At 42.2% G+C, this 72,089-nt stretch overlaps 1 protein-coding gene across 1 annotated transcript; it reads right to left on the bottom strand.

Moving 5' to 3' along the window:
- Positions 1 to 30,046: 30,046 nt before the first annotated feature.
- Positions 30,047 to 43,867, bottom strand: LOC121542883 (carcinoembryonic antigen-related cell adhesion molecule 5-like). The gene is made up of 11 exons (XM_045208335.1): positions 43,826 to 43,867; positions 43,425 to 43,556; positions 42,511 to 42,828; positions 41,502 to 41,786; positions 40,726 to 40,992; positions 39,814 to 40,030; positions 32,478 to 32,695; positions 32,203 to 32,320; positions 31,898 to 31,926; positions 30,449 to 31,276; positions 30,047 to 30,293 (listed from the first exon to the last, which is right to left on the bottom strand). Exons 2-10 carry the CDS (start codon positions 43,468 to 43,470, stop codon positions 31,086 to 31,088), a joined length of 1,689 nt encoding a protein of 562 aa, XP_045064270.1. The 5' UTR covers positions 43,471 to 43,556; positions 43,826 to 43,867; the 3' UTR covers positions 30,047 to 30,293; positions 30,449 to 31,085.
- Between the last annotated feature and the right edge of the window lie 28,222 nt (positions 43,868 to 72,089).

The following is a 72,089-nucleotide window of genomic DNA, read 5'->3' as shown; positions in this document are numbered from 1 at the left end:
AATACAGGTAACGATTGGAGGACAGAGGAGCCTCTTAAAAAAGAAGTTACAGGTCTGTGAGAGCCAGAAATCTTGCTTGTTAGTAGGTGACCAAATACTTATTTTCCACCATCATTTGCAAATAAATTCATTAAAAATCCTACAATGTGATTTTCTGGAAAAAATATCTCAATTTGTCTGTCATAGTTGACATGTACCTATGATGAAAATTACAGGCCTCTCTCATCTTTTTAAGTGGGAGAACTTGCACAATTGGTGGCTGACTAAATACTTTTTTTCCCCACTGTATGTATACAAGTTAGGACATTGCAGGATTTGATAAGCCCTCAACGAGGCGACCCCTATGGTGGGCCATAAAATCCTGGTAACGCGCTATGTTTTGTCAGGTCAGTCTTGGACTGGAGTTTGGTTGTAGATTTAGTGGGGGTTGCTTGCCCATCTTCTGTCCGACGGGATATCTGCTTGGGGGGGACCGCTCATAAAATATCCAGAACTCACGGCAGCCTAAAGTTAGGACAAAGGAAAAAGTAATTAAAGACGCGATGTCGGGTACATTGTTTTTATGCTACATGGTGCATACAGGCTAAGGCTAAATGCTAATGCTAAATGCTAATATGCTGCATGTTAACATGTGACCGTAGAGGTCCACTGCGATGGGATAAAGCCTCTTAAATTATGTTTGTCTGTGTAATTCAGGTTCTATGTTTTGTGAGCGCTGTTAAATGTTGTTTGACTATGAGGGGGAAACGGAGGTACAGCAGGACTGTTAACCGTCTATTTGGGGTTGGGGAGAGATCTAAGAATCTCCCTTCCACGGTGAAAAAGTATTTTTGAATGTATCGCGCATGCGTGGGATTTTACTAGACTGGGCTGCAGGGGGAGACAGGGAGACACAGACGTGGGAACAAAGAGGAGATATTTTAACACGAATCTTATAGTTTTAAAGCGGCTGCTGTTTGAACATGAAACTATTTGTTGAGATGTAGTGAATTTATACATTAAATATATGTTGACGGAGTATAATGAATTAAATTAAATGACGGATTAAAATAAAATAAAAATGTTTTTGAGCAATTTATTTAGTTCTGAGTTTAGTCTTAGAGTGAATAATGGGTGGACGAAGGAATGTTGAATATGGTTGAGATAACTCAGTGATTGCAGTAACTACTAAAATCTTTTTCTGTGTCTCTGTTTTTGTCATATGAGAGGAACAAAGGAGAGAGAGAGGAGGGGCCAACGTGTGACTGACGTACACGTCACGTGACGCGACAGAGGATCAAGTCAAAAAGGGTTTGAGACTGGTCTGGTTACAAAATCTTCTTTGATGTTATGACAATTTCACATAGGCTTGGCAAACTGATTCATTAAAAATTGCATTTTGGAGGCTATGTGCATCACTGGGGTTGATTGGAGTTGTGTTGGGAATCAAGGACTGACATTATTCTGTAAATTTAAGATAATTAGGTGCTTATAGAGCAATGGGTTATGGGAATTGTAGTCTGAAGTTGACTACTTGCATTTGATGGGTTGTGGTAAGATAGCCACTAATTGATAAATGGGTAAGAGAGGATATATAAATAAGAATTGGTTTTAATTATTCATAATTTTTAATTGATTTTTTAATTGATTTTTTATTTTAATTAGAAATGGTTTTTGATAAAAAATTTAATGGAATTTTTTCATATTCATATTTTGGTTGATTTTATTATTATTATTATTTTTTTTTTTGGGGTTGTTTGGTTTATATTAATAATTAAAGGGGGGAAGCCATAGGCTATATAGTCTAAAATAAAATCATTCACGATAAAGGAATATAAAAGGGTTGTTACAATGGGGAGAAAGGACAGCAAGGCTATAAAAGTCAGTACACCGATTGATATAGTACAAAATAGTAACCCTTTAACTAAAGTATTGCTAGGTTATCCGGCAAATGAAACAAAAGTTGCCCTTCATTCTCAAACAAAAACTGATAAAAGATTCCAGCAATAAGATAAACAACGGTATAGAGAAGGCGACAGGAAAACTAATGGCAGAAGTCAGTATACCTTTCTCACATACGGATTCAGCAAAAAGACACCCACCTTACGAGAAGGAAGTAGAGTTTAGGGATGTTTATCCTCAGCTTCCAGGGATCATCCAGGAGGGTGATTGTTGCATCAGAGATGAAGATGAATAATAGATAGAGGACAAGCAGAAACAACAATGAAGATGAATCCAGAACTCCAGAAGGAAGAAAATGAGATGTCTGAAAGAGAAGAGTGAGGTTAGGAAGATGGAACTTGAAGAAGATGATGAAGATGAAGATCAGAGTGATTGAGAAGAGATCATGGGTGATATGACTCTGTGATCAGAAGGAAGTTGGCAAGAGAGGAAAGAAGGATACTAGAGATTTGATCTCTGATGGAAGTTGAAGGAAGAAGGATACACGAGATTCGAGTTCAGATGAAGACAGCGATAAAGAGGAGACTAAAGGTGCTGTGTATTCAAAAGGAGTTTGTCCTACAAGGACTGGCACAGAAGAAGTAGAAGGAGATATAGACCGATGCTTATCAGGCCTGGAGGAAGCGAGGACTTTGGGAGAGGTAAGAGAGCTAGAGGAACAGCTCGAGACGCTGAAGAGACAAGGAGAAAACCTGCTGAGAAAATAATCCCAAGAATTGGAGGAGAAGAATAATACATTGAGGTCAAGGAAAGGCCAATAGTAAGAAGATGATGGAAGATGATATTTTGAGGAGAGAACTTAGAATATAAGCTTTTGAAGAATCCTGATATGTCAACAGCAAGAAAGAACAGGATCAAGAAACTCTCAGAAAACTCAATCATACAACTGGTGGAGAAGCTACGCTTTGGTTATGAAGAATCAGAGTGAACCAAATCAACAATCACTGTTACAGCTTCAACTGAACAATATCAAATGCAATTGTACCAGCAGCCAAGGGGGGTACCAGGTGTTTCATATCCACAGCCAGTTTCTGGACAGACAGAATTGGAGAGGAAGAGGACGAGAAGGCTTAGAAGGAGGAGGAAGATTTCAGCTACACTTCCAGCAATCTCCAGAGGACTGTTATAATTATGGACAGGTTGGTCACTTTACCTGTTAATGCAACAAGTCAGGAGGAAACAACAGAGAACATTTTTAAGGAAGAAACAGGGGCCAGTCAAGATCACCTGTTAGTGCCTAGAAGATACGAAGGGGGGGGTGTCAGCTGATAGCACCGATTAGAGAAGAAGAGAAAATATCCAACAATTGAAGTAAAACCAGAGGACTATGAGAAGTGATAGTGAATAGTGTAAAAGCTTTTATCTGTGTTGAGCCTAAAAGAGGTTAAACATCTCACTATGTAAAATTAACTAATTAGGATAGGGATTTGAGGTAGTAAAACAGTTAATTACTCTTAGGGAACCAATTGAGCTATGCTATAAAAAATCATGGAGAAATTAAAATAGACATACTAATATTAGAAGATACTGTTATTGCAGTGTTGGGAAGAGATGCATGGTGTAAATTGAACTGTACAATAGGATGTACACTAAACGGATGTCTGGTAGAGGATTTTAAAAAGTAGGGTTTTTGGGAATCATATTTGCTTAAAAAGATCATATCATAGGAAGGATGATAATCTATTAGACTGCCTATTAGACAATCTGTCTGGAAAATAAAGTTAAAAGGGGTGACTGTTATTCTGGGTTACATTCTTACACCAAGGGATTTCAGGCTAGGCTAAAAGGTGTTTAGTCGTTTGCCAAGTCTGTGTGTAAAGAAGTCAGAAGCATGTGGGGACTTTCCCAATCACATATTCAAAAAATTGGTGGTAAAGGGATTTTGTGAATAAATCAGTGGAAAAGGTTTTTAAAGGTTAGGAGAAAAGATTAGATTAAAATAAGTTAGGAGAATTAGGTTGAAGGAACTCTAAGACAGTAAGCTAAGTTTCAAAGTTAGTAGTAAAAGAGAGAGAACAGTGGTGAAGGACATTTTAGAGTTTAGTGGGAAGATATGGTAGGAGTTTAGATCTGTTAGGAGCAGATGCATTGAGAAAGTATGTGTTGCTGAATAATAAGAGAAGATTGAGGGTGATTGAGTATCTATATTTACAATCCCCAGCAGGAAGATCAAGGTAATTGTTGGTGTATTTTTTATAATCAAAAGTTTGAAAGTCAGGGATTAGAGATAGGACTGAGAGTTGGGAAAAAGTGACACTAGTGGTGATAGAAGGAAGTACAAGCAAAGAGTTCAAAGCTTTGGGGAAAATGGATGAAGTAACAACAAGGACATTAACACTTCAGTCCAGTAAAACAACAGTGAGAAGCAATTTAACTCTTTCAACATTGATAGTTATTAAAGCCATAAATATATCGCATTTGATTATAAGGGAACCAATAGCTCCAGCACCAATTTTAGAGGAAAAATACTTATTAGGGTTAGGATGGGGACGTTCCTCCCACATGGAGAGATAATTATGGAGAAGAAGTATTGTTATAATAATAATATGCCACTTAGCAGACGCTTTTATCCAAAGCGACTTACAGTCATGCGTGCATACATTTTTGTGTATGGGTGGTCCCGGGGATCGAACCCACTACCCTGGCGTTACAAGCGCCGTGCTCTACCAGCTGAGCTACAGAGGACCACAGTCAAACAAGTGTATTTTCTATCACTTCAGTTAATAGCAAATGTAGGCTCTGTTTTCACATAGATTAAAACTGGTCACAAAGAGGGCCTGGTTGTATTTCAAAAGCACTGTAAACTGTCAAAAGCATGTAATATTCTGTTCTTATAATTGTCTAAATAGCAACCTTTCAATGTTTATTTCTTGTTTTATGTAGAACCAATGCTGAGCCAATGCATCAAGGAGGTAAGCATACTGTATCTCCAATCTTACAGGTTGCAATGGTATATCTAATCAATAATGGTTTTAAAATCATTGTTTACTCTACATGTATGTTTAGTGAATTAGCAGACACTATTATCAAGAGCGACTTACAGTTTCCACAAATAAATTAAATGGATTCAGACAAATGACATGATATAGTACCACTATGACTTAATAATGTAACCACTAATGCTCAGAGGTGTGGACTCGAGTCATGTGACTTGGACTCGAGTCAGACTCGAGTCATGAATTTGATGACTTCAGACTCGACTCGACAAAATGTACAAAGACTTGCAACTCGACTTGGACTTTAACATCAATGACTCGTGACTTGACTTGGACTTGCGCCTTATGACTCGAGAAGACTTGCTACGAGGACTTGTAATGACTTGCAAAGGCTTGCTAAGAGGACTTGAAATGACTCGAAACTAAAATGTAGGACTTTGGACTCGACTTGAGACTTGATGGCTTTGACTTTTGACTCGACTTGGGACTTGCCTCATCTTTGACTCGACTTGACTCGGGACTCGAGGGCAAAGACTTGAGACTTACTTGTGACTTGCATAACAATGACTTTGTCCCACCTCTGCTAATGCTTAATAATGTAATAATGCTTATGCAAACAAATGCAGACAAGATAGCATCCTCTATACAACCCTTTACTATTTGTCTATCTCTTATAGGCTCTCAACAACCAGTATATGAGGACCCATCACCTGTATATGAGAACACAAGACAAAATCAATCTCCACCTCTACCCCAGACAGTAAGTAAGCCCTGGTCACCTGGGATGTCTCTGCATGTCTGTATTCTACTACAGTCGTACTGTAATAAACCAGATGAATTTGCTTAACAAAAAGTTATGTTTGCCTATGAAAGTGTTATCCATGAAGTTTTAGTTTTGACTTAATGACAGCTACACAGTCTCTGGCCTATTTAGGTTATTAATTAACATATGATCGCTGTAAAAGTTTTTTTAGGACTTTGAGGTTTCTTATTTTGTCATGGCAACTCAGTGGACGGCTCATAATAATGACTGGAATGGCATCAATGGAATGGTATCAAACACATCAAAGATGTGGTTTCCATGTGTTTGATATCATTCCATTGACTCCATTCAAGCCATTAACATGAGCCGTCCTCCCCTCAGCAGCCTCAACTGTGGCAACTGTTGGTGTGGCTGTTGACTTCTATGGACTGCCTTTTTAAATTTAAGCTTTATCCCAAATAATGAAATGCAGGACTTCAAGAGTACATATGATACTAGGATAATGGTAAGTTTGTGCTAGACTACACGGTGACTGTAATACTGTAAAAACAATTGATTTACACTACCTGTCAAAAGCTTTAGAATATCTACTCATTCCAGGGTTTTTCTTTATTTTTCATATTTTCTACATTGTAGAATAATAGTGAAGATATCAAAACGATGAAATAACACATATGGAATCATGTAGTAACCAAAAAAGTGTTAAACAAATCCAAATATATTTATATTTGAGTTTCTTCAAATAGCCACCCCTTGCCTTGATGACAGCTTTGCACACCCTTGGCATTCTCCCAACCAGGACCAGAAGTAGAAGCAAGCTGTTGCACCTAGTCAAAGGAGGTATAGTTTGTACAACGATATGACGTGGAAGAGGGTTATGAGTGACTGTTCATTCATTTTGCGTAATGTTACAGAGAAAGATCAGGGAGAATATATGTGTACTTATCTAGTGCAAGCATTAACATTTGTTCCGGATAAGAATTATTGGTTAAAGGGCTATGTAATTCGTAAAGTGACGCTTATAATGGAAGATTTGAAGTCTGTTGAAGTTTCCACAGTCACCAAAGGAGGTCAGGAAGAATATGTTACAGTAGTCACTCCAACAGTAAATAATGCACATAGGATATCGGTAGCTTTCCTACTAGAAATAATTAAGGTTGATACATCAACTAGATCAACTACTTTAATGGTAACTTTGGAAGGGATTAATGATACGATGGCAATAGCAAATGTAGGAAGTATGACACCGACAACAACTTTTCTGAAATTAAAGGGGGTAGCAAGAAGGACTCAGGGGTTTATGTTACGAATTGGAGAGTGCTGTCAATGATAGTACGAATAGGGTTAAAATAGGAGAGCAGATAGTAATAGAGATAATATAGATTCATCTGAAATAGTGAAGGAGACTATCATGGAAGTACAGGATGAGGTCTTTGATTTTAATGACAGACAAGGAGAGGTATCTGATCAGTACCGCTCGTTAGGGAAGAGAGAAACTAAATGCATGTAGTTTGATTCTTCTGTTGTGAAAATTAGAGATGGGAAGGTAGGAATATTTGGTTCCAGCGGTTAATTCATTCTGTAATATCAGTGAGGAATTTTGAGGGTCCATGTCTGTTGAGAATTCCAGCCAAACATGTTAGAGACGGTCGCTCGACCTCTATCAAGTGTGTGTCAGTATTATGCCTTGTCATGACTGTTGTATCAGCAACAACAGTCAGTAACAGATAAAATAATGTCGTTGTCAAAACATTTGTTTAAGCCTAGGGTTAGGTGGTATTGGGTTAAGTGAATTAACTTGTGTGCATTTGTTGGATGGTAAAGAAAAATCAGGTAACAGCGAACCCTGGAGCATTGGAGATGAAACCATTTGAGGGTTAAAAGTTGTTTTTGTTCTAATAAAACATATGATATAAGGGGTATGTTTATGGGAATATCAGATTGTGATGATTATATGATGACTTTGGATAAGCACGAACATAAGGTTAGAGATGACAAATGTAATGTAACTTTTTATGTTCCAGTTAGTAAGAAGAGCAGGACTTTGATGGTGAAAGATTAGCTTTTGCCTGACAATGTGACTATGGGGAATTTTAGAGATATTTAGAGGGTTTGTGGTGATAAAGCGTATATATTCTTACCCTATTGATGGACAGGATGTTGTTACATGTCAACGTTGAAGCTTCCATATGAGGTTTTACCATTAAAAGAGGGGTACCACCGGACACAGATAAATCTAGGGTTGGAAATAGGATGAAAAAGACATGGCTACATGTCATAGTCTTCAAGCCTATCATTGAAGGATAAAGCTAAGGGAGAAGGGGGGACTTTTTCCATGGTATGGTGTAACATTTGGGAAGATCATATTGATAATATTAGGTATACTTTGAGTCCAGATAGTTCAGATATTATCACTAGGGTTATATATGCATTGAAGAATATAAGGGATGCATTTGGGAGATCTGAGGGAGCTGGATGGTCAGCGAAGACTTGGTTGCAAGATCAGGTAGGCCAGTAGGGGCAGTGATGGTTCAGATTTTAGTTGCAGCTTTGATAGCACTGTGTGTGATGTTTGTAATTTGTTACTGACCTTTGAGAAAGCTATGATATTGAGATAGGTTGGAGAGTGATGCCTGGAGACAACACTCAGATGTCGTTGTTGACTGTTCCTGATCTGGATGAAGATGGACAAGAGGGACTGGATGATAAATATCCTTTTTGATTATTTGATCATTTAAAAAAAAAATGCAACATTAGGGTGATTTTGGTATGATTTTATGAATCAAAGGGGGGAAGTGTATGAATGAATAATTATCCTAGTTCATTATTCTATCATTAATGTGATTCATGCATCATTTATATATCATTTTTATATTCTTAGTTGATATTGATGTTTAATTTGAAAGTGTTGTTTTGCAAAAGATACTGTTTGGTCTTTCCTTTTCTTCCAGAAGCATTTGGGGGACATGTGGAGATTGAAATACTCAAACAAGGACAATGTGAAAGGACAATATGACTGGAGGAGATGAAACAAGGAGGGTGTGGAAAGATTCCCATTCCATCATCAACAATTTTATTTATTTATTTCACCTTTATTTAACCAGGTAAGCCAGTTGAGAACAGGTTCTCATTTACAACTGCGACCTGGCCAAGATAAAGCAAAGTAGTGCAATAAAAAAACAACACAGAGTTACATATGGGGTAAAAAACATAAAGTCAGAAATACAACAGAAAATATATATACAGTGTGTGCAAATGAAGCAAGTTATGGAGGTAAGGCAATAAATAGGCTATAGTGCAGAATAATTACAATAGTATTAACACTGGAATGATAGATGTGCAAGAGATTATGTGCAAATAGAGATACTGGGGTGCAAAAGAGCAAAATAAATAACAATATAGGGATGAGGTAGTTGGGTGGGCTAATTTCAGATGGGCTGTGTACAGGTGCAGTGATCGGTAAGCTGCTCTGACAACTGATGCTTAAAGTTATTGAGGGAGATAAGAGTCTCCAGCTTCAGAGATTTTTGCAATTCGTTCCAGTCATTGGCAGCAGAGAACTGGAAGGAATGGCGGCCAAAGGAGGTGTTGGCTTTGGGAATGACCAGTGAGATATACCTGCTGGAGCGCAGACTACGGGTGGGTGCTGCTATGGTGACCAATGAGCTAAGATAAGGCGGGGATTTGCCTAGCAGTGATTTATAGATGGCCTGGAGCCAGTGGGTTTGACGATGAACATGTAGTGAGGACCAGCCAACAAGAGCGTACAGGTCACAGTGGTGGGTAGTGTATGGGGCTTTGGAGACAAAACGGATGGCACTGTGATAGACTACATCCAATTTGCTGAGTAGAGTGTTGGAGGCTATTTTGTAAATGACATCGCCGAAGTCAAGGATCGGTAGGATAGTCAGTTTTACGAGGGCATGTTTGGCAGCATGAGTGAAGGAGGCTTTGTTGCGAAATAGGAAGCCGATTCTAGATTTAACTTTGGATTGGAGATTCTTTATGTGAGTCTGGAAGTTGAGTTTACAGTCTAACCAGACACCTAGGTATTTGTAGTTGTCCACATACTCTAGGTCAGACCCGTCGAGAGTGGTGATTCTAGTCGGGTGGGCGGGTGCCAGCAGCGTTCGATTGAAAAGCATGCATTTAGTTTTACTAGTGTTTAAGAGCAGTTGGAGGCTACTGAAGGATTGTTGTATGGCATTGAAGCTCGTTTGGAGGTTTGTTAACACAGTGTCCAATGAAGGGCCAGATGTATACAAAATGGTGTCGTCTGCGTAGAGGTGGATCTGAGAGTCACCAGCAGCAAGAGCGACATCATTGATATACACGGAGAAAAGTGTCGGCCCAAGAATTGAACCCTGTGGCACCCCCATAGAGACTGCCATAGGTCCAGACAACAGGCCCTCCGATTTGACACACTGAACTCTATCTGAGAAGTAGTTGGTGAACCAGGCGAGGCAGTCATTTGAGAAACCAAGGCTATTTAGTCTGCCAATAAGAATGCGGTGGTTGACAGAGTCGAAAGCCTTGGCCAGGTCGATGAAGACGGCTGCACAGTACTGTCTATTATCAATCGCGGTTATAATATCGTTTAGGACCTTGAGCGTGGCTGAAGTGCACCCGTGACCAGCTCGGAAACCGGATTGCATAGCGGAGAAGGTACGGTGGTATTCGAAATGGTCGATGATCTGTTTGTTAACTTGGCTTTCGAATATTTTCGAAAGGCAGGGCAGGATGGATATAGGTCTGTAGCAATTTGGATCTAGAGTGTCACCCCCTTTGAAGAGGGGGGATGACCGCGGCAGCTTTCCAATCTCTGGGGATCTCAGACGTTATGAAAGAGAGGTTGAACAGACTAGTAATAGGGGTAGCGACAATTTCGGCGGCTAGTTTTAGAAAGAAAGGGTCCAGATTGTCTAGCCCAGCTGATTTGTAGGGGTCCAGATTTTGCAGCGCTTTCAAAACATCAGCTGTCTGAATTTGTGTGAAGGAGAAGCGGGGGGCATGGGCAAGTTGCAGCAGAGGGTGCAGAGTTGGTGGCCGGGTTAGTGGTAGCCAGATGGAAAGCATGGCCAGCTGTAGCAAAATGCTTGTTGAAATTCTCGATTATTGTAGATTTATCGGTGGTGATAGTGTTTCCTAGCCTCAGTGCAGTGGGCAGCTGGGAGGAAGTGCTCTTATTCTCCATGGACTTTACAGTGTCCCAAAACTTTTTGGAGTTAGTGCTACAGGATGCAAATTTCTGTTTGAAAAAAGTTAGCCTTTGCTTTCCTGACTGCTTGTGTATATTGGTTCCTAACTTCCCTGAAAAGTTGCATATCTGGGGGCTATTTGATGCTAATGCTGTACGCCACAGGATGTTTTTGTGCTGGTCAAGGGCAGTCAAGTCTGAGGAGAACCAGGGGCTATATCGGTTCTTAGTTCTGTATTTTTTGAATGGGGTATGTTTATTTAAGATTGAGAGGAAATTACTTTTAAGGAACAACCAGGCATCCTCTACTGACGGAATGAGATCTATATCCATCCAGGATACCTGGGCCAGGTCAATTAGGAAGGCCTCCTCGCTAAAGTGTTTTAGGGAGCGTTTGACAGTGATGAGGGGTGGTCGTTTGACCGCGGACCCGTTATGGACGCAGGCAATAAGGCAGTGATCGCTGAGATCCTGGTTGAAGACAGCTGAGGTGTATTTAGAGGGTATGTTAGTCAGGATGATATCTATGAGGGTACCCATGTTTACGGATTTAGGGTTGTACCTGGTAGGTTCGTTGATAATTTGCGTGAGGTTGAGGGCATCTAGCTTGGATTGTAGGATGGCTGGGGTATTAAGCATATCCCAATTTAGGTCACCAAGCAGTACAAACTCTGAGGATAAATGGGGGCAATCAATTCACATATGGTGTCCAGGGCACAGCTGGGGGCTGAGGGGGGTCTGTAGCAAGCGGCAACAGTGAGAGACTTATTTCTGGAAAGGTGGATTTTTAGAAGTAGAAGCTCAAACTGTTTGGGCACAGACCTGGATAGTATGATAGAGCTCTGCAGGCTGTCTCTACAGTAGATTGCAACTCCACCCCCTTTGGCAGTTCTATCTAGACGGAAAATGTTATAGTTGGGGATGGAAATTTCAGAATTTTGGTGGCCTTCCTGAGCCAGGATTCAGACACTGCTAGAACATCAGGGTTGGCAGAGTGTGCTAACGCAGTGAATAACTCAAACTTAGGAAGTAGACTTCTGATATTTATGTGCAAGAAACCAAGACTTTTGCGATTACAGAAGTCATCAAATGATAGCGCCTGGGGAGTAGGAGTGATACTGAGGGCTGCAGGGCCTGGGTTAGCCTCTACATCACCAGAGGAACAGAGGAGGACTAGAATAAGGATACGGCTAAAGGCTTTAAGAACTGGTCTTCTAGTGCGTTGGGTACATAGAATAAAGGGGGCAGATTTCCGGGTGTTATAGAAAAGATTCAGGGCATTATGTACAGACAAGGATATGGAAGGATATGAGTAAAGTGGAGGTAAACCTAAGCGCTGGGTAACAATGAAAGAGATAGCATCGCTGGAGGCATCAATTGAGTCGGTCTCCGCGTGTATGGGGGAGGGGCAAAGGAGCTATCTAAGGCAGGTTTAGCTAGGCTGGGGGTCTACAGTGATATAGTACAATTAGAAATAACCGAAACAACAATAAACTAACCATGTTTGGGCTGAGGCTAAACATAAACAGGATGTAGTACCGTAAAAAGGAACAGTCCAGCAGATATCAGCTGTATAGCTGAGTTATCATAAGGTCCGGTGGTGAAGCACTAGTAAGAGGCCACGGCTAGCGTGTGCTAGCGGGCCAGGGCTAGCAGATGGATGGAATCTTCGTGGTTAACGTCGTAACCACATCAGACGATTTCGGCGGCAGACCAGTCGTGTAGGATCGGCGGGGCTCCGTGTCAACACTAGGTGGTCCCGTCCGGTTGACAGAGAGGTAGATAGCCGGGAGATGGGCGATGGGCCTCGCTCAGGATGATTAGCCAGACCACAGCGTCCATTTTGTTGTAGCTGGCTGGTGGTAGCTAGCTGGTAGCGATGAATCCGGAGTTAAAGGTCCAGTGATTCAGTGATTCCGGCGGAAAAACTGATATGTTCTGGGTCGATAACGCGCTGTGCAGACTGGCCGAATATCCGGTGATCAATGTCCAGTGATTAAAATTAATCCCGCAGAAAAAAATCCAATGTTCTGGGTGAAACACCGCTAGCTGCGGCTAATAGCAGTGGATAACAATACATTGGAAGTCGAGACTACGGGGAGATGAAGTGTAGTGGACTACATTCCAGTGTCTGCAATGAAATATAGACATATTTGCATGTGTAATACATAATTGTGTCATACTCTTACGTATTAATTTTTGTAGAAGGATATTTGATGTTATTGAATACATGTGAGGATCTTAGATGTTTTTGTTTATTTCGGTGATGCTTAGGGACAGGGAGTCTAGGCAGGGAGAGGTCCACTGTAGGGTCCAATGGGTTGACCAGCCTTAGAGTGGATATTTTTTGGATAGGATTTTGTTTGCAGGGGCTTACATGTGTATTTAATTGCATCATAGTTTCAAATGCATTTACATTGTTTATGAGTTTATCTGGAGTACCGAGGTGGTTGCCTGGGGCAGAGGGACCGTGAGAGAATTTTACTGTCTTGATTGATGGATGGATTTGGAACGAAGGTTGCCGGACAGTTTTTCGCTCTTACACTCCATAAAGATTTGTTCATATTTCATAGTAATGTATTCACACTTCATAAACAGTTATTCATATTTCATAGAAAGGTATTTACACTCTAGAGAAGAATGTTTTTGGTTTAATGTTAAAGATACTCAATAAGATAAATTGTCACTTGTCATAATCCTATTCTGTTTGTTTTCGAGACTTTTAGTTCGTCTCGAAGGGGGGAAATGTTGTGTATTGGGATTATGCCTTTGTTAAATGTTTTTCTTGACGAAATGGAATGTTGTTTATGTTAGGACAAATGTGGCGTTTGTGGGGTGACGCCCCAGGGGAGACTGGTGATTGGCCAGAAGAGGGAGCCACCCATCTTTTTGCATTGTTTATAAGTAGGGGTTAGACCAAGAGAGGGCAGAACGGCCATTCCAATCTGAGGCGCCGTTCTCCGGATGTCATGACATCTGTCACTTATGCTGAAGCTTGTGATATGAATAAACCTTATGATCCAAGTTCAGTATGAGCGGACTCCTTTGTTCATCAGCAATAATTGCCACCATTCACCCGATACGACAGAACCTCCCTGCCGGCCAAACCCTAACCTACCCTGGACGGGACGCCGCTGGGCAAATTGTGCGTCGCCCCATGGGTCTCCCGGTCGCAGCCGGCTGCGACAGAGCCTGGACTCGAACCAGGCTCGCTTGTCCGCTTAACCCGGAAGCCAGCTACACCAATGTGTCGCACTTGGCGACCGAGTCAGCATGCACTGCGCCCAGCCTGCCACAGGAGTCACTAGTGCGCAACGGGACAAGAACATCCCTGCCGGTCAAACCCTCCGCTACCCTGGACGGGACGACGCTGGGCCAATTGTGCGTCGCCCCATGGGTCTCCCGGTCGCATCCGGCTGCAACAGAGCCTGGACTCTAACCAGGATCTCTAGTGTCACAGCTAGCACTGCAATGCAGTGCCTTAGACCACTGCGCCACTGGGAGGCCCCAATTTGATTGGACAAAAAATTGCTCAAGGACATTTCTAAGTGACCCCAAACTTTTGAACATTACATTTTAGTCATTTAGCAGACGCTCTTAACCAGAGCAACTTACAGGAGCAATTAGGGTTAAGTGCCTTGCTCAAGGGCACATCGACAGATTTTTCACCTAGTCAGCTCGGGGATTAGAACCAGCAACCTTTCGGTTACTGGCACAACGCTCTTACCCACTAAGCTGAACGGTAGTGTATACTGATTGAAGTGGATTTAACAAGTGACATCAATAAGGGATCATAGCTTTCAGTTAGATTCACCTGGGGCCTCATGTATCAATCTTGCGTACGCACGAAAACACGGCGTACGCCAGCTTTCACGTTCACGGTCAGATGTACTAACAGTGAAATTAACGTAAGAATGTGCGTTCTTCCACGTAAACTTCAGGCCTGGCGTACGTACATTTTTGTGATGTTTGTCCGTTGGCGACTCATAGAGGCAATAAAGTGAAGTGGCAAACATTACACTACGAACTGTTCTATCGCACCTGCCAGATATTGCTTATAATTTGTAATTGATAAATGATTTGCCATATTATTGTCACACGAGTCTTATTAGAATATTCTATTAATTATGCAATTAAGTAAGAACATATATAAAGGATGTGAAAATTGATACAACCTCGTCTAGCAATGGCAGCTTTTGCTTTATTAGAAGACATTTTCAATGGACAAATCCGGAGAGAACGAGTTTTAGGTACCACGGTGATTTTCTGGCCCACGACGATGACTGGCTCATCAGCCGTTTCAGATTTCCAAGGGCTATACTCTTGGAGCTCTGCGCTGAGTTGGGTCCGAATTTGGAAAGAGAGACAGTGAGGAGCCACGCATTACCCGTTCCTTTACAGGTGCTTACTACACTTGGTTTCCTAGCAACCGGTTCTTTCCAAAGAGAACTGGCAGACCGCTCAGGAATAAGCCAGTCGTGTTTGAGCCGTGCAATGCCACCTGTATGGGACGGCATCATCCGCTTGTCTACCAGGTATATAACGTTCCCATACGATGCAGGTGACCAGCCAAACATCAAAGCGCAATTTGCAGCGATAGCCGGTTTTCCTAATGTAATCGGAGCGATCGACTGCACACATATTGCTATAAAGGCACCATCTGAAGACGAATTTGCATATGTGAATCGGAAACATTTCCATTCAATAAATGTGCAGATTATATGTGATGCACAAATGCGCCTAACAAATATTGTGGCAAGGTGGCCTGAGTCAACCCATGATTCATATATCCTTACAAACAGCATGGTTGGGATGAGACTCCAAGCTGGCAGGGTGCGCGATGGGTGGCTACTTGGTAAGTTATGCATTTAAATGTATGGTTCTATCTAAAAGTAAAATGTTTGTGTCTGTAATTATTATTACTGCCCATCAGGAGACAGTGGTTATCCACTAAAGACGTGGCTGTTAACCCCCTCACCAACCCACAAACTGACCGAGAGCGCAGATACAATGATGCCCATTCCCGCACTCGGTTAGTTGTGGAGCGGGCGATTGGGCAGCTGAAATGTCGGTGGCGCTGCCTTGACAGGACCGGGGGGATGCTGTTATACCGCCCTGACAAGGTTTGCCGCATCATACTGGCCTGTGGAGTGCTGCACAATGTCGCGCACAGGCATGGCATACCCCTTGGTGAGGTGGGGGCACCGCCAGATGACCCTGACCCAGGACCAGTATATGTGCAGCACAATCAACAAGCCATTCAGGCCCGTCAACGTGTAATTGCGACAATATAAATGGTACTCAGACACAAAGTTCATTTTTTGACCAATTCTTTTAATGAATGGCTTATTTCTGTGAGTGCGTCAGTGACATTTTTAAGGTGACTGTTCATTTCTTCAATGGCCCTAACAATTTGTTGTTGTGACTCCAGAACAGCATGCGTCAAGACACGGCCAGATGGACGGGCTTCAGCACTGGGGGAACATTAGAGACACGGGAGACGCTGGACTGAATGGGCTCTGGCTGCTCAGGTGGTGCGGACTCTGAGTGCGTGCCAGTGGACGTTCCTGCGGTTCCTAAGTCCAATTAAACACAGGCACATCTTAACAGTAATTTGAGTCTGTTCCTTATTAATGGGTACACGCATTTGCAATAAAAGCAGTGGATACGTGAAATCTCTGGTGTACCTTTTGCTATATTGCATGCATTTTAAAATTAAACGGTGGCTGGCTATGTATATCAAAGTTAAGGAAATAAATCTGAGTCACCTTGCTGGCAGTCCTGTAGTATATCCGAGTCTCCTACATCAGCGGATACGATTCCAGAGATTAACGTGTCTCCTACAATAGAGGCAACTCTCTGATCAAAGGGTGCAAGTTCATCGGTCCCTGTACCACCGCCTGTTCTGCCCACACTTTGTCGGTGCGCAGCAGTTCTCCGCTTAACTTCCACCTTTATGTCTGACCATTTCTTCTTCAGTTCATTTACGGTGCGACTCTCAGATCCCACCGCGTTGACGGCATCAGACAAACTCGCCCACTCTTTTTTCTTTCTTTTGTTATTAATTCCAGAGGACAGATTTCCAAATAAAATATTTTTTTCTTGTTTCTACCTCTGATAGTAGCACCTCTAATTCGTTTTCAGTGAAATTTCGTTTCTTGCTTGCTTTAGCCATGTTCTTGCAGGTTTCTTTTGCCAAATTGGACTAATTACCATATTTAAATTGATTTAATTGAGGGAGGAGACAGGGTGTGGTGTGGTGCTCGTGCATGTGCGCTCAATTTCGCGTTGATTGGGATGTACAAAGAAAATGTATGTGGAATGCTGCGTACGCAGAGATTCATACATCAGATTTTTTTGGTGCGTACGCACATTTATGGCTTTGTCCGTACGCAATGTTTTAGTATGAATTCAACGCAAGTCTTTGTACATGAGGCCCCTGGTCTGTTAGTCATGGAAAAAGCAGGTGTTCATAATGTTTTGTGCACTCAGTGTATATGTGACTCACCGCCTCAATTCGGTCTTATGTAGCAAAATTTGAAATTGTGTTTTTTACGATGGATAAAAGTAGCGACTCAGAGCTAGAAAATTGTATATCATAAACTGCAGTTGAGGAACAATGGGAAAGTAATTCTGCTTTTAAAGTTGATAAACTTGTAAACACTTTTGAGAAAATGTCCCTTGAATGTTTTGGTACACTGGAGCGCTCTTCTTTGTCTACACCCATTCAGCATAGTCCACACCCTCTTAAGCCTGCCCCACCCATCTCTTTAAGGATTCACATGTGAGGCCATGTGCTAAACAGAGTGAGTAGTGTAGTAAACAACCAAAGATTTCAAGACTAAAAGTGGTAGAAGTAGTAGCCTACAATAAGGAAAACCTCCAGGTAAAAATACACTTTATCTAGTCCTTGCCCTATATCCTAATCTGACTTCAGTGCAGGTCATGTTGTTCTTCACATTACCGTTACTGGTAAACACATACTATATCAAATAAATCTATGTTTATTTGTCACATGCACAGAATACAGAAGGTGTAAACGGTACAGTGAAATGGTTACTTGCATATTTGCATAGTAGCAATATCAAAAACAGAAAGTGTCCAGAAAAAAATATTTTATAAATATTAGATGACGCTTACCCAGACACACTTGTCTAAATTGATGGGTTATGTGCAAGAAATGCTATAACACCCAGCAACATCTTGTTAAGTGGATCAACAACACTGTTGATCGCCGTTTCTTCCCTGTCACTGTCATCAGACAACTCTACAATGTCTGATGCAATAAACATGTTTTTACCTAAATCAGGGATTTCCTCATAGTTCTGATTCATCCTCCAGAAAGTAGTACATCACAACTTTTCCCACTGACCTTTGTCGATAGCGCCTGAAAAGTTTAGGGTAGCAATGTTATTGAGAGCAGTAGCAATACCTTTGCAGTTCTCCATGATACTGTATCTTTCAAAAAAGCTGCAGTAGAAAGGATTACAGTATCTTGATAAAAAATGTTTGATGCAGTTTTGGTTGGGTGACCAGGTCTTACTCACTGTCAGTGGTAGAGGAGGAGATTGATTGTGTTGATGACATCCGCTCCTCTTTCACTCAGCCTACTGAGTCCACTGGTCCCAATCACACAGATCTACCATACGCCTTGACTTCTTTCTCCCCTCCCTCTCCAGAAGAAATCCTGTGATTGCTCGAGCAACCTGCCCACTTGACCCCATCCCCACCTCAATTTACATTCATTTGAGATTATACACTGAGTATACAAAACATTAAGAACACCAGCTCTTTCCATGACATAGACTGACCAGGTATATCCAGGTAAAAGCTATGATCCCTTATTCATGTCACTTGTTAAATCCACTTCAAATCAGTTTAGAAGAAGGGCAGGAGACACGTTAAAGAATGATTTTTAAGCCTTGAGACAATAGAGACATGGATTGTGTATGTGTGCCATTCAGAGGGTAAATGGGCAAGACAAAATATGTAAGTGTCTTTGAACGGGGTATTGTGGTAGGTGCCAGGCGCATACGTTTGTGTCAAGAACTGCAATGGTGCTGGGTTTTTCACGCTCTTCAGTTTCCTGTGTGTATCAAGAATGGTCCACCACCCAAAGGACAGCCAGCCAATTTGTCACAACTGTGGGAAGCATTTGAGGCAACATGGGGCAGCATCCCTGTGGAACGCTTTTGACACCTTGTAGAGTCCATGCCCGGATTGAGGCTGTTCTGTGTGTTGATGGTGAAACTCACAGGAGAATGGTGGTTGAATGAAGGTATTTTCCATTGACTTCTTTTACTGTTGGATTGAAGGTGAGGGAGAAAAGAAAGGAACATTAACTTCCATTTATCAGCGGTGACACAGCATGAAGACCACTTTACAAATATCACGAATCAATTTTTTTGACAGTATTACAATCAAATGGTGACATAGGGTTACCATTATCGTCATATCATAGGTACTCTTGATGTCCTGCATTTCCTAATTTGGGATAAAAGCAGAAATTAAAAACAGCCACACCAACAGTTGCCATGACAAAATATAAAACCTCAGTGTCCTAAACAAACTTTGATAGCTATCATATGTTAATGATTAACGTAATAGGCCAGAGACTGAATGGCTGCCATTGTGTCAAAACTGGAACATCCTGGTTAAGACTTACATAACCAAATAGTTTTGCATACAGTAGATTCATATTTTTCACACTTTATGACTTGATAAAACAAAGTCATTCTTGCAGTTTTGGTTGGGTGACCAGGTCTTACTGTAGCGGGTGATTTGGACGGAGTCAGGCGCAGGAGGGTAAATCACAGAATAAATGGTTTATTCGGCAAATACAGCGGTACGCAGCAATGCGTAAAACACTACAGTGCGGTATAACGGTGCACTGGAGAAAACAAAACACACGGGTGAATATCCCGGCGATACAATACATAAAGCTCCACCGAGCTATCTTCACCTCCACAATAAACAATCACACACAAAGACATGGGGGGCAGAGGGAATACAGTGGGGGAAAAAAGTATTTAGTCAGCCACCAATTGTGCAAGTTCTCCCACTTAAAAAGATGAGAGAGGCCTGTAATTTTCATCATAGGTATAGGTACACGTCAACTATGACAGACAAAATGAGAGAAAGAAATCCAGAAAATCACATTGTAGGATTTTTAATGAATTTATTTGCAAATTATGGTGGAAAATAAGTATTTGGTCACCTACAAACAAGCAAGATTTCTGGCTCTCACAGACCTGTAACTTCTTCTTTAAGAGGCTCCTCTGTCCTCCACTCGTTACCTGTATTAATGGCACCTGTTTGAACTTGTTATCAGTATAAAAGACACCTGTCCACAACCTCAAACAGTCACACTCCAAACTCCACTATGGCCAAGACCAAAGAGCTGTCAAAGGACACCAGAAACAAAATTGTAGACCTGCACCAGGCTGTGAAGACTGAATCTGCAATAGGTAAGCAGCTTGGTTTGAAGAAATCAACTGTGGGAGCAATTATTAGGAAATGGAAGACATACAAGACCACTGATAATCTCCCTCGATCTGGGGCTCCACGCAAGATCTCACCCCGTGGGGTCAAAATGATCACAAGAACGGTGAGCAAAAATCCCAGAACCACACGGGGGGACCTAGTGAATGACCTGCAGAGAGCTGGGACCAAAGTAACAAAGCCTACCATCAGTAACACACTACGCTGCCAGGGACTCAAATCCTGCAGTACCAGACGTGTCCCCCTGCTTAAGCCAGTACATGTCCAGGCCCGTCTGAAGTTTGCTAGAGTGCATTTGGATGATCCAGAAGAGGATTGGGAGAATGTCAGATGAAACCAAAATATAATTTTTTGGTAAAAACTCAACTCGTCGTGTTTGGAGGACAAAGAATGCTGAGTTGCATCCAAAGAACACCATACCTACTGTGAAGCATGGGGGTGGAAACATCATGCTTTGGGGCTGTTTTTCTGCAAAGGGACCAGGACGACTGATCCGTGTAAAGGAAAGAATGAATGGGGCCATGTATCATGAGATTTTGAGTGAAAACCTCCTTCCATCAGCAAGGGCATTGAAGATGAAACATGGCTGGGTCTTTCAGCATGACAATGATCCCAAACACACCGCCCGGGCAACGAAGGAGTGGCTTCGTAAGAAGCATTTCAAGGTCCTGGAGTGGCCTAGCCAGTCTCCAGATCTCAACTCCATAGAAAATCTTTGGCGGGAGTTGAAAGTCCGTATTGCCCAGCGACAGCCCCAAAACATCACTGCTCTAGAGGAGATCTGCATGGAGGAATGGGCCAAAATACCAGCAACAGTGTGTGAAAACCTTGTGAAGACTTACAGAAAACGTTTGACCTGTGTCATTGCCAACAAAGGGTACATAACAAAGTATTGAGAAACTTTTGTTATTGACCAAATACTTATTTTCCACCATAATTTGCAAATAAATTCATAAAAAATCCTACAATGTGATTTTCTGGATTTTTTTTCCTCATTTTCTCTGTCATAGTTGACGTGTACCTATGATGAAAATTACAGGCCTCTCTCATCTTTTTAAGTGGGAGAACTTGCACAATTGGTGGCTGACTAAATACTTTTTTTCCCCACTGTACTTATATGGGTACTGATGAGGGGACATGAACCAGGTGTGTGTAAAAACAAGACAAAACAAATGGAATGATGAGATGAGGAGCGGCAGTGGCTAAAAGGCCAGTGATGAAGAACACCGAAGCCTGCCTGAACAAGGAGAGGAGGCAGCTTCGGAGGAAGTCATAACACTTACTCACTCTCAGTGGTAGAGTAGGAGATATATTTTGTTGTGTGTTTTCATACGCAGGTAACGGGTTCTTGTACACAGGTGATGAGCCCTCATATACATTTTTACATTTACATTTTAGACATTTAGCAGACGCTCTTATCCAGAGCGACTTACAGTTAGTGAGTGAATACATTATTTTTCATACTGGCCCCACATGGGAATCGAACCCACAACCCTGGCGTTGCAAACGCCATGCTCTACCAACTGAGCTACATCCCTGCCGACCATTCCCTCCCCTACCCTGAACGACGCTGGGCCAATTGTGCGCCGCCCCATGGGTCTCCCGGTCGCAGCCGGCTACGACAGAGCCTGGATTCGAACCAGAATCTCTAGTGGCACCTTAGACCACTGCGCCACTCGGGAGGCAAATATACAGGTTGTTGAGAGCCTGGAAGAGATCTACAAGTAGAAACGGTTGTATAGAGCTGCTGTTTTGTCTTCTATATGAGCAGCAACATTATTTAGAATTACCTTAAACCTTCTTACAATCAATTATCATATTATGAATAAAGCTGTAACTAATGCCTGTTATTTGTCTGCAGTTTGACTGTCTTTGCATTTCTCACAGGATGGAAGAAAAACTTACAATATATTCTTATATACAATGCCTTCAGAAAGACACCTTGACTTTTTCCACATTTTGTTACGTTACAGCCTTATTCTAAAATTGTTTAAATTGTTTTCCCCCCCTCATTAATCTACACACAATACCCCATAATGTCAAAGCCAAAAACAGGTTTTTAGACATTTTTGCTAATTAATTAAAAAACGGAAATATAACATTTACATAAGTATTCAGACCCTTTACTCAGTACTTTGTTGAAGCACCTTTGGCAGCGATTACATCCTCGAGTCTTCTTGGGTATGACGCTACAAGCTTGTCACACCTGTATTTGGGGAGTTTCTCCCATTCTTCCCTGCAGATCCTCTTAAGCTCTGTCAGGTTGGATGGGGAGCGTTGTTGCACAGCTATTTTCAGGTCTCTCCAGAGATGTTTGATCGGGTTCAAGGACATTCAGAGACTTGTCCCAAAGCTACTCCTGTATTGTCTTGGCTTTGTGTTTAGGGTCGTTGACCTGTTGGAAGGTGAACCTTCGCCCCAGTCTGAGGTCCTGAGCACTCCGGAGCAGGTTTTCATCAAGGATCCCTCTGTACCTTGCTCTGTTCATCTTTGCCTCCATCCTGACTAGTATCCCAGTCCCTGCCGCTGAAAAACACCCCACAGCATGATGCTGCCACCACTGTGTTTCACCGTAAGGATGGTGCCAGGTTTCCTCCAGAGATGATGCTTGGATGCCAGTTCTAGGAAGAGTCTTAGTGGTTCCAAACCTCTTCCATTTAAGAATGATGGAGACCACTGTGTTCTTAGGGACCTTCAATGCTGCAGACATTTTTTGGTACCCTTCCCCAGATCTGTGCCTCGACACAATCCTGTCTCTGAGCTCTACGGACAATTCCTTTGACATCATGGCTTGGTTTTTACTCTGACGTACTGTCAACTGTGGGACCTTATATAGATAGGTGTGTGCTTTTCCAAATCATGTCCAATCAATTGAATGTACCACAGGTGGACTCCAATCAAGTTGTAGAAACATTTCAAGGATGATCAATGGAAACAGGATGCACCTGAGCTCAATTTCGAGTCTCACATCAAAGGGTCTGAATACTTATGTAAATAAGTTATTTCTGTTTTAATTTTTAATACATTTGCAAAAAATTCTAAAAACCTGTTTTCACTTTGTCATTATAGGGTATTGTGTGTAGATTGATGAGGAAATGTGTTTATTTAATACGTTTTAGAATAAGGCTGTAAGGTAACAAAATGTGGAGGAAGGGAAGGGGTCTAAATACTTTACGAATACATAGATTGTTGATGATACATTCTTTCTATCGATTTATGACATTATTCTGGTTAGCAAGGCTTTATTATTTAGTGGTTCCTCAATTAAAAGTTTCGAGTTTATGCCACGACCATTTGTGGTAGATTGTGTCAAATTGTGTCAATTTGTGTTATTCTGTCATTGCACCACACCATCACAAGGGGGAGTTAGAACGCTGATCTATCGGTAGTCTGAACTGTGGCACAAATTGACTATCTTTTCGTAAATTAATGGAGGTGTGAATGTTTCAGTCCTGCATCAGGCAACAACAAAAAATTAGCTGCCGGGTGGTCCCGGAGTTGAGAGAGAACTTGGGTAAATACAATGGCGCAATTACACTGACACTGACGATTTTCGAAAAATAGGCATGGAGGGCTTTTGGTTTCTCTCCCTCTAAAAACAGACAGAAATAATTATAAATAACAAACTGGCTTTATTTACCGCAGTGTGAAATAGCCCCTCTATATCCTTCTTTGCTGATGTTAAGAAGAAACGGAATGAAAGAGAGTCCAGCGAGGATAGGGAAGAGAAAAAGGTTGCCCATATTTTCAAGACCTAAGCTACTTCAATTATTTATGAAATGTACTAGTTTATTTATTAATGTATTTGTTTAGGCTTGGCCTATTTAGTCGGCTATTTCGCAGCATAAAGCTATATTTGTCAGCATAAAGCTGTGACTCACTCATTCGTGGCTTTGGATGAAAATAAATAAGTACCAACATTCTTTCTGATAGTCTTTAATAAAGACATGTTTGACTAAGTTAATCTGCTCATGTTGTGTGTGTTAAAGTATTTGTGACATTGTGTTTGTAATGAAGAACGTAAATTAAATTAATCAAATAAATGAATAATCAGATGCATGTTGCAAGCTTGTCATTTTTCCTTATTTCATTTTTTTGTAAGATTTTATTTTATATTTTTTAGACAATACAAAACATACTCATACAAACGACAACTACATCACACCTGCCCAGACCCACCTGCTCACACCCCTAACTCCACCCATTACTTTAGGACTTTATAACATTCCCAGAAGGTTTGGATTATTATAACCTAATGGAAAATGAACCTGGTAATCTAATTAAATTCACTGCAGGCCAAAGACCTATTGGTTTATCCTTCTGAATGAATGATTATATTGAGGATAGAAGCCGCCTCTTAATGTTTTCCGAGAGCCAATCCGTTACCCAACAAAATAATATCAATTCATTTAGCCTAATTGTTTTTATGACTACAGACAATAGGCTATTATTCAGATTTTCTGTATTCATTAATTTGGCTGCATATCTATTCAACATTTGGCTAAAAAGAAACCATGCCATGAATATTATTATTTCACAATGCAATGTGGCACATTGACAACTCAAATCGCTTTAAAGAGCCTTCTAATATTAAACAACAAATAAATGTACTAAAACTATAACTTCAAAAACAGTCCATTCATCACTGGATTTCTTCAAATTGCTGTGCAGGAAAAGGATGTCATCCACCGTGTCTGGTTGCAGGCTCACAGCTGGCTTCTCTCTGAAACCAGACATCCATCTGAAGGTGATGCTTTATCCTTTGTAACCACACAACTATCAGGTGGACAGTAGACCTCTTGAAGCGATAGAGGAAATCAACAAGATCCACAAGTATTCTTTCAGAATAGCTGGCCTTATGTTATTTGCAGTTTGAGATGCACTGTCCCACTCTGTGGTAGATAACATCCACTCTTCGTTTATGTAATGGGCTGTAAGGCACAAGTATCCTATTTTTCTAAAATCGTCAGTCCACATGTCATGTGTAATTGCGCCATTGTATTTACCCAAGTTCTCTCTCAACTCTCGGACCACCCGCCAGCTGATTTGTTTTGTCTGATGCAGGATTCTAGTGTGATAGGAGAGAGACTGACTGAAACATTCACGCCTCCATTAATTTACAAAAGGATAGTCTAATAGCTGGGCTAGGCGTGAACCCCCCCCAATTTGTGCCACAGTTTAGACTACCGATAGATGCTGCGGTCAGTCAGAATTGAGTCCTATTGTAAAGTGTAGCCTAATGGCCAAAAAAGGGCAAACTTGCAATGTATTCGATGCTTAAATACTCTAAAGTTTAACATTTCTAAGTCAATATCACAGACCAGATTTACCCTAACGAAAAATGCATCAACCCCTACAAATATATTAATTTATTATAATCCACATAATAATTCAAACGAAATTAGCTGTATTGAGAGGAGAGACTGCATGCTAAAGACAATCAGAAATAATGTGTCTTTAACCCTGCATTATAATATAACCTATTTTGAACGAAAGCCAGGAATGAGTGTCACTCAGCCTTATGCTGTTCCTGCTTCTGTTGCTTATTTGAGTGTTTGTTTAATATCCTTCTGATTCTGTGATCACCAAGCCTCAAGCAACAGCAAAATGTCGGATAAAGCAATTTCACAAATCCGTCTGTTTTTAAACTTTGCTATGCTGTATTAAAGGCATTAAACATTTTTTCATTAGAACAGACTCTCTGGTATTACTTATACTTTATTTAGTATTGTTTACACTGTTCCAAACTGGCAGATCAATTATATTGTAATCTAACAACACCTGTTTGTCATGCAACAGTATCTCTTGCAAAAACAGACACTTTTTTCCTACTTTGTCAGAAGAAGCTGTAACTGGACCGTATTACTTACTAAAACTGTTGTTACACTTTAAGGTTTTTATTCTAAGAGAAACGAAAATGGTCTGTTATATTCCATTATATTCTTAAAATATATGTGTTGACTGAATATACACAAGTGATGTCTGCTAAATTAACAAGTTGATGGCGAAGCCATAAGGCCTCCGCTACTAAGCACAGATTAAAAAAAAAAGTTTATTTGTTTAAACATATTTTCAAGTCCTGAGCTATTTTTAATGTAGGTGTTTTATTTATTACATTTACTTGTGGAATGTTACCGAATAGATAGCAACAAGAGAGTCAGGCGGAGAATGGAGTGAAAGTGCACTGTACTGTAAGTATGCAACAACGCAGTGGGCCAGGTGCAAATGGTTTAGCAGCCTTTCCAATAAATTGGAATACAAAAGAAGCCACCCACCCTTGATGGGCTATCAGCAGGACAATAGTCTCTTGCCGAGTTTAGGGACTTTAATTGTATTTCCCATGCCAATAAAGCCCCTTAAATTGAAATTGAAATTGTTTTAATGGATGTTTGCGAGGCAGAGCCATATTTTACAGAGCCATATTTTCCTAACGGAAACCCTGAGGCCTATATAGGCTACTGTAAAATGCTTTTTCATTTTTCTTGGAATAGAAACACCATAATATTAATCAATTTAATTAAGCTACATTTCTAACAGTATAAACAGCACAACAAATACAATATAATAATGTACAAACAAATTATAATCAATCCTATATAGTATTTTCTAACAGAAAAGGTTTTAAAGTCTCTAGTACAGCAATATTAAAAACAGTCAAATGCATTCGTGATTTCAATCGATTTAGCCGACGTTGTGGTTTATTCATTGAATAATTATTCAAGGCTCCCTTTGTTATTTTGTTTTATAACTAAAATGCTTGACTGTATTTAAAGACATGGATGACTTGTATGCTGTGTGATGACATGCACAAATGAATGAATGATTGATTGATATACTGTATATTGAGGCCTTTATGCCAATAAGTACGTTTTGCTAAAACAGCTACAGTAAACAGGACTCTTAGGCCTACAGCTCCATGACATTTCAATAACTTAGCTTCTCAAAGATGCCCTCTGGTGGTCAAACTAGCATTAATAGCAACAATGGCTGACAGTAAAATACTATGATGTCATGCACTCCAACGTCCCATACCATTCTGCAGCACACTGCAAGCTGTGCTGCAGTATGAAGCAACTTTTAAAGGAAGAACCATTGTACCAAACATTAGGAACCCCCCCACCCCCCCACCCCCCACAGCTGTGTCATGTTTGCTGGATGTCCTTTGGGTGGTGGACCATTATTAATACACACAGGAAACTGTTGAGCGTGAAAAACTGCGTTGCAGTTCTTGGCACAATCCGGTGCACCTGGAACCTACTACCATACCCTGTTCAAAGGCACTTAAATCGTCCCCTACATCTACACTGGCTGCCTGTGAGTTTTAGAATTAATTGTAAGATTATTCTATTGGTTTTTAAATTAATCCACGATTGTGCACCCCAATACATATCAGACATGCTTTTAAGTTATGTACCCAGTAGGTCCCTCAGGTCCTCTGGCACTGGCCTTTTAACTATCCCAAAGCCTAGGACCAAGATGCATGGAGAGGCAGCATATAGTTATTATGCCCCCGGCCTCTGGAATAGCCTGCCAGAGAACCTAAGGGGGGCTGAAACTGTGGACATACTGTATTTAAAAGAGATCTTAAAACACATATTTTTAGCGTTGCTTTTCCTTAGGGTGTTCAGTTTGTCATTCTTTTGTTTTTGATATTATGTTTGTTGTGTAGTAAATATTTAAGCTTTTATTTTCATAGTTTTTTTGTATTTTTTTTCTGTAAAGCACATTGTGTTGCATTCCATGTCTGAAATGTGCTGTATAAATAAAGCTTGATTTGATTTGATTTACACTGATTGAAGTGGATATAACAAGTGGCATCAATAAGGGATCATAGCTTTCACCTGGATTCACCTGGTCAGTCTATGTCATGGAAAGAGCAGGTGTTCTTAATGTTTTGTATACTCAGTGTAGATCTAGTTGAGTTACCCCCTCACCAGCATCTGCCATCAAAAGTAGGCAGGCTTGATTCATTAGAAATGTAATCCACATGAAGAGAACAACTATTCCATAGCAAATGAATGACATAACCATATCCAATACCAGAGTATAATTAAGCAATAAGGCACCTCGGGGGTTTGTGATATATGGCAAATATACCACGGCTAAGGGCTATTCTTAGGGACAATGCAACATGGAGTGCCTGGATACAGCCCTTAGCCGTGGTATATTGCCCGTATACCACAAACCCCCGAGGTGCCTTATTGCTATTATAAACGGGTTACCAACGTAATTAGAACAGTAAAAATAAATGTTTCATCATACCCATGGTATTGGGGCGGCAGGTAGCTTAGTGGGTAAGAGCGTTGTGCCAGTAACCGAAAGGTCACTGGTTCTAATCCCTGAGCCGACTAGGTGAAAAATCTGTCGATGTGCCCTTAAGCAGGGCACTGAACCCTAATTGCTCCTGTAAGTCGCTCTGGATAAGAGCGACTGCTAAATGACTAAAATGTAAAATGTAAATACGGTCTGATATACCATGGGTGACAGCCAATCAGCATTCAGGGCATGAACCACCCAGTTTATGATGGGTTATATGGTATTGCGTCTTGTTATTTCTAAGCAGATGAAGCTTCCAGTAGCAGGCAGGCACTACAGGAAGCACTATCAAGATGACTACAGGAACTACATGGTGAAAGGTCAACAACCAGACTGGGCTCACTGGACAGATGTTGGCGATTTTACATACATTTGTGCACCTTCATCTACAGCTAGAATCCTTAGTTGCTACATCAATTTTTGGACTTATAAATTAATGATATGTACCTATTGATTGTTTGTAAACAAAGTAAATGTAAACTGAATAGCCTCAAAACATGGTTAAAATTATACTTTTGATATCATGGATGGTCAGTCTTTGCATCCATAGCTCTGTTTATGAATTTCAGTGGTTGCATTTCTCTAGCGCTATCCCTAAGCTTTTCCTCAAAATAGGGGCACACTGTTGTTGTTTCAACTGCTGACTGTCCCTTTAAATCTCTCTTGAGAGTATTGCAATGGTGAGCGAAATTACTGCAGCATCTTCCATCTCTTCTGATGTTTTAAATGTCTGTGATTCAGACTGAAGGCCTGTCTCCACAATAAGTTTAGAAGACAAGGCTACAATAAGAGTGGTCTACAGTAACACCTGATATGAGGAAGAAGTATTACATGTATTCATGAGTTAAATCACTGCATGGAGGAACACATGACCAATCTTCCCTATTTGTATCACAAACTCCACCTCCACTAACACTAATAAGGAAGCTGTGTGGGGTTTTACCTTTACTGAGCCTGATAACAATGTTGCCCTCTATTGCTTTAAAGGCTTTGACTGATAAACATAGTGGACTTTGGTCTTGGAGTATTTTCCAATAGTAAATTAAGCGCAATTTACATTCATTTGAGATTATATACAATACACATCTGTGCTTTATAATCCTTCTCTAATGCTGACATCACTGTAGGATCTTTTAGAACCATCATCCAGCTTTGTAGGAATGAATGAACTGTCATTAGGTCATATCAACATATTACTGGTCACATTTGACACAAAGAGCAACAAAGTTAATGGAGAAATAGATGTCAATCTTTATTACTCTGTTTTTACATCATTTAAAGCATTTAAGTATCCAGCTTCTGTGCCTTTTTGGCACCATAGTTGACAATACAGTACACAAAAAAAGGTTAATTTACTATTTACAGTACAGTCCCCACCCCTACCACCCTTATCATTATGCTTTAATTTATTAAGTTACAGTACAGTATTGTGTTATCTACTTTTTATTAACATGTTTTTTGTTGCTAAAATTACACAATAAAGCAGACAATCAAACGTAGCATGAATGTATTGATTATGTACATTATATTACAGATCCACACTGGGTGTTATCATGCAGGTTTTCTATGTGTTGATGATGGAACTCACTGGAGAATGGTAATTAAATGGAGGTCCTGTATTTTCCATTGACTTCTTTTACTGTTAGATTGAAGGTAAGGGAGAAATGAAAGGAACATTAACTTCCATTTATCAGCTATAATACGGCATGAAGACCATTTAACAAATAAGACATAAATCAATTGTTTTTACAGTATTGTAGTCACATGGTGCCGTGTGGTCTGACGCAAACTTACCTTTATCCTAGTATCATAGGTATTGTTGAAATCCTGCATTTCATCATTTTGGGATAAATTAAATTAATAAAAAATTGCATTAGATAGAAGGCAACAGCCACACCAACAGTTGTCATGACAAAAAATCTAAACCAAATGTTAAGCTTTTACAGCTGTCATATGTTAATGAATAACCTGAATAGGCCAGACACTGATAACTGCCATTGAGTCAAAAACCGAAACTGCCTGGATTACACTATCATAGGCAAGCAGACTTTGCATACAGTATTTTTTCACACTGTACATCCTGTTAAGTAAAACTGTAATAGAATACAGACATGCACAGACACATCCAAGGTGACCAGGACTTACTTACAGTCACATGGTGCCATGTGGTCTAGCACAAATTTACCATTATCCTAGTATCATAGGTACTCTTGAAGTCATGCACTTTATAATTTGGGATAAAGCTTGAATTAAAAAAGGCATTACATAGAAGTCAACAGCCACACTAATAGTTGCCATGACAAAATATGAAACCTCAAAGTCCTTTTACAGCGATCATATGTTAATGAATAACTTAAATAGGCCAGAGACTGAATAGCTGTCATTGGCAAACAGTCTTTGCATACATAACTTTTTCACACTGTACATCTTGTTAAGCTAGTTGATCTTGTTTATTACAGTAAGACTGTAGTAGAATACAGACATGCAGAGACATCCCAGGTGACCAGGGCTTACTTACTGTCAGGGGTAGAGGTGGAGATTGATTTTGTCTTGTGTTCTCATACACAGGTGATGGGTTCTCATGCACAGGTGATTGGTTCTCATATGCAGGTTGTTTAGAGCCTGTTAGAGATGCACAAATAGAGGGGGTTGTATAAATGCTGCTATCTTGTCTGCATAAGCATTGTTACAGTATTAACAGGACAATCAGCCGATGCTACATCCATTTTTGGATTTATAATTTAATGATACGTACCCATTGTTTCTTGAAGAATATTACTTATAAATGCCTCATGAGTTTAGTTCAACAGTCATATCCCATCAGAACCCAAACTATAAGCTTGTTTTCCTCCAATGTTTGTAAATAATATAAATGTAAACAAACACTGTACAGTCTCAAAAGATGGTTAAAACTATAATTTTGATATCATGGATGGTCAGTCCTTGCATCCATAGCTCTCTCTATGAATTTGAGAGTGGTTACATTTCTCCAGTCCCATCCCTTAACTTTTTACCGAAACAGGGGCGGGGAAACACATCGTTATTGTTTCACTGCTGATTGCCTCTTTAAGCATTGCCATATATAATGGTGCTTTTCTGCTGTCTGATTCCTTTTCATTTCTTTGTGGAAATTGTAAGTCGCTCTGCTAAATGACTAAAATATGAATGTAAATATGGAGTAAGCAAAGCTTTTAAGACATTATTAAATATGACGACCTTTAAGATAGATAGATATATGCTTACCTCTTCGATGTATTGGGTCAGCATTGGTTCTATATACAACAAGAAATACACATTGAAAGGTTGCTGTTTAGAAAGTTATAAGAATATAATGCTACAGTGTTTTTATTAACAGCTTTTGAAATACACCAAGGCCTTCTTAGTGACCAACTTTGATCAATGTGAAAATAGAGTCTATATTTTCCACTACCTGCAGTGATAGAAAATACACTTTTTAAATGAAATGAAAATATATTTCAAATAGGTTTACAAATTTTAACATATGAAAATGTCTAGGTTCCATCTTTATGATAAGTTTCTTAACTCACCCATTTTTCTTGATGAAGAACACTGCAACACCAACCGCCACTCCGACAACCAGCAACACTCCAATCACAATCCCAGTGATGGCACCAGCAGACAGTCCTGGAGTTAGAGAGCCCTCCGCTGCAGAGACCAGAGATAGAACCATAGAGAGATGAGAGAAAGGCTACACACAGTGAACAATCAGTACTGCACATTACAATGCATCTGGGTGACAATTACAACACAATAAAGACACCTACTATGTTCATATTGTCTTAAAAGCTTCTGCTAACTTTACCTTTTACTGACAGTTCATGGACCGCAGATGTGTTGTTCCCAGTGACATAATTTGTTGCTGTACAGGTGTAATTCCCACTGTCAAAGTATTCACTATTCTCTTTAGTGAACTCAGGTGAATGTCCAGGTATCTTTGTCTCATTGTGCATCCAGGTGTAACTAGCAGGGGGGTTGGAGTCAGCAGAGCAGGTCAATGTAAATGTTACGGATACAGGTATCCTGTGTTTTTGTGTGTTTCTCTCCTTCTGCCCTAATCACAGGTGTCCTGTATGTTCCTGATTGGTGGTCGTTGAGGTGTCTGCTGATTGGACCAATCAGTGAACATTCCTGTGCATTGCACCACCTGTTACTCGTTTGTTCAATCACACAGCCCATTGTATAAAAACCAGTCTTGTGTTTGTTGAGAGAGAGAGAGAATATTTCCGGATGTGAGTATGGACACGGTGGTGTCCTGTTTTTGGTTACTCACTAAAGTTGCTGTTTATTATGATTGGTAATTCTGTTAGACTACTGTTTTGTTATGTGAGTGCGGATACTGTTGTGTCCTGTGTAGTGTGTACTACTTAATTGCTGATTACCCTGTTTGGTAGCTTTGTGTGTTTCTGGGAAAAGGGGAGTTTAAGCTAGTTGCCCTTGGGCGTACATTACCCGTAGGAAGAAATCTGTCTAAAAACACTAGTTAGACCTGAGCGGACCACCCACTGTACTTTTGTATGACTAGCAGTAGCCTAGCGGTTCTTCAGGCAGGCTAGATCAGTTTAGGGGGTTTTACACTATTGTTTCATTTCTTGGGTCCTGCTCAGCCCTTTTTCCCAAACCCTTACCGTGTGTTCTGAAATAAACCATTTGTGTTTGACGGTAGTTCATGGTTGTTGTGTCACATTTGTTCTCACTGCTCCATGCCACACTCCTAATTTGCATAATTTATGTTACGGGTCTCATGTCCATCCACCCTAGACGTTTAGAGCCACGGGGTTCGTAACATAAAGTGGGGGTTCGTCCGGGATCTATCCCATGTTACTCATGCAAATTAGTAAGTGTCTGGTTCAGTGTTGAGCTTGGCAGCGGTACTACCTGTTTTTTTTTGTGTTCAGTAGTCGACGGCTCGTGTTGCTAGTAGGATGGCTACTTTTGAGTTGGAGGCATTTTTGGAAAACCCTACGTGGGAGGTTTTTGATAATTGCCGTAGAGTGGATCTACAGGCTTTGGCTGACCACTTTTCTGTACCCATACCGAGGGGTTTAGTGAAAGCAGAAGTTAGGGAAGTAGTGCTAGCGATATTGTTAAACGAGCGAGTGCTTGAGTTACCGCCGCCTGAGTCTGCTGCTCCTGTAGGGGATGTGGTTGCTGTTCCTGTAAGCCCATCAGTGTCTGAGGACGAGACTAAGGCTCCAGCCACATTGCCCCGTTATGACCCACTCTCCCCACTGACTGACAGTGATGCCAGGATGGATGTCCGCTCGACACGGCTCCAAATGGAGGCGGAAGAGCGGGCACAAATCAGGCAAGACAAGCTGGAGATGCGTAAAATGGAGCTAGAGGCAGAACAGGAGACGCGTAAGCTAGAGGCAGAACAGGAGACGCGTAAGCTAGAGGCAGAACAGGAGACGCGTAAGCTAGAGGCAGAACAGGAGACGCGTAAGATGGAACTGGAGATGCGTAAGATGGAACTGGAGGTGCGTAAAATGGAACTAGAGGCAGAAACAGCGAGGTTAGTCTCTGCTAATACTATGCCTGCTAGTGAGCCATCCTCACCAGCTGTGTCATCTGCTACGTTTGATATTAGTAGGCAGATCACCTTGGTACCTGTGTTTAGGGAGTCAGAGGTTGATTCCTATTTCAGTGTGTTTGAACGTATAGCGGTAGCATTGAAATGGCCCGAAGAGGTATGGTGCCTATTACTTCAGTGTAAACTATCAGGTAAAGCCCAAGAGGTTCTGGCAGCGCTACCTCTTGAAGACAGTTTGAATTATGAAGTGGTCAAAGCTACTGTTCTTCGTGCCTATGAGCTTGTTCCTGAGGCATATCGACAGAGATTTAGGTCTCATAAAAAGTCTCCTACTCAGACTTATGTGGAGTTTGCTAGAGACAAAGGAAATCTGTTTGACAAATGGCACAGTGCTAGTAAGGTAACTGATTTTAACTCTCTACGGGAGTTAATCTTGTTAGAAGAGTTTAAAAATTGTTTACCGGAACGCATTGTAGTTTATCTGAACGAACAGAAAGTATCCTCACTGTCGGAAGCGTCTGTATTGGCAGACGAGTTTGTGTTGACGCATAAGAGCGTGTTTTCGGCTCGTACGGAGAGCAGGGCTGCGGAGTTGCTAACTTTTAATCCTAGTCGACCAGCAGTACATCCAGCACGCCCAAAAGATGTGCGTCACTGTTTCTATTGTCATAAGGTGGGACATATGGTTAATGATTGCTTTCTGCTAAAACGCAAACCGGGGATGCCTCAGCACGCCAGGCCGCCAACGGGTGTTGGGCTGATTCGAATGCGGTTGTAAGGCCGGAATCAAGACAGAAGCCTCATAGTGAATGTGGTTTGAAAGTCCCTGTCCCAGATCACAGTTATGAACCGTTCATTTTTGAGGGGTTTGTTTCTATATCAGATGACGAAGCGTCTCAGCGTCCAGTTAGAATCCTCAGAGATACTGGTGCGGCGCAGTCGTTCATACTATCTGATGTTTTGTCCTTGTCCAGTAATACATATTGTGGTTCCAGTGTGTTAGTACAAGGAATTGAAATGGGTTTCGTCCCAGTGCCATTGCACTTTGTGAACGTACACTCTGAGTTAGTCAGTGGATTGTTCAGAGTGGGCGTACGTCCTATGTTGCCAGTAAAAGGTGTGACATTTATAATGGGCAACGATATTGCCGGAGGAAAGGTGATACCCATATTGGAGGTATTGGATAAAAGTGACCAGGCTCTCTCCGAGGAGCTGGCACAGGGTTATCCAGATGTGTTCCCCGCTTGTGCTGTCACACGTGCTCAAGCACGACAAGTGGGTGAAGTGATAGATTTGTCGAACACGATTCTATTCAGAGAGTGTGACCCAGAGGATAGTTCGGGTGCTACCTCTGGTAAGCTGGTGCAGTCTGACCAACAGCCCAGAGAAAGGAAGAAGGATGTGGAACTTGTTGCTGAGGCAATACAGTTACCAGTTACTCGTGAGCAGCTGATCGCTAACCAACAGGTTGACATTAGCCTGGCTAAATGTTTTTCTAGTGTTGTCTCAGAGGAGGAGCTAAAGAAGAAAAACATGGCATACTTCATTGATGGTAATCTCCTCATGCGTAAATGGACATCCCATGTTGACGCTGGCGAAGATTGGAATGCTGTTTACCAAATAGTGATTCCTACAGCCTTTCGACAAAATGTTTTATCCCTCGCTCATGATCACCAGTGGTCCGGACATCTGGGAGTCACCAAGACTTATGATCGTGTTTTGCGACATTTCTTTTGGCCTGGCTTAAAACAAGATGTGGCTCGGTTCTGTCGGACTTGCCACACCTGTCAAGTAGTTGGGAAACCGAACCAGGTTATTTCCCCCGCGCCTCTTTGTCCCATACCGGCCATAGGTGAACCCTTCGAACATGTGATGGTTGATTGTGTTGGACCATTACCAAAAACAAAATCTGGTAACCAGTTTATGTTAACAATTATGTGTGTGGCCACCAGGTACCCAGAGGCCATTCCTCTGCGAAGGATTACTGCTCCGGTGGTGAGTAAAGCGTTGATCAAATTCTTCTCAACTTTTGGGTTACCTAAGGTGATACAAACTGATCAGGGTACGAATTTCCTTTCTACACTGTTCAAACAAGTGTTAAAATCCTTGTCAGTTACACACCGTGTGTCAAGCGCATATCACCCAGAGTCTCAAGGTGCGCTTGAACGTTGGCATCAGACCCTGACGTCTATGCTCCGTAAATATTGCTTGGAATCTGAGAAAGATTGGGATGAGGGAGTTCCTCTAGTGTTTGCTGTCCGTGAGACAGTACAGGAATCCCTAGGGTTCAGCCCAGCTGAACTGGTGTTTGGACACACCATGAGAGGACCTATGAAAGTCCTTAAGGATCAGTTTTTGTCACAAGAGTTGTGTGTGAAAGAAAATGTGTTGGACTACGTTAGTCGCTTTCGTGAGCGCCTACATGCTGCCTGTGCTCTAGCAAAGGAAGCGCTGTCTTCCTCACAGAAACGGATGAAACGACACTATGACACACAGGCTGTTTCTCGTTCACTGCAGCCAGGTGACCGAGTTCTTGTATTGTTGCCTGTGCCAGGAGCGTCATTGTCAGCACGTTTCTCTGGTCCTTATGTCATTGAAAAGAAACTAAGTGAAACTGACTACGTGATACAGACTCCTGATAGAAAACGTCAATCTCGTGTGTGCCACGTTAACATGTTGAAGACATACCACACCAGACCCGTCACTCAGGTAGACAGTCCAGAGAAACTGGCCGAGTCGGCTGTCTCTATTGCTGCTACGGCTGTAGTGGGAGGTCATGTTAATGATGTGGACGGAGATGGTTTGGAGTTGCGCAATACTCAGCAGCAGTGTGCTAGATTGCCCAATTCAGAGATGCTGCTGTCTCTCCCGTCAAGCCTGATTCATTTAACGGACAGACAGTCAGATGATATTGTGAGGCTATTACACAGCTTTCCATGTCTTTTTAATGATGTTCCTACATGTACAAATGTGTTAGAACATGACATTAATGTTGGAAACGCTGCACCTATCAAGCAACATCCTTATCGTGTCAACGTCGCTAAGAGAAAGATAATGAGGGGTGAGGTCGGTTATTTGCTGGAGAATAACCTGGCTATGCCAAGTTCAAGTCCTTGGAGTTCTCCGTGCATTCTGGTTCCTAAACCTGATGGGACATCCAGATTATGTACGGACTATCGGAAAGTCAATGCTGTCACAGTGCCCGACTCGTTCCCGTTACCCAGACTGGATGACTGTATTGATACTGTTGGTGCTGCTACTTATGTAACCAAACTAGATCTTCTAAAGGTTACTGGCAGGTGCCGTTAACCCCACGTGCCTCCGACATCTCTGCCTTTGTGACCCCAGATCACTTCCTACAATATGCTGTTATGGCATTTGGGATGCGGAACGCACCAGCCACTTTCCAACGCCTGGTTAACACAGTATTGGCTGGAGTTCCTAATTGTAGTGCTTACCTTGATGATCTGGTAATTTATTCAACTGAGTGGTCTGATCATGTTAACACTCTAAGGGTAGTGTGTGAACGTCTAGCAACCGCTTCTCTAACCCTGAACTTAGCAAAGTGCGAGTTTGGGAAGGCCACTGTTACTTATCTTGGTAAACAGGTCGGCCATGGTCAGGTGCGCCCTGTAGATGCCAAGGTCTCAGCTATAAACGCATTTCCCGCACCTACCACCAGAAGAGAGCTACGCCGTTTTTTAGGGATGGTTGGCTACTACCGTAGTTTCTGTAAAAATTTCTCTGCGGTAGTTGCTCCATTAACGGATTTGCACAGTCCGGCGAGAAAATTTGTATGGTCTGAAGATTGTTGTACTGCTTTCAACACTGCTAAAGCACTCTTATGTAGTACTCCTGTTCTTGCTGCGCCAGATTTTGAACGACCGTTTAAACTGGAGGTAGATGCAAGTGCCAGAGGTGCTGGGGCTGTTCTACTGCAGCAAGACCAGAGTGGAGTGGACCATCCTGTCTGTTATTTTTCACGGAAATTTAACAAATGTCAGACAAACTATTCCACCATTGAACAAGAAGCTCTAGCTTTGTTGTTAGCTCTGCAGTACTTTGAAGTTTATGTTGGTTCCAGTGCATTACCAGTAATCGTGTATACTGACCATAACCCCTTAGGTTTTCTCCACCGGATGTACAACCAGAACCAACGCCTTATGCGTTGGGCACTTGTCGTGCAAAATTATAATTTGGAGATCCGCCACAAAAAGGGGTTGGAGAATGTGTTGGCAGATGCTTTGTCTCGTGTGTAATGATCTAGGTTTTTTTTTGTTATCCCGATAGGATGATTTGTGAATTTGGGTGTTGTGATAGTACGTGTGTCGCAAACCATTGTGGTTTGCTCTTTTAAGGGTGGGAGTGTTACGGATACAGGTATCCTGTGTTTTTGTGTGTTTCTCTCCTTCTGCCCTAATCACAGGTGTCCTGTATGTTCCTGATTGGTGGTCGTTGAGGTGTCTGCTGATTGGACCAATCAGTGAACATTCCTGTGCATTGCACCACCTGTTACTCGTTTGTTCAATCACACAGCCCATTTTATAAAAACCAGTCTTGTGTTTGTTGAGAGAGAGAGAATATTTCCGGATGTGAGTATGGACACGGTGGTGTCCTGTTTTTGGTTACTCACTAAAGTTGCTGTTTATTATGATTGGTAATTCTGTTAGACTACTGTTTTGTTATGTGAGTGCGGATACTGTTGTGTCCTGTGTAGTGTGTACTACTTAATTGCTGATTACCCTGTTTGGTAGCTTTGTGTGTTTCTGGGAAAAGGGGAGTTTAAGCTAGTTGCCCTTGGGCGTACATTACCCGTAGGAAGAAATCTGTCTAAAAACACTAGTTAGACCTGAGCGGACCACCCACTGTACTTTTGTATGACTAGCAGTAGCCTAGCGGTTCTTCAGGCAGGCTAGATCAGTTTAGGGGGTTTTACACTATTGTTTCATTTCTTGGGTCCTGCTCAGCCCTTTTTCCCAAACCCTTACCGTGTGTTCTGAAATAAACCATTTGTGTTTGACGGTAGTTCATGGTTGTTGTCACATTTGTTCTCACTGCTCCATGCCACACTCCTAATTTGCATAATTTATGTTACGGGTCTCATGTCCATCCACCCTAGACGTTTAGAGCCACGGGGTTCGTAACAGTAAACTTCTGTCCTACTTCTATTTCAGTTGGACCCTTGATTTCTAAACCGTCAGGTCCATCTGTAACACATATCACCAGTTCCAATAAGAGGTAGCCATGTGTTTGTAATCAGTATGATTTTGGGGTCAGGATGGTTAATGCGTCTTAATGAGTCTCATTCATAAATTATGTATTCTGTTTAATACACTGCAAATGTATAGCCGTGGTATATTGTCTGATATACACATGGCTGGAATGCTGTTTCAGCCCATCAGCATCCAGGATCCAAACAACCCGTTTTATAATAGAATGTACTGTATATCTTCTCTAAGCATTTACATTTGTCAGATTTGAATGCAAAAGGAGTTAAAACACAGTAATTGTGTATAGACATAACCCCAGGCTAACAGCAGAGTACTTACAGTTTACAGTCAGATTATAATTGGCATTATCAGAGTTGATAGGGTTGCTGACTCAACACATGTAAATCCCACTGTCGGTTCTCTTCACAGGGTTGATAGATGCTGTCTTATTATCCTCAGAGAATAAAATATTGTCACTAAGAGACAGAGGCTGACCAGCCTTCATCCACTCTCTGGTACTGATGGAGCCAGAAGCATCACAGGTTAAGGTGACATAGTTCCCCTCGATAATTGGCAGGTTTGTGGGATTAGGGATGTTAACATTAGATATTCTTTCTGTGAAAGGAGTAAAAATGATGGTTATATTAATCAGAATCACGTGAAATGAACAATGACAAGCAACATGGTAAAGTTTGCATGAAAAATGATTAGTTACTTATATAATAGGTGTCGACACTTGACAGAAAAAAAATCATACTGCAAAAATACTACTTTGCCCATAAAGCATCTTAATCCTTTTCTGTAAAGATGGACAATATTTACAAGGCCATTGAATGATTAAAGTTCAATTACATAATGTAGTGTGGTTAACTTTTTTCACTGCATGATCACCTTCTAAACTCTAGAATGTTCCACCAGAGACTGTCCTTCTAAGAGACAGCCACAAAATCCTGACAACCAACGCTATACTTGTATTGGCCAATATCCAGTACAGTGCACAGTATCAGCTAATAATCCAAAGTCATCTGCTTTGTAGTCTCACATGCCACTCATAGGTCTCTCTTCTCATGTGTCATAGACACTGTCTCTGTTGAATGAGACTCTGCTCTGCTACATATAGAACAGGCTAGCTATCCAAATGTTTGTACAAAATGGAAGGAAAATAAAGACTTTACAAAGGACTTCAGCATAACCCCACAAATGTCAATACATTCAGCTGTGACTGCTCTACATAGTACGCCTATGAAACCCTCAGAGCCAATCTCTCTCTTTCCTCCCATGTCTGTCTCCATCTCCTCTCTACCACTTACCCAGCACAGTGATGTCAGAGGGCTCAGATATCTGGTACCTCAGGGTTCTGGTATTATGGGCCCAGCAGCTGTAGCTACCACTCTGACTGGCCTGGATGTGCTCCAGACTGAGTTCTGGTCCCCTATTGTACAGCAGTGTTCCATTCAGAGCCCACTGAAACTGGGCAGGAGGACTGGATTCAGCTGAGCAGGACAGAGTGAGGTTTGACCCTGATCCATACAGTACATCTGGAGGTGTCACATTCATTGTGGTTCTATCTGGACCATCTGTAATGAATGTTCCATGTCAAACACCAGCATTGAAGAAGGTAGGTCAACCAAAACAGCAATATTCTACACCATGTTGAAATGACCCATCCAAGTTCTGTCAATGTTATCAACGTTAGAATGCATCTATCTAGTTAAGTTATTTCATCACAAGCAATCATCCACCCAAAACATACAATAGGCAGGCTTGATTCAGTAGAAATTTAAGCCACAGGACGACAACGCTACTCCAAAGCATGATAAGTTAGTGCTATATAGAACAGGGATAATATATTGATAGACTTGATATAAACTTAAAGCACCATGTTCCAGAATATATTGTAGTGGGTGTATTTATATGATGTTGAGTCTTGTTATTTCTAAACAGATGAAGTGTACACTAGCAGGCTCTGCAGGAAGCTCTATCCAGATGAATACATGAACTACATGGTAAACAAAGGTTATATGAATGGGTTCATCCACAAGCAGTAAACTAAGAAGGTTATAAGACATGCAGGTTAGAGACTCACAGCTGATGGTGAGGGTTACATTCTGGCTGGGGACACTGCTGATGGGGTTGGACACAATACACGTGTATGGCCCCTGGTCATACCGGGTCACTCTGACTATGGTGAGGGTGCTGTTCCCATCTCTAACCTGAACTCCATCACTGGCTGTGACCTCAGAGCTGCTATTCAGCCAGCGGTAAGAGAAGGGGGAGGAGCCAGAGGAGGAGCAGGACAGACTGACAGAGCTATTGAACTCCACTAATATGTCACTGTCATTGGAAGTTAGCATCACATCGGAGACTCGCTCTGTGGGTTAAAAAGACAATAACTTCCTTTTTGCTTAGCAGACAATTTAAATTGAATTCAAAGCCAAATACAGTGCTTGGCTTCATTTGAAAACATCTTACATCAATTATAGAGAATTTCAAAGTGAAGACATTGTACAGCAGAAGTGCTCAGTAGTAACTAAATGTAATTGGAACCAGTAACTGTCCAACCCATTTCAAACCATTTGGCAGTAATGTAATGGGAGCGATTCATCACAAGCTGACCATGATCTTATTTCTTCTACGATCATTTTCATTTTCAGTGGTGTCAAAATAAAATCCTCACACACACACATGCTCTTCATCAGTGATGAGAAGAAAAACCGAAAAATGTCTGTGAGGACTGTGTGGTCTGGTCTACTGATCTTATACTCCTTTTGATCAATAATTTAATGACAAAACATGTCTGGAGCTAGAAACACAATCATTTCACTGCACCTGCTTTAACATCTGCTAATCTGTGTATGTGACAAATAAACTCTGACTTGATGTCAAAGGGCCTTGTTTGACCTCTTTTTTTCTAATGGTAGAATGTATAACTTTGGCACTAACTATCACTTTAAGGATGATGTATCAGTATCATGTTACAGTAATTACATAAGAAAACCTTCTGAATTAAAAACTCCATATCAAAGGTACAATGTGACTGCTAAGGAATGCTGAGAAATGAAAGGGTATGGAATACAGCAGCACAATGTACTTACCAAATACTTTCAGTCTAGTAGTTTTTTTCAGTGATACATCTGCAGCAGTAATAATATTCACTAAGTATTCTCCACTGTCATCCAGGGACAGATTCCTGAGCTCCAGAGATCCAGTAGTTCTAGACAGGGTGACCCTGCCTTTGTAATTACCAAATACAGTTTCAGTGCCACCAGATAGAATTATTATAGTGCCTCCATCAACATTCCAGGTGACTGTTTTAGGTGGTTCTGGGGGGCTTAGGGTTACATTAAATGTAATATTCTCTCCTAATGCTCCATTCAGGGGTCCGGCTGGTAACAAGTCTCCATGACAGAAACCTGAGACAAATAAAGATTTAAGTAGCAATCAACCTATCTATATTACACAGTATTAAAAAGGATGTCAATGTTCCCCCCCTTTTTTTCATTATCATATTGTGAACCAAATTGCAGTTACACAGTAAGTCATACAGAGGGTGATCTTATCCTGTATGCCACTTAGCAAATATATAAAACATTTATCAAACAAGACTGATAGCAATTCATGAAATGCCAACTGTAATAGTCATGCAATTGTAATGTATCATGGAAAATGTATTCTATAACTTTGTTGTACTGTATCATGAAAAATGAACATTATAACTGAAATGGTACATATGTTATTGAAGTTTGGTACATAATGGTCAATATTGAAGAACAATTCCTACCCCTATAGGTTTAATTGGAGACGAGTATTGGTTATATTGAAAGTGTTAATATGTGATTTATACATTCGTCAGTAAGCAAAATAAACTTTGGCTGTCAAATCTTTAAACATTTCTACAAAACTTTTTATAATGTCTCCTGCACTTCTGTCCTTTTCCCTTCTTTTGACTTTTGTCTGTCTCTGAAAGCCAAGTTTCTGTGCCTTACTGTGAATACTTTAAAAGTCTTACCTGAGAGTACTGCCATGGTGAGAGAAACAACTGTAGCTGTTTCCATCTCTCCTGATGTATCAATAGCTTTGATTCAATCAAGTCAAATAAGAGGGGTCTTCGGTTAGCAAAACCAAACCCTGTACATCCTGTCTAAAATAATTTGCATAATATGGATAGATGTTAAGATGAAATGACTTATTGTGTCATAACACACATGACCAAACTTGAATATTTTATGGTGTTAAAAATAAGGAAGCTGTGTTGTTTTCCATTTAGAGTGGTAACCCAAGCATTTCAATGTTCAATTCAATGTTTGAATTTGGTCAATTCTTTAGTAAATCAAACATAATATTGGTCAACATAGAAAATGTTGGACGCTATTCAATGAAATCAAAGTATCACTTTACACTATATATTACCTTCCCGAAATGTCCCCTGTGAATGGAAAGGTTTAGTGTGTGCGTTCTCAGTGAGGGGAGGAGTCAAATACAGTCAAACTAGACGCAGAGGGGACCATATAACACCACAAGGTGTCAGTATTACTCAAAGAACTACAGTGTAGATTAAATACTTTACTAGGTCTACGTTTTGATGGATTTATTTATTTGATTTCAGCAATTGGTGCCCAGCCGGTATGGGCTTTTAAAACAAGAACATATGCACAAAACACAAAATAAAATTACATTTACAAAATATAGCTGTGAGCAGCAAATAATGGGGTTCACAGGATGACGGAAAGGACACAAGATCAGTTGGATAACAAAGCCAGCCCTCTATCATGTAGGGACTACAGTCTCTTCCTTTATGTGCAACCAGTGATACATTACCATGTTTATCTCTCAATACCACAAGGATGATGCAAGTGAAGTATGTCTAGTGCTGTAGGTTGCTGAATGCAGCAGGTAATCATTCTTAAAGTCATTACCTAATGTATTGAGTTTATATACCAATTCTGGAGACAATTTGACTAATGGTTTATGTTAAGCTTTGTGAAATATTTTCTGTGTTATTTTCACAATATTTCATATTGTTCCTCTCCATAATTTAAATCTAACATTAATTTTTATGAGACAAAGTCCACTTGATCAAAAGATTTTGCTCTAGTATATAGGTGCAAATTACATCTATAGTGCCACCAACTGGTCTGGTGGGTGCCATCTAAGGTTGCAGTGACTTTATATTCACAAAGCTTCTAAGGACATGTACATAAGGTTTACATACCACATTTCATGGCCTCATGTCCATCGGTTAAGTTGTTATTGCCCAGGTGTGATATGGTGCCATTTAGTGGTGTAGCATGGCCGACTTTGAATGCAACATTTCCTTTTATAGAGGAAAATGTATTGAGTCTATATACCAAATCTGGAGTCAATCTGACTTATGGTTCATCAGCATTTTTCACACATCATGTCCAAATAATCTGAAAGTATCTAAAATTAATTTGAAGCGCAAAAAAGTCCCTTATATATGATTTGATCATGATATGCAAAAAATGCTAAAATTGGTCCAATTTCAAAAAATGGGATTTGTGCCACAAATGCTAAAACAGTGCCAGGGAAACTAAACCAAACAATGGATTGCTGCATACCTTGTCCATATACTGTTTACATGAGAAGACGTTTTTCAAAGGTTTTCAAAAATTTCCAAGATGGAGGAAAACCTATCTTGACTCACCGTATGGGTCTTTGGGGCAAATTTGTTCAGCATGAGAAAAGACACCTACAGACTGTAACAATGACACTGAGTCGAGATGCAGGTGCAGGAGAAACGTTCAATAAAACAACCAACATGAAACGAGACAGCGTAACAGTGGCGACATACAGTGTGGGAAAAAAGTATTAGATCCCCTGCTGATTTTGTTTATTAGATCCCCTACCCACTGACAAATAAATGATCAGTCTATAATTTTAATGGTAGGTTTATTTGAACAGTGAGAGACAGAATAACAACAAATAAATCCAGAAAAAAGCATTTCAAAAATATTATAAATTGATTTGCATTTTAATGAGGGAAATAAGTATTTGACCCCCTCTCAATCAGAAAGATTTCTGGCTCCCAGGTGTCTTTTATACAGGTAACGAGCTGAGATTAGGAGCACACTCTTAAAGGGAGTGCTCCTAATCTCAGCTTGTTACCTGTATAAATGACACCTGTCCACAGAAGCAATCAATCAATCAGATTCCAAACTCTCCACAATGGCCAAGACCAAAGAGCTCTCCAAGGATGTCAGGGACAAGATTGTAGACCTACACAAGGCTGGAATGGGATACAAGACCATCGCCAAGCATCTTGGTGAGAAGGTGACAACAGTTGGTGCGATTATTCGCAAATGGAAGAAACACAAAATAACTGTCAATCTCCCTCGGCCTGGGGCTCCATGCAAGATCTCATCTCGTGGAGTTGCATTGATCATGAGAACGGTGAGGAATCAGCCCAGAACTACACAGGAGGATCTTGTCAATGATCTCAAGGCAGCTGGGACCATAGTCACCAAGAAAACAATTGGTAACACACTACGCCGTGAAGGACTGAAATCCTGCAGCGCCCGCAAGGTCCCCCTGCTCAAGAAAGCACATATACAGGCCCGTCTGAAGTTTGCCAATGAACATCTGAATGATTCAGAGGAGAACTGGGTGAAAGTGTTGTGGTCAGATGAGACCAAAATCAAGCTCTTTGGCATCAACTCAACTTGCCGTGTTTGGAGGAGGAGGAATGCTGCTTATGACCCCAAGCACCCCACCGTCAAACATGGACGTGGAAACATTATGCTTTGGGGGTGTTTTTCTGCTAAGGGGACAGGACAAATTCACCGCATCAAAGGGACGATGGACGGGGCCATGTACTGTCAAATCTTGGGTGAGAACCTCCTTCCCTCAGCCAGGGCATTGAAAATCGGTCGTGGATGGGTATTCCAGCATGACAATGACCCAAAACACACGGCCAAGGCAACAAAGGAGTGGCTCAAGAAGAAGCACATTAAGGTCCTGGAGTGGCCTAGCCAGTCTTCAGACCTTAATCCCATAGAAAATCTGTGGAGGGAGCTGAAGGTTCGAGTTGCCAAACGTCAGCCTCGAAACCTTAATGACTTGGAGAAGATCTGCAAAGAGGAGTGGAACAAAATCCCTCCTGAGATGTGTGTAAACCTGGTGGCCAACTACAAGAAACGTCTGACCTCTGTGATTGCCAACAAGGGTTTTGCCACCAAGTACTAAGTCATGTTTTGCAGAGGGGTCAAATACTTATTTCCCTCTTTAAAATGCAAATCAATTTATAACATTTTTGACATGCGTTTTTCTGGATTTTTTTGTTGTTATTCTGTCTCTCACTGTTCAAATAAACCTACCATTAAAATTATAGACTGATCATGTCTTTGTCAGTGGGCAAACGTACAAAATCAGCAGGGGATCAGATACTTAATTCCCTCACTGTAGCATGAACACAGGAACAATACCGACTGAGGAATAAACGTAAGGGAGGGACAGATAAAGGGGAGGTAATGAGGAAGGTAATGGAGTCCTGGTGTGAATCATAATGATCTGCAGGTGCACGTAATGATGGATGCCAGGTGTGCGTAATGATGAATCCCAGGACCGGTGGTCAGTATTCCGGTGACGTCGCACGCCGGAGGGGAGAAGCAGGAGTAGACGTGACACATACAAAGTTTCAAGTCTATAGGTCAAACGAGGCGGTGGATAGGACAGTTTAAGTGAGACTGTTTATAACAGCTCCACCTATATGCCAATCGCTGCCATTCTTTTTTACCAAGTTACTCATGGCCTTTAGTTTCTGTGTGCAAAAAAAGAGGTTCCAATCAATGCTTAAGTTATTTAACCATGGGAAAGGAAGAAAAAATTATCGAAGAATAACAATAGCTTTGCTGTCAAACCCTAATTAGACGCATAGTTAATCACCATAACAAAGTACAGCTATCAATCACCTTGTCACATTGTACAAACAATAAACTTCTCCTTTTCCCCCAGGGTTTGAAAATAAATTGGGCAATATCTAAAAAAAGACTATAGCCTGTGTTTGTCATGTAGCCAGAACACTTCAGGGTGAGCATGAACACAAGACAGAACTTCTCCGATCATCATATATGGGGAAATAAAACACAAATTGGATTTTATTTTTGATTTCCCCAAGATCACACAATAAACAAAATCGTTCATCTTCAGGGACTGTTAAATCTACCCGTCTCTATTGCCAGAGGGAGGGTGCTGGATCTTAGCTGTTCACAAACTGACCTTTCACCTTTTGTTAGGTTCAGATTGACATATGGTTCAGGGCTGTAGTTCTGTGATACGAGCTGTATAGCCCATTGCCTGTTTATGAATATTTTATTAAAGAATGTGAAACAATGTTGTGTCTGTTTGCTGCCTTTCATAAAATCATGCATTTAAAAAAAAAATATATGGCCTAAAATAAATGTGTTCATATGGGCAGAATGTTATCTATAGTCTATAGCATATCGAATTCTGATCAGCTACGAAAATAGAACATTCAATGCAAAAAAAATTTATCTGCTGCCGACATTTGGATGTGTCAATTAAAAGAGACTGTCGAATGACTATAGAAATTTAAACATAGTGATTTTAGAGACACAGAGTAACAATATCCTATGATTAAAGGGTTAGGCTATACTGAGCTCTCATCATCATTTTCATTATTCACATCATTCCAATTCAATCAATTCACAATTATCAGCTTTGGTATTGAGATCAGAGAGTAGCAGGCTTTCCAATTGAGGAGAGACACCAAAAGAAAACGTCTGAAAACTGAAATTATTATGAAATTCGAGGCACAGAAATCCAATGTTTAAATAAAATGTCAGCCTTTCCCCCTACATTTCAACAGTCTAATAAGTCAATTTAATTTAATTCATTTGGCCTATGTCATTTCATTTAGTCTCATTATGATACAGAAAATGTAGGCTATTTCAAAATAACAGAATACCATATTTTGAGTTGACTATAGACTATTAGTAAAGATCTACCCGATGTTCAACTTTAAGGAAAGGCATCTTTTAAAACTATTTTGATACTCACCTCATGTCTTAATAATATGAATGAGAATATAGTCCATAAAAAAAAAAATCTGTATTTGTCCATCTCTCCCATTGTTCCCATTCCAATACAATGCCTGTGAGATTCACAAGACTATAACATTGAAATAGTTAACATACACAACATTGTTTCACATTCTTTAATAACCAACTCATAAACACCCTACCCTGGCTGGCGAGGGCACTCAGAATACCAAAAAATATATATATATAAAAAAAAAATAATTAAAGAGCAGCAGTAAAATAACAATTGCGAGGTTATATACAGGGGGTACCGGTACCGAGTCAATGTGCGGGGGCACCGGTTAGTCGAGGTAATTGAGGTAATATGTACATGTAGGTAGAGTTATTAAAGTGACTATACATAGATAATAAACAGAGAGTAGCAGCAGTGTAATAGAGGGGAGAAGGTTGGACGCATTCGAAGAAAGTCAATGTTTCCCATAGGCTATGTCTTGTTTAACATAATAATGGCTTTATTATTCTTATTATTGATGACATCATGCCCAAGGCCAATAACAAGGCTTACTCTTATTTTTGTATATATTTTTTGGGTTTTTTGAAATACATGTTTTAGGCCTACTTATTTTTGCCCCATCATTTTTTGTATTTTGCTAAGCTTTTTGTTGATAAATAAAGGTTTTATAGTGAATGGTTGGTGTTAATGGATGGAGTAAAAACGAGATAAAACGAAAACATATAGATATTGGCTGTTTTTAGCCTTCAGCATTTATATAACCACATTAACAAATGTATATACATTCTGCCCATATTATGTATATAGGCTTAGGCTACAATATACTGTCCATATGAAGGAATGCATATACAATACTTGTAGCCATACATGATTTATTGAAAAGCAATAAGAATACACATTTCATAACAGACTCATGAACACAATCAGGAAATAGTTAACATACACGACTTGTTTCACATTCTTTAATAACCGACTCATAAACACATGCATGCTGTGACGAGTACTGAGGATACGAAGAGGCAGGACGCAGAAATTAACAAGGTCAAGGTTTACTCAAACAATGACAAAGAGAATGAACAAAGATAGAGTACATGACATGAAGCAAAACAATCACACACAACATCCTACAGAACAGTCCAGGGCTAAATAGGGGTAGTGATGAGATGAGGTGCAGGTGTGCTGGAGGTGATTAGGGTGCGTTGGGTTTCCATTCCGCTTTGTGGAGGTGCTTCGCAGAGCCTGTGACTCTCCTTCCTCGCCTGACTGTCTCCATCTCCGTCTCCTCTGGTACCTCAGGGTTCTGGTATTAAGGGCCCAGCATGAAAGAGGGGAGGTTGAGCAACAGTGATTTACAGAGATAATTTCTAGAGACCATGTTCAAAAGACCCATTGGGCCATTTTATCAATATTATGGGTGCATTATGGGTCCATGTTATTAATATTAGTGTGTACCTAGCTTCAGCATCCCATCACTTGCAACCAGCAATCCGCCACCAGCACATGAAATAGTGATGACGCACAAGGATGAAATGACCGAATAAGGCCATTGAGACCTGCCACATGATGAGACCATCTTTCTAAAGCATGATATGTTAATTAGTGATATATGAATATATATATCATTTTAGTCATTTAGTGAGAATGCTATTCATTGACTACAGCTCAGCATTCAACACCATAGTGCCCTCAAAGCTCATCACTAAGCTAAGGATCCTGGGACTAAACACCTCCCTCTGCAACTGGATCCTGGACTTCCTGACGGGCCGCCCCCAGGTGGTAAGGGTAGGTAACAACACATCTGCCACACTGATCCTCAACACGGGGGCCCCTCAGGGGTGCGTGCTCAGTCCCCTCCTGTACTCTCTGTTCACCCATGACTGCATGGCCAGGCACGACTCCAACACCATCATTAAGTTTGCCGACGACACAACAGTGGTAGGCCTGATCACCGACAACGATGAGACAGCCTATAGGGAGGAGGTCAGAGATCTGGCCGTGTGGTGCCAGGACAACAACCTCTCCCTCAACGTGACCAAGACAAAGGAGATGATTGTGGACTACAGGAAAAAAAGAGGACTGAGCACGCCCCCATTCTCATCGACGGGGCTGTAGTGGAACAGGTTGAGAGCTTCAAGTTCCTTGGTGTCCACATCACCAACGAACTATCATGGTCCAAACACACCAAGACAGTCGTGAAGAGGGCACGACAAAGCCTATTCCCCCTCAGGAGACTAAAAAGATTTGGCATGGGTCCTCAGATCCTCAAAAAATTCTACAGCTGCACCATCGAGAGCATCCTGACTGGTTGCATCACCGCCTGGTATGGCAACTGCTTGGCCTCTGACCGCAAGGCACTACAGAGGGTAGTGCGTACGGCCCAGTACATCACAGGGGCAAAGCTCCCTGCCATCCAGGACCTCTATACCAGGCGGTGTCAGAGGAAGGCCCTCAAAATTGTCAAAGACTCCAGTCACCCTAGTCATAGACTGTTCTCTCTGCTACCGCACGGCAAGCGGTACCGGAGTGCCAAGTCTAGGTCCAAAAGACTTCTCAACAGCTTCTACCCCCAAGCCATAAGACTCCTGAACAGCTAATCATGGCTACCCGGACTATTTGCACTGCCCCCCCACCCCATCCTTTTACGCTGCTGCTACTCTGTTAAGTATTTATGCATAGTCACTTTAACTCTACCCACATGTACATATTACCTCAACTACCTCAACTAGCCGGTGCCCCCGCACATTGACTATGCAACGGTACCCCCCTGTATATATAGCCTCCCTACTGTCACTTTATTCTATTGTATATATAGCCTCCCTACTGTCACTTTATTTTTACTTCTGCTCTTTTTTTCTCAACACTTTTTTGTTGTTGTTTTATTCTTACTTTTTTGTTTAAAATAAATGCACTGTTGGTTAAGGGCTGTAAGTAAGCATTTCACTGTAATGTCTGCACCTGTTGTATTCGGCGCATGTGACCAATAAAATTTGATTTGATTTGATTTGAAGCTGGGAAAATATCTCCATAGACTTTATCTAAAACTGAAAGCAAAATATTCAGTAACAAGGCATCAAGCCTTGTTATTTCTAAGCAGGTGTCGTTTAAAGGGAGCTTAATCATGAGATGACTACATTAACTACATGAAGGGTCATTATCAGAGTTGACCTAAATGGCTCAATCGAAATGCAGATAATTAAGAAGAGGTAGACATGCAGATATAAGGTTAGAGACTCACAGCTGATGTTAAGTGTCTGGTTGTCACTATTGATGGGGTTGGACACAATACACATGAACAGCCCCTTGTCATACTGGGTCACACTGACTATGGTGAGAATACATCCTCTATCACCAAGCTGAACTCCATCCCTGGCTGTGACCTCAGAGCTGCCATTCAGCCAGCGGTAAGATAAGGGGGAGGAGCCAGAGGAGGAGCAGGACAGACTGACAGAGCTGCTGAACTCCACTAAGTCTGTGTTGTTGGGAGTTATTGTCAAGTTGGATTATTTGCACTGTGGGTTACATTTTAGTCATTTAGCAGACACTCTTATCCAGAGCAACTTACAGGACCAATTAGGATTAAGTGCCTTGCTCAAGGGAACATCAACAGATTTTTCACCTAGTCAGCTCGAGGAATTGAGCAAACAACCTTTCGGTTATTGGCCCAATACTCATAACCAGTAGGCTACCTGCCGCCGAGTTAGAAGCATAACAATCTTTCTCTTTCCTTGGTAGCCTATTTCATCCAAAGCCATACAATATTCAGGGCTTGGCTTCAGTATCACACATTTTCATCAACAGAGCAGAATGGAACTCCTAAAAATACCTATAAGTGTTATTCAGAAGAGCTCAACAGTGGTATTAATAACAAATAGACTTGGAATCAACAGGACCTAACTGCTCCATATCTCAAACAAATGTTCAATAAAGCAGTTATCATAACTTGGGAGCCAAGTAGGTCATCACAAGCTGACCATGACTATCTTCATTCTGAGTGATACTGAATGTGTCTATTTGAAAATGTACCTGTGGTGGTGGGGCAAGCCAGCAGAAAATACGGAGCGTTGCGCCATGTATGGCTCAGTGTTCTGTCACTCATGGCGACACTACATCACCGCCAAGTCTAAGGGTAGACCTCGAAAATTCAAGCCCTTTGTGTTCTGCCATAGAGTTATATTAGAAGTGCCCTTCCAAGAAGGCTCAAGGTCATTGGCCACAGATAAAATTATGTCAAATCACGTTATATGTACAGTAGCTTTGATTGGACTGATCATGTCAACATCATACTTTCAAAATCTTAGCTAGCAGTCATCATCATGAATCAAGTCGACAATCTACTGGCAAATCCTTTTTAATACTTGTCATATGAAGAGAAATAATAAAAATTAATAAAATGCCATTTAGCAGACGCTTTTATCCAAAGCAACTTACAGTCATGCATGCATACATTATTATATTTTTTTTTTGTGTATGGGTGGCCCCGGGGATCGAACCCACTACCTTGGCGTTACAAGCGCCGTGCTCTACCAGCTGAGCTACAGAGTTCCATCCATATTTTTATTTTATTTAGAAATAATGAAGAGAAATTATAAATAAAACGTATCACTGCTCTTTGGCCATTGGACATAAACAAGTTGGAAATCGTAAATTCAACAATGAGTGGTAGTGGCTAACTGCAAGCATTGCAAAGCAATCACTAGCCTGCTATTCAGTGGAGGTTCTGTGTGGTCCCAAATCTGGGATTAATGGGCTCTTTTCCAAGATTAAAATGACAAACATTCAACATTGGTCACGCTGTCAATGAAGCATGATTTGTGCAGCGCTCAAAACAACCGTTAACTCGGAACTGCGAAAACTTGACTTCCAGTGAGTTCAAGACAACTGGGAAGTCGGGAGTAAACGAGCTCCAACTGGCAAAATATGTTTTGAACGGTCATCCAACTCGGAATTGTAAATCCAGCCTCTTTCTCTTTCTTTGATGACAAAATTTGCCCATGAAGGACCGCCGCTCCACCTTCCTGTTCAAGTGAGCACAGCACAACAACTTGAGTCCAAAAATGTATTGTATGCTGCTGCATAAATGATGTAATATGCCAGGGAGAAATGTATACTGTAGCTAAGAAAGTAATACTAAGTGTATGTTGTGAAGTAAGCTGTTAGTAGCCCATGTGCCTCACCCTAATAATTTGGTCTATTTTCACCTCTTAGTTTCGCTTACTGTTCTGACTTGGTGGTGCACATGTAGCCTATAACCTGTTTTAGAGAAATGTAATCATCGAATATTGTAAAAGCTTTCATTGTCTGCTTATATGCCCCCTTTATTTATCCTACGGTTCTGACTAGGTGTACAGGGAGAACACTGTAAGAACGGCCCATGTTCTGAATTCTGTCGCTGTACATTTCAAAAGTGCTGAACAAATTATTGTATTGACTACGTCCGTCGTAGCTCGCTCATTGTCTTAATCGAAATTACGGATTGCCTCTTATCCGCTTTTCGTCCCCTTATGACATAGTTTGTACATCTCAATTGTCAGTAGAAACCAAATTTGTTTAAGCAAGTCAGCCATATCAGCTATGTTTGTTTTTTAAAGGCAGTAAATGAGGCTGAATGAACTGTTTCGCTGCCAGACAAGGTTCTGCTGATAGCCAGGTGTAGCAGTGGTAAGGTGTTGGGACTGCTGTTGGGACTCTGCTGTTGGGACAGCTTTATGTAGGCCCTAACAGTTTGTGGGTACATTTAGTCACCGTTATAGTGCAATGAATGTATTGTTTGGTGTTGTGTTGTGTAGTGGCTATGCTGGCATGCATCCAACATGTTTTAGTTGTATGGACCACCAAGATTTACATGCTAAAATCGCCACTGCATACACTAGTAATATACAACCCATAAAAATACAAATAATAGGGAATGGGAAGAGATGGACAGAAGTAATGGTTCACACTGAGTGAAATCATTGGATTTGAGAAAGACCTAATAATGCAAAAGTAATGACAAACAGTGTCCTAATCAACTTATCCACCATAGATATGTCTGAGATTTGGCCAGAGGAATTGTGTTCTTTACTTCAAAACCATTTACTAAAATATGGTGTTTCAGTGTTATGGTATGGTAGTATGGTATATACAGTGGGGAGAACAAGTATTTGATACACTGCTGATTTTGCAGGTTTTCCTACTTACAAAGCATGTAGAGGTCTATCATTTTTATCATAGGTACACTTCAACTGTGAGAGACGGAATCTAAAACAAAAATCCAGAAAATCACATTGTATGATTTTTAAGTAATTCATTTGCATTTTATTGCATGACATAAGTATTTGATACATCAGAAAAGCAGAACTTAATATTTGGTACAGAAACCTTTGTTTGCAATTACAGAGATCATACGTTTCCTGTAGGTCTTGACCAGGTTTGCACACACTGCAGCAGGGATTTTGGCCCACTCCTCCATACAGACCTTCTCCAGATCCTTCAGGTTTCGGGGCTGTCGCTGGGCAATACGGACTTTCAGCTCCCTCCAAATATTTTCTATTGGGTTCAGGTCTAGAGACTGGCTAGGCCACTCCAGGACCTTGAGATGCTTCTTACGGAGCCACTCCTTAGTTGCCCTGGCTGTGTGTTTCAGGTCGTTGTCATGCTGGAAGACCCAGCCACGACCCATCTTCAATGCTCTTACTGAGGGAAGGAGGTTGTTGGCCAAGATCTCGCGATACATGGCCCCATCCATCCTCCCCTCAATACGGTGCAGTCGTCCTGTCCTCTTTGCAGAAAAGCATCCCCAAAGAATGATGTTTCCACCTCCATGCTTCACGGTTGGGATGGTGTTCTTGGGGTTGTACTCATCCTTCTTCTTCCTCCAAACACGGCGAGTGGAGTTTAGACCAAAAGCTCTATTTTTGTCTCATCAGACCACATGACCTTCTCCCATTCCTCCTCTGGATCATCCAGATGGTCATTGGCAAACTTCAGACGGGCCTGGACATGCGCTGGCTTGAGCAGGGGGACCTTGCGTGCGCTGAGGATTTTAATCCATGACGGCGTAGTGTGTTACTAATGGTTTTCTTTGAAACTGTGGTCCCAGCTCTCTTCAGGTCATTGACCAGGTCCTGCTGTGTAGTTCTGGGCTGATCCCTCACTTTCCTCATGATCATTGATGCCCCACGAGGTGAGATCTTGCATGGAGCCCCAGACCGTGGGTGATTGACCGTCATCTTGAACTTCTTCCATTTTCTAATAATTGCGCCAACAGTTGTTGCCTTCTCACCAAGCTGCTTGCCTATTGTCCTGTAGCCCATCCCAGCCTTGTGCAGGTCTACAATTTTATCCCTGATGTCCTTACACAGCTCTCTGGTCTTGGTCATTGTGGAGAGGTTGGAGTCTGTTTGATTGAGTGTGTGGACAGGTGTCTTTTATACAGGTCACGAGTTCAAACAGGTGCAGTTAATACAGGTAATGAGTGGAGAACAGGAGGGCTTCTTAAAGAAAAACTAACAGGTCTGTGAGAGCCGGAATTCTTACTGGTTGGTAGGTGATCAAATACTTATGTCACGCAATAACATGCAAATTAATTACTTAAAAATCATACAATGTTATTTTCTGGATTTTTGTTTTAGATTCCGTCTCTCACAGTTCAAGTGTACCTATCATAAAAATGACAGACCTCTACATGCTTTGTAAGTAGGAAAACCTGCAAAATCAGCAGTGTATCAAATAAGCCACTGTATATGGCTTTGAAATATTTCTGCAGTTCAGCCTTACAATCAAATATTTAGACTGACGATGTGAAACCTAAAGCTAGAAAATGGAGGGGAAAGTATTGACTGATAAAAGTAGAATACAAAACATCTTCGCAGACACTTCCAGTGTGGTGTTTCTTCCACTGATACTGCTTCAGATGTTATAATGGTCACTGTGTATTGTCCACTGTCAGTCAGAACAAGATTCATGAGCTCCAGGGATCCTGAGGATCTGTCCAGATTGTCCTTCAGGTTTTAGAGTGTCAGAACTGCTGATATAGTTTAATATAGTAGTTGTACCATTAACTTTCCATTGTAATGCTAGAAATGGCTGGGCTAATGCTCTGTTAAATGTCACACTCCCTGTTAAATGTCACACTCCTATCGCCCCAACCAGGGACCCGTCTGCTAACACACCTGCTCCATAACAAAACCCTGGGGAGGCAAGAACAGGTTTGAGTAACAATGTGTGTCGACTTTACCGTAGCACACAAGTGATCCTGTCTCTGTATGTCGGTTGAATGATGTCACTTCCACAAAATTATTGTGTAACACACCTGGCCACTGATGTCAATGATAGATAGGAGATAAAAATGCCACCTAATCAGGCCTAGCTTTAAATTGGCTAAATCATACAGTAAGTTATAGTAAATTAAAACGAATGAGGCAACAGTAACAGCAGCATTTGCCTGAGTTTATATCAGCATCCTTATTTTACATTTTGGGTCGATTGGTAACGCTGTACATTAAGTGGCCCCTATTACTATGTAACTACACAGTAATGACTAGTAACATCATAGTAGTTACATAGGAATTGCTATGTAGGCCTATTTACATGGTAATAGGGTTTAGCGGTATCGGTTATAAGACTATTGGAACAAGGGCTGTGTAATTACAAATCCATTTGCTGAAGGTTATTCCAAATGTGTAATTACTAATGATCTATTTTATGTTACGGAGTGGCTGCGTGGCTGGATTATCTTGACTCCTCTTCCAAATAGCTAAACAACCGTACCTTCTGCACATGTGCTACTTTACGGTGAAAGGCCTGTTGTGCAAACTTCTTTGTCTGCTGTAACTATAAACGACAAGATCGAAAGGCGGTCAAAGCTTTTCAGGCTACGATATGGCAGCATATATAATGACGATTACATCAAGCATATCTATGACTATTACATCATCACAAATAGCAGTAGGGCAGGCAGACAGTCTAAGCAGTAGTGTTATTTTTTCCGTCTCGGGGCTGGAAAAGCGGTTCGATCCTGTCGTGCAGCCTCAGCTGTTATTACACATTTTCTTATTACACATTTTGTAGTTCCACTATGACGTTTTGTAATTACACGTTTAAAGCTCACCTCCTGGTTAGCCTATTGTCTGCAAAGGCTGTTACACTGTAATTACATAGTAATTAAAAAGTCATTCCTACTGTGTTTCACTTTACATTACATTGCTTGATTATAATTACTTTTCTTGATTATAATAACAAGTGTATTCTTTAACAACATTGTAATTACATAACATTTGATACAATGTAGCTGTCACAGGTGTGACTTATTTGCATGTTTAATCTAACTAGCATTCCTATTGGTAATGAACTCCAGACATAGAACCTATCACTTTCCACCAGTCTCCCCGTTGGCGACTCAAAGGACATGGCTGGAGGTGTGTGGCCTGGTGAGGTGAGGGGAATGTGCCAGCAAGAGAACAGGTCAGCACTGCCATGGGGGCCCGCGGACAGCTGGATAGAGTGGCTCAAAGTGGTTGAGCAATGGGGTTGAGGTGACCGGTGATGGGGCGGAGTGCTGGATGTCACACCATCGTTCCTGGCAGTCAGGATGTCAGCCAGGCGGAGTTGGGGCCATCGGAAGCCTGATGCCCCAGGTCAACCAGGAGAAGAGGAAACAGGGGATGAAGATATGTGACGAATGGCCTGGCTGCCCCAGGACACCATGTCAAATAAAATCAAATCAAATTTTATTGGCCACATACACCGAATACAACAGGTGCATTGACATTACAGTGAAATGTAAATGGGCGAGCTGCTTACGGTATTGGGGGACTGTATTTTCAGGGAGACGTTGTTGTTTGTTTCTTGAGTATATGCAGGGTGTCTTTATTCATGTGTGTATATTTGCTTTTCTAACCAGTGTATAATGTACTTTTGCACGTGTGCCATTGAACCTCGCTTTTTCAGTTCTGCCCACACATTTTCTATAGTATTGAAGTCAGGGCTTTGTGATGGCCACTCCAATACCTTGACTTTTTTCTCCTTAAGCCATTTTGACACAACTTTGGAAGTATGGTTGGGGTCATTGTCCATTTGGAAGACCCATTTGCGACCAAGCTTTAACTTCCTGACTGATGTCTTGAGATGTTGCTTCAATATATCCATCATAATTGTCCTTCCTCATGATGCCATCTATTTTGTGAAGTGCACCAGTCCCTCCTGCAGCAAAGCTCCCCCACAGCATGATGCTGCCACACCCGTGCTTCACGGTTGGGATGGTGTTCTTGGGCTTGCAAGCTACCCCCCTTTTCCTCCAAACATAAAGATGGTAATTATGGCCAAACAGTTCTATTTTTGTTTCATCAGACCAGAGGACATTTCTCCAAAAAGTACAATCTTTGTCCCCATGTGCAGTTGCAAACCGTAGTCTGGCTTTTTTATGGCTGTTTTGGAGGGGTGGCTTCTTCCTTGCTGAGCGGCCTTTTCAGGTTATGTCGATATACGACTCGTTTTACTGTGGATATAGATACTTTTGCACCTGTTTCCTCCAGCATCTTCACAAGGTCCTTTGCTGTTGTTCTGGGATTGATTTGCACTTTTCGCTCCAAAGTATATTCATCTCTAGGAGACAGAACGCGTCTCCTTCCTGAGTGGTATGACGGCTGCGTGGTCCCATGGTGTTTATACTTGCTTACTATTGTTTGTACAGATGAACGTGGTACCTTCAGGCGTTTGGAAATTGCTCCCAAGGATGAACCAGACTTGTGGAGGTCTACAATTTTTTTTCTGAGGTCTTGGCTGATTTTTTTTTATTTTCCCCATGATGTCAAGCAAAGAGACACTGAGTTTGAAGGTAGGCCCTGAAATAAATCGACAGGTACACCTCCAATTGACTCAAATTATGTCAATTAGCCTATCAGAAGCTTCTAAAGCCATGACATCATTTATTGGAATTCTCCAAGCTGTTTAAAGGCACAGTCAACTTAGTGTATGTAAACGTCTGACCCACTGGAATTGTGATACAGTGAATGATAAGTGAAATAATCTGTCTGTAACAATTATTGGAAAAATTACTTGTGTAATGCACAAAGTAGATGTCCTAACCGACTTGGCAAAACTATAGTTTGTTAACAAGAAATTTGTGGAGTGGTTGAAAAACGAATTGAATGACTCCAACCTAAGTGTATGTAAACTTCGGACTTCAACTGTATATTGTTAAGCTGAGAGTAGAGTGGAAACGAATGGATTCGGTTCAGTTAGTTAAGTCAGTCATCCTGATGAGCCCTTCCCAGCTAGCTAGTTTATGCTTGCTAGCTGGCAACAACAGCAGCATGGCGTTAGTTAAAACGTGTAGGGAGAAATAACTTGTAGTATTTGTCACCATCTGGATGTCACCATGACATGCCAATTAGCTAAAGTTATGACAAGCCGGTGTGAATGACCAGTACAACGGTGTTGTATCGAGGTGGTTGCCGAAGTGAGTTGCTTCATACCCACTGGGCAGCAGTTGCTTCCCACTGGGAAGCTGTACCACATGTCGCCGGCGGAAGCTAACATGGCCAATTTGTTCTATCGCACTTGATTTTATTTAGAGTAGAATAGCAGCCTACACAATAAATAACTTGTTATATTGGTAGTAACCATCTGGATTTCACCGTGATACAGTCTACTGCTTAAAGTGGAGAGTGTCCTTCGCTCCTGCTTGCCGCAGTAAGGAGAGGGATGTAGTGATAGATACTGTAGCCAATATCAGGCCAGGGTGAAGCACATCGATTGTAGTGATGTTCACTCAAAATCTTCAACTATACGGCATTAATGAGATTACTCCGATAATGTCACACAAGCCTTCAATTTGGCTCCCCCTCCTGTCCAGCTCAGGCGTTCGGCGTCGCCGGTCTTCTAGCTGCTGCCAAACCTGCTGCTGGCAAACGCCCTTCACTCATCAACCCTGGACTTGTCTCATCATCATTACTCACACCTGGTTCCAATCCCCACTCTATCACTGTATATATACTCCCTCTGTCATTTGTCTTTTGTCGGTCATTGTATATGTTGCTTGTTTTCCTGAGAGGAATCTCTCCTACTATTTCCTGAGTACTTTATATTTTACACTGTGTGTTTCGTCCCGCTTTAAGCTATGGTGCTTTAATAAATTCAGTAGTTCTAAACCTGTTACTGCCTACTCCTCTCTACACTTGTGACAGAATGACCGACCTAAGAAAACAGGAGGCAGCAGGACATCCCGACCTCTCTTCGGGACTGCCATGGACGAGGTGATCCGGACCGTATGCCAACTGCAAGCTACACCTCCACCTTCCCAGCTCCTGTTGTAGAAAATTGTCCTTACACTTATTAAAAAAACAAAGTACTTCCAGAGTTTTTGTAGAATCAAGATAGACTTTATTACACAAGCAATAGAGCCAAGCCGGTCTGCAGAGCAACTAACTTTCCAACACTCTCAGTTTATATACAGTTCCATTCTTGCTCATTTGACATAATTTTTAGCTTAATCCCTCCCTGTTTAGTTCCTCCACCATTGTTTCCAGTTTTCACCTCTTGACCGCTCCGCCCACTTCCTTATTTTATAATAGTGGCGAAATCTGACTTCTCTTCCGTCTATGTATTCAGTTTCTGGAAACAATAGTGGCGGGACCAAGCCCTGTCACGTAAAAAGAACAGAGCCATTTCCTGGCTCTGTTCTGACCCTTTAATTGTTTCTTAAACATATCAGTCGATACTTAAACATGGCTTAAATATGGCAGGTCCATTTTCTGACCAACAATCAATTCTCAAACATATACAGTTCCCACACATAGCAGGCGGTTCTCACACATAGCAGGCCCATTCCCAGGCCCATTCCCAGGTCCATTTCCTGGCTCTGTTCCAGGCCTCTTCCTTCTGTACCACTTAGTCTTAACACTTGTCATGTTGTGATTAACTATGTTTAACTTATAGTCTGAAAATATTTAACTATGTTTAACATATAGTTTAAGTTATAGTCTACTGAAAAATCCCCAATACTCTTCACGGTCGTTCCAGCCACCCCACCACCAGCTACATCACCCGGTCTGATCAGCAACGTCCATCTGCCCCTCCTCGAGCGGTTTGACGGCACCCCAGCTCACTGTAGGGGGATTCTCCTGCAGTGTGACCTCCACCTTGCACGTCATGCCGGGACGGCTTCTGAGAGGGACAAGCTGGCCTTGGTGATTTCAGTGCTGAAAGGCTGAGTTCTGGAGTGGGTGCACACCGTCTGGGAGAGGGACGGTCCAGAAGTACAGTCCTATGAGCGCTTCACCCAACTCTTCCGTGCCGTTTTCGACCACCCAACAGAGGGCCAAGAGGGAGGTGAGCGTCTCCTCCGTCTGTGCCAGGGGTCCAGGACAGCGTCTGAGTACGCTCTGGATTTCCGGACGGTGGCTGCGTCCACTGGCTGGAACAACCAGGCCCTGTTGACGGTTTTCCGCAGTAGGCTACAGGCGGATGTCCAGACCAAGTTGGCCTGTCGCGATGAGGACCTCGCGCTGGACCAGCTCATCGCCATGGTCATCCGCCTGGATATCTCCTGTGTGCCCGTCGTAGCCCATCCCAGGGGTTCGGGTCTCTCCCAGGAACCTCCAGCGAGACTGAGCCCATGGAGATGGGCACAATGCACCTACCCCCAGAGGAACGTCAACTACGTCAACAGGGTCTCTGCTCCTACTGCAGTGAGTCAGACCACTCCTGGAACACCTGTCCCATGAGGAGAACCAGGCGAGGAAGCGACAGGCCGAGAAGTGTTCCTGCACCTTCCAAGGTAGGCATGGATGTGCCTTGCTCCTCTCTGTCCACCCAGCCCGTCCTCCTCCCTGTCACTTTCCCGGACTATCCTGGTCCCCCACTGAGTCCTGCCCTAGTGGACTCAGGTGCTGCAGGCAATTTCCTAGACCGGTCAGTGGCCTTATCATTACACATTTTGACTAGTCCATTTACAACCCCCTATCCCAATCCATGCCCTAGACAACCGTCCCTTAGGAACAGGACTGGTCAGCCAGACCACGATTCCCATTTCTCTCACAGTTGATCACAACCACCATCAACGCATCACGTTCCTCATCTTAGACTCTCCTGCACACCCCGTCATTTTAGGTCTCCCCTGGTTAGTTGCATAACCCCAGTATATCGTGGACAGGAGTGTCAGGGGAGGTGTCTATCTGTGTCTATCTGTGCCACCTTCGTGGAAAGTCCCAACCAGGCCACCCACGTCCCTATCCCGGAGGAATACTGCGACCTACAGGTGGCTTTTTCGAAGACTCGTGCCACGTGCCTGCCCCCTCATCGCCCATGGGACTGCACTATTGACCTACTACCTGGTTCTACCCTCCCGCGGGGGCACGTCTACCCTCTCTGGCATGCAAAGACCGAAGCCATAGAGGTCTACATCCAGCGGGCGCTGGCCCAAGGATTCCTCTGTCCGTCCACTTCTCCGGCCTCTTCAAGCTTATTTTTCATGAAGAAGAAGGATGGAGGTCTCCGCCCCTGTATTGATTACCGGACAATGAGTAAGGCTGCGGTTAAATTCAGTTATCCCCTGCCTCTCATACCCACTGTGATCGAACAGATGCACGGTGCAAAGTACTTAACCAAATTGTATTTACGCAGTACCTACAACTTGGTGCGCATCAGAGAGGGGGATGATTGGAAGACCGCCTTCAGCACCAGCACCGGGCACTATGAATACAGGGTAATGCCCTACCTTCATTAATGAGGTGTTTAGAGACATGTTGGGTCGCTCTGTAGTGGTGTACATAGACGACATCTTGGTGTACTACACTACACGCAAGCAACATGTCTCTCATGTCAGGTCCGTTTTGTAGAGGCTGAAAGGGCATCACCTGTACGCCAAGGCGGAGAAGTGCCTTTTCTTTCAGCAGGCAGTCTCCTTCCTGGGCTATCGGATATCCATAGCGGGAGTGGAGATGGAAGAACAGAGTGTCAGTGCAGATTGGTCGTGGCCTGTTCCCTCCAACATCAAGGCGGTGCAGCGCTTCCTCGGTTTTGCCAACTATTTCAGGCGCTTCATTAGGGGTTTCAGCACAGTGGTGTCCCCTCTCACCTTCCTCCTGAAGGGAGGTCCTCGACAGCTGCGCTGGACTGGGGAGGCCAACGAAGCCTTTCGTGTGCTCAAGGAACGGTTTACAAACGCACCGGTTCTGGCTCACCCTGACCCGTCTCTGCCCTTCATCGTAGAGGTGGACATCCCCGAGGTTGGAGTAGGGGCTGTTCTCTCCCAACGTATTGGATCGCTCCCTAAACTCCATCCATGCGCCTTCTACTCACGGAAGCTGTCTCCCACGGAGCGGGAGTTGTTCACCGTCAAGAAGGCGCTGAAGGCATGGCGGCACTGGCTGGAGGGTGCTCAACACCCATTCCTTGTCTGGACGGACCACCGGAACCTAGAGTACATTCGAGCAGCGAATAGGCTGAACCCGTGTCAGGCCAGGTGGCCCCTATTCTTCACCAGGTTTGACTTTACCCTCTCCTACTGGCCAGGATCTAAGAACGTTAAGGCCGATGCGTTGTCCCGGGTGCATGACACAGAGGATTTGAGGGAGGAAGTGACACCCATTATTCCCCTGTCCCGCATTGTGGATCCTGTCGTGTGGAATGTGGACGCGGACATCCGTCGAGCCCTGCGACAGGAGCCCTCACCTGCCCACTGTCCCGAGCAGCGTATCTACTTGCCTTCTGATGTGCGGGACCGTCTCCTCGCCTGGGCACACACAACACCTGTGTCGGGGCACCCGGGTATAGCCCGTACTATCGATTGTCTCTCCGCCAAGTACTGGTGGCCCACCTTGGCCCGGGACGTCCGGGTTTACATCTCTTCCTGCTCCACCTGCGCACAGAGCAAGACACAGAGACACCTCCCCTATGGCAAACTCCACCCACTGCCGGTTCCACAACGACCCTGGTCCCATCTCTCCGTGGACTTTGTCACAGACCTTCCCCCCTCAGAGGGGCACACCACCGTCCTGGTCGTTGTGGACCGGTTTTCCAAAGCCTGTCGTTTGATTCCTCTGCCTGGTCTCCCTACGGCCATGCAGACCATGTAGGCTCTCTTCTCTCACATCTTCCGGCACTACGGGATCCCGGAGGACATCATGTCTGACCGTGGTCCTCAGTTCACCTCCCGTGTCTAGAAGGCCTTCATGGAACGACTGGGGGTCACGGTCAGCCTCAACTCCGGGTACCGTCCCCAATCAAATGGGCAGGTCAAAAGGGTCAATCAGGAACTGGGTAGTTACCTTTGTAGTTACTGTCAGGACCGGCCGGGGGAGTGGGCTGCGTTTCTTCCTTGGGCAGAATACGCACAAAACTCCCTCCGTCACTCCTCCACTAACCTCACACCCTTTCAGTGGCTATCAGCTGGCCCTGGCACCGGAATCAGATCGAGGCTCCTGCGGTGGACGATTGGTTCCGGTGCGCCGAGGATGTATGGAACACAGCACACACCCGTCTCCAGCGCGTCGTCCTCCGGCAGAAGGCGCAGGCCGATCGTCACCGCAGTGTGGCCCCGGTCTTTCACCCCAGTGACAGGGTCTGGCTTTCTACGAAGGACCTGCCCCTCTGCCTGCCCTGCTGGAAGCTGAGCCCGCGGTTTGTGGGGTCGTTCAAAGTCCTGAGGAGAATCAATGAGGTGATGTACAGTTTACAGCTCCCCGTCAATTACCGTATCTCACCCTCATTTCATGGACAGTGCCTTGCAAAAGTATTAATCCCCCTTGGCGTTTTTCCTATTTTGTTGCATTACAACCTGTAATTTAAATGGATTTTTATTTGGATTTCATGTAATGGACATACACAAAATAGTCAAAATTGGTGAAGTGAAATGAAAAAATTTACTTGTTTCAAAGAATTTGAAAAAATAAATAAACGGAAAAGTGGTGCGTGCATATGTATTCACCCCCTTTGCTATAAAGCCCCTAAATAAGATCTGGTGCAACCAATTACCTTCAGAAGTCACATAATTTGTTAAATAAAGTCCACCTGTGATCTCAGTATATATACACCTGTTCTGAAAGGACCCAGAGTCTGCAACACCACTAAGCAAGGGGCACCACCAAGCAAGCGGCACCATGAAGACCAAGGAGCTCTCCAAACAGGTCAGGGACAAAGTTGTGGAGAAGTACAGATCAGGGTTGGGTTATAAAAAAATATCTGAATCTTTGAACATCCCACAGAGCCATTTATTAAAAAATTTAAAGAGTATGGCACCACAACAAACCTGCCAAGAGAGGGCCGCCCACCAACACTCACGGACCAGGCAAGGAGGGCATTAATAAGAAAGGCAACAAAGAGACCAAAGATAACCCTGAAGGAGCTGCAAAGCTCCACAGTGGAGATTGCAGTATCTGTCCATAGGACCACTTTAAGCCGTACACTCCACAGAGCTGGGCTTTACGGAAGAGTGGCCAGAAAAAAGCCATTACTTAACCTCTTCATCACTAGGCACCTGGCTAAAGTGCCTGCCTCGAAAATGCATGCCCAAATTGAATAGAGTATATCTCCAAAACGACAAGGGCTATGAAAATAATATTGGTAGCAAAAGAAAGGTAACACATGTGAGATGTATCTTGAAGTGAAATAATTAATGTGGGTATTACTGTGTCAGAGTACATGAATCTAGGACACAGCATAAATTGGGAGGTTTTGATTCCGCCTGAACTTTTTTTACATTTAAATTTTTAGTCATTTAGCAGACACTCTTATCCAGAGGGACTTACAGTCAGTGAGTGCATACATTATTTTTTTATTTTCATACCCCCCGTGGGAATCGAACCCACAACCCGGGCGTTGCAAACGCCATGCTCTACCAACTGAGCTACATCCCTTCAGGTTTTATAGGGAATGCTTTATTGGACTTATGCAGCTGCAGCCCCTAAACACTATGGGACCATAGCCCAATATCTGATGAGTACTTATGTGAAGTTTGATGCCAATAAAGTAAAGTAAACCAAAGTTGTAGGGGTTTTAGTTGAAGTATGTTTAGGCGGATTACCAAATGGAGACATTTGGGTAGATTTGGGCACCATCAGTGTCATTTGACTTTTATCAGGTACTAGACAGCAAAAGTCATTTAATTTCACTAACATATCACTATATCCATTCCATCAAAATACAACTGTTTTGATGTTGTTTCCAATGTTCTCCCAGACCTCTATACGTGTTGACTAAAGTGATAATTCAGTGACACAAAATAATATACATAGCATTCTATTGTAAGTAAACTTGCGTGTGGGCCTCTATTTAACCAATAAGTGTTATCATACAATAAACACAGACTCGATTGTAAACCTTGCAGGACTAGTTAGCTAGCTAGCGAGCTAAGCAAAGCTAGCTAGCGAGCTAAGCTAAGCTAGCTAAACTAAGCTAGCTAGCGAGCTAAGCTGAGCTAAACTGAGCTAAACTGAGCTAAACTAGCTAGCGAGCTAAGCTAAGCTAGCTAAGCTAAGCTACGCTAGCGCTAACGTACATTGAGCTTTAGTTACTCAAATAGATATTTTAGAATGTATGTTTTGTACTCATACAATAAATTAGTAATAGTATTATTAGAAGTAATAAATAACAATGCGATTACATACTATTCTGATGCCTTCGTTCTCGTCGTTGGGGTCTGGTTCGTCCAGTCTAAGCAGGTCCTCATCGTCCGATTCAGAGTCAATGGGGATACATGGAGTCCAACTTTCATCTGTTACAATTGCTAACGCCTCTGTAACTGTATATTTCTTACTAGAGCCTGCCATATTTTTTATAAACTTAGCGTTTTACCTTCGAAATTCAAGTGCTGTTGTGCGCTTTGCGTAACCGTGCATAATGCAGCAAGTCAACTAATGTGATACAATGAGGTGCGCCCATGGATATTTCAACAACCGGTTGGTCGATTTTGACTATCGAAAGCTCTGGATCAGTAGAATTACATTAGCACAATTGCAAACCACTGGGATTGCATTATATATCCAGAAGATGGCGACAAAACAGTGCCTGTTGTGACTGAAACAAATTACTGACTTCATCTTCAAACACATTCTTGGCCATGTAAAACGATGGAAACTCATTGAAATCGACTCGGAATGAGAGAGAGACACTAGAGTATCTTTTCAAGTGGTTTTATTCGCTCAGACACTACTTTTGGTAACAAAAACAACAAAGGTAAGACGCAGTTTGTTGTGATAAAAAAAATTGAAGTTTGTTATTGACGTTCTTTGATTAATAGTTGAGTGAGTGTTGGTCATAGAGGAACACGGCTATCACTGTTGGAATCTGTGAGGTAGCAGCTTTCGAATGGAGTATCGTTTGTGTAGATAGGTTGAGAAAAATAAGTTATCTGTCTACGAATATACGGGCAAGCACGGTTTCAAAATACAGTACTGGTTTTGCTATATGCTTATATATTTACTTGGAGTCTGAATATTATTTCATTTGGGCAACAACAGTTTAGCTAGATTCACAGTTGAGACGCTTCTCGTTCCAGTAGTGTATAACATTCAGGTATTCACACGTTTAAAAACCGTCATTGTTTGAGATTGCGGGAGGAGTACCCCGGATATGGGGAACCTCGTGATGAAGAGGTTAAAGAAAAAATAAGCAAACACGTTTGGTGTTCGCCAAAAGGCATGTGGGAGACTCCTCAAACATATGGAGGAAGGTACTCTGGTCAGATGAGACTCAAATTGAGCTTTTTGGCCATCAAAGAAAACGCTATGTCTGGCGCAAACCCAACACCTCTCATCACCCCGAGAACACCATCCCCACAGTGAAGCATGTTGTGGAAAATAACCACTATACTTTATTACAAATAAGGTCTTACAGAGTTTTTGTTGCATCAAGAAATTACTTTATTCAAGTTTTCAACAAAGCCGATACCAGTCTGCAGAGTGGTGTAGTGTCGAGAACAATGCTGAGATGCTGTGATGACAAGAAATCCGCTGACACTGCCCTCGATTATAATTATTTATTACATTGAAGATTTCAGCGCCAATTTACAGACTTCTGCAGACATCTGGAGAACAACCGGCCCAATCTTTTAAAATGTTATTCTCTCAGTCCTTTGTCCCAACCAAGGTATATATATCCTATGTAACCTGATATGGATGTTTTCCCCCACAGACCAATCCCAGGACGCCACATAACAGACTTCCTCTGTTTTAGGGTGCCCCTATAGAAATGCTCTCCAGATGCTTCCACAAGCTGAGTCAACTTCCTCTAAGACACCATTTGCAACCGTCAGCAAAGTCAGAAATTGTCTAGATACTACAGTGGCACACCCCCTTACGGTCTCCCTCCAACTTATATAGTCCTCTTCAGTTTTCCCGCTCTTTTATTGCTCCGCCCACTTCCCTTGTCTCTGAACTCAACTTTCATTAAGTTCAGAGTACTACATTTACATTTTAGTCATTTAGCAGACGCTCTTATCCAGAGCGACTTACAGTTAGTGCATACATTATATATATTTTTTTAGGAATCGAACCCACAACCCTGGCGTTGTAAATGCCATGCTCTATCAACTGAGCTACATCCCTGCCGGCCATTCCCTCCCCTACCCTGGACGACGCTGGGCCAATTGCACGCCGCCCCATGGATCTCCCGGTCGCGGCCGGCTACGACAGAGCCTGGATCTTATCTTGCAAAAACACTCATGTTTAGTTTAAACTCTGTTCAACCCTGGCTCTTTTCACTGTGTTTGAAAACAAATGGCCCAAGCCAGTTTCAGTCTTTGATATGATAAGACAACCATGGATCTAAGTAAGAGCAAGCAATCTGACCCTAGGGCAGATTCCCTCTCTACTCACCCACACAGTGAATTTAAATGACCCAATACTATTTCTGGCCCAGTAACGAAGAATTCTAACCTTATGCTCTTGATTAACCCAGTTCTACCTCATAGTCAATTAAACTCTACAGTTCATTAATAATCATTCACCACATATCCCTCCTCATGGGATTACTAATCCCATAAATTTACAAAAGTATATTATGCTTATGCTATCAATCACCATCCTTGCATTCAAAGTTATACTTGTAATGAACAATATTAATATTTCTACCCAAACCAATTCCAATATAAGTGTTAGTATCCTAACACATTAAAACTAACGTAGCGTTGTTTTAGCCATACTAGGACATGTTTAAGAATAATATCAATATCTTTAACTCACATAACTTCATTCAGATCAATCAGTCAGCTTACAATTCATAATCATTACTCAAATTAATTACCCAAAACAAATTTAGAATGACAATTCTTATAGTCACCTTGGTTCCATCATTCAAAGTTAAAACTGTCAAATTGCGTCAATTCAAATCTGGTATAGGAACAAAAAGTGGTCAATACACGTCTTCTAAAATAGACTAGTATTTTAATTAATGCAAACACTTGAATGGTAAATATGATGTTCGTATATACGGGTCCACTGAAACACCACACAGGGCAGACAGAGAACTAACTTTTTCAACCCAAGGTTCTTCTTTAATACTCTGACAGAGATAGTTCCTGCTCTAGGCTGGGCCTGTCAGAGTAGAGGCTGGGTGTGGTTTAAACTTACCCAACCTATCATTGGCGCTCAGGCTGGTCCCAGCCTCTGGGCGCTTCACTGTTGCCAGGTGTTAGTTGTTTCTGTTGCAGTACACATGTCCTTGAGCGGTTTAACAAAGAGGCAGTGTTTGTGTTAGTCACAAGTCTATCTCAGCCTACCCACTAACGGTTCCTCACATTAATCACAGCTTGTTATGTTAAACAATCTATATCAGTACAGCACAAACCTATTATGTTTAATCATTAATGTATTCTTTCTAAGCTAGGCATCACATCTAGTTGTAAGAAAATAGATCCCCACAAAACTCTCACCTTGGCACATATTGACACTGGCATACTGTATAGTTATATTATCACAGTTCTAACATGACCTTCCTCATAACGAGTATTACAACAGATCAGTATCCCAATGCATTCCTAATCTAAATTACTATAAATGTAGCATTGTATACTACCTCCTCAGTTCAACATACTACCTCAACTAACACTCCCTTCCTCTACCGGCACTCAATCTTGTGGCGTCCTCCTTATGTTCTTCAGATAGCTTCATAGTTCATCTTGGATTGCCCATGGCAATGTCACAATTCCAATGTCACACCTGAGCCGCCCCACCTCCACCATCATTCTGTTTTGTCCATTTTGCCAACCAGTATACCCAAACTATGAAGAATGTTGTATTTGCATAGATCTCTCTTCCTGCCCACTCCACATGGACTCCTGTCACATTCTTGAGAGAAAAGGTACAAAAGAGAAGGCAATTGATTGCTTTGATTTGATGCTGGATTCAGGTCTCCTGGCAGAGGTGGTGTCGGACAGGAACGTCTTCAACGCCTTTGTTGCTCCTCTTCAGCCGGGTAGAGGGTTTTTGGTTTTTATTGAGGTTTACACCGTTCTGGACCGAATTATCTCTGCTATGCATTACAACACCATCCGCAGCAACCTCAGGAAAGGACAGATCATAACTGTCACGGATTCAGCCGAGGCTGCTCCTCCTCCTTGCTCGGGCAGGCTTCGGCGTTCGTCGTGCCCGGAGTACTAGCTACTACCGATCGATGTTTCGGTGTTTGTCTTGTTTGGTCTTTATTGTTTACACCTGTTTCCCATTATGTTACATTGTATTCCCTTTAAGTACCCCTGTCTCTCATTGTTTGTTGTGTGTGATTGTTATCCGTGAGGTCGGCAGTTGCTGTTTGTATCCGCGTTTTGTTCCTCCCTGTTAGGAGGTTTTGTTTTGTATGTTCCTTTACTGTGCTAGTAAAGTACGTCTGCCAGTAGCTCGGTGTCCTGCGCTTGACTTCGTTCACCGCATACACATCACCTTGACAGAATCACACACCCCACATGGAGTCAGCAGGAGCGACGGTGCCAGCTGGATCAATGGAAGAACGCGTCGAACAACAAGCGGCCATGATCCAGGCTCTCGGCACCGCCATGGAACGGGTGGTGAGCACTATGGAGCGATGGGAAAGAGGGGGTCTGCCTACACCTCCTCCGACGATACCACCACCAATGGCGATGCCCATCGCTTCACCTCCGGGGTCCAGTGGGATTCGGCTCTCGCTCCCGAGGGCTTATGATGGCACAGCTGCCGGGTGTCAGGGTTTCCTGCTCCAGGTTGAACTCTACCTGGCAACCATCCACCCGGTGCCCTCCGGATATGAGAGCGTGTCCGCCCTCATCTCCTGTCTGTCCGGCAAGGTGCTGGAGTGGGTCAACGCCGAGTGGGGGGGGGAATAGACGCCGCTACTGTCAACTATGCGGAGTTCACCCACCGCTTCAGGGCAGCATTCGATCATCCACCAGAGGGTAAAGCGGCGGCTGAGCGTCTATTCCACCTCAGACAGGGGAGGAGGAGCGCACAGGAGTTCGCACTGGACACGCTGGCTGCCAACGCGGGATGGAATGAGAGGGCCCTCATCGACCACTACAGATGTAGCCTAAGGGAGGACGTGCATCGGGAATTGGCCAGCAGGGACACCAACCTCAGCTTCGACCAACTGGTCGACATGTCAATTAGCCTGGATACCCTGTTGGCTACCCGCGGACGTCCGGATTCAGGGCCGTCCATTCCATCCCCCAGCACTTCCGAGCTGACCCCTATGGAGCTCG

Source organism: Coregonus clupeaformis, chromosome 28, assembly GCF_020615455.1.
Source record: "Coregonus clupeaformis isolate EN_2021a chromosome 28, ASM2061545v1, whole genome shotgun sequence".
In the NCBI taxonomy this organism is placed as follows: Eukaryota; Metazoa; Chordata; class Actinopteri; order Salmoniformes; family Salmonidae; genus Coregonus; species Coregonus clupeaformis.
Note: the sequence above shows the minus strand (reverse complement) of the source record. Positions and strands in the feature narration are given on the sequence as shown.

Bases quoted from the DNA above. Each gene is read 5' to 3' on its own strand.
- LOC121542883 (XM_045208335.1), bottom strand. From the start codon at position 43,470: ATGGAAACAGCTACAGTTGTTTCTCTCACCATGGCAGTACTCTCAG. The intron at 40,993-41,501 runs GTGAGTCTCTAA...CATTCATTACAG, and splicing joins TGTAACCCTCACCATCAGCT to ATGGTCCAGATAGAACCACA. The intron at 31,277-31,897 runs GTAAGCATATAT...CATCTCTAACAG, and splicing joins TGACCCAATACATCGAAGAG to GCTCTAAACAACCTGCATAT.